Genomic DNA, 72,089 nt, shown 5'->3' with positions numbered 1-72,089 from the left:
CAAACCCCAATTATGGTCCAAAGCCCAATAACCCCGTCTTAATATTTAGCCCAACATTCACAATTACTTAGGCTCAAATAAGCATAATAATAACTTAAATATGAGACATTAATTTAAAAAGGAGAATTTAGCTTACAGTGATTATTAATCGCGTAGTGTTATAGGGACAGAGTTCCGACTTTAAAACCCGTAAAATAATCGTTTACATTAACCAAACTAACTAATATAAAACTAAACTATATTATATATATATATATATATATATATATATATATATATATATATATATATATATATATATATATATATATATATATATATATATATATATATATATATATTAACAGAGGGAGAGATTGATTGATATTGGTGTCCATTTACTCGTCGAATTCATTGCTATTTATAGAACCTGGCAAGCTTTTTGGGCTCATGCGATCGCATGGGATTCCTTCTTCCTGGCCATGTGATCGTATGGCCGCCTGGGACAGTTCACGTTGCTTTGTTTGCTAGCTTGTCGAAGTTATTGTTTATTATTTATATTTATTTTATTTTTTATTTATTTTATATATATATATATATTAAGAGATATATATATACACATATGCTTCATAGGCTTGTAACTTGTGTTGCGTCACTTGTACACTCTTCGTTCTTTAAACCTTTATGCTTCACTGAATTGTGTCTTTCAGAGTGTAACTTGTACCTTGACATGTCTTCTTTGTAGCTTTAAAATCTTGTTCTTTTCACTTCTTCACTTGTATTGTCTTTGACTGGTAGAAAATTTCATTGGTTATATGAGACGTGAGACAGTTGTATCAGTCTTTCCGTTCTTCCCTCTCCACATACTAACCAAAATGTAATACATATATAATACTCCCTTCTTAATCTCTATCATCGACATTGACCAAACTTTTTATATTTTTTAAACAAAAATAACAACGAAAGTGGCATATCCTAACTTATTTAATATATTTTATTGTGAGTGTCATATTCCATACAACCAACCATTTTATTTTATTATTTGTTTAACAATTCATGATGTATGTGTCATATAGCACTGATCTGGTCCGAATTTTTAATAGGCATTCAAACCAATGTTGTAGTTTTCGAGTTACGAACGTCTGGGATTTGGATTCACCTTTTTTCGAGTCAGTATGATTAAGTTATGATTTTTCTCGTGCAGGCGTGCAGATTTGGTAATTTCGATCGTTTTGACTTGTAGTCTTGAGGCGCGATGTTTTTGGTCTTTTGGTTGCTCATAGGAAATCTTCGTTTTGTCTTCATTTTGAGCATTACTTTGTTGATAATCCATAATAACATTAAATTTGACGATTTAGACATTTTTACCAATTACAACCCGAAAACTACTCAAATACATATAAAATGATAACATTAAGGATTGATATTGCGACTAAATATATGTTCGTTTAGAGCAATATGATGTAATTTGAGGTGTATACGAAATATTTATATTTTACTACGAAATACTATTAAATACGATACAATTTTACACAAGTTATTTATTTATTTATTGAATGAGATATACCTAAACCTTGCTACAACACATATAGGCAGTGTACCTAATCGTAGAGTAGTGTAGTTTTTGTAAGTCCGGTTCGTTCCACAGGGATACAACTAAATTTAACGCTATATTTATTTTAAACTATATTTGTATAATATATATATATATATATATATATATATATATATATATATATATATATATATATATATATATATATATATATAAGTAATATTATTATTATTATAAAAGGGGGTTTTTACAGTTTAGTGACCGATTTGTCGATTTTATGTCTTAAGTCACAATTAAAACCTAATGTAAAATATTAAATATAAATACAACTTAATTTAAAGCGTAAAGTAAATGACGATAAATAAAAGTGCGATAAATAAAAGTGCAATAATTTAAAGTACGATAAATAAAATGACGATAAATAAAATTGCGATAATTAAAAGTACGATGAGATATAAAATAAAGGAATTATGCTTATTTAAACTTCCGTAATCATGATGTTTGACATGTTGATTTTAATTTATTACCATGGGTTAATTGTCCTTTGTCCTGGATTATTCGATATGTCCATCTGGTTTTTGTCCATAACAGTCCATCAGTTATAAATATAAAGTGCAAGTGTTCTCGTCAAATTATCCTTATACCCGAAGTCAAATATTCTAACTAATTGGGGACTTAAACTGTAATAAGGTTTTAATACATTGTTAATGATTACACCAGGTTATCGACTGTGTGCAACCTAAGGTTTTAATACTTTATTAACAATTACACCAAATGTCCTTGTATGTAATCCACCCCTGTTTTAATGAGTCCATTGACTATTAATCCATCCCCGTGTCCGATTAAATGAACGATTATTAGTATTTATAAATATTCCGCCCATCGTATCCGATCGAGTGTATGTGGTTATTTATAATTACCTCAAATTGTAAGTCTCTATATTAAATTAACGAACCATCATTCAGTTAAACAAATATAAAGCCCATTAATAGCCCATAGTCCAATTTCCACAAGTGTCGGTCTTTTGTCCAAACCCCAATTATGGTACAAAGCCCATTAACCTAGTCTTTAATATTTAGTCCAACATCAAGATTACTTTGGCTTAAATAAGCATAATAATAACTTAGCTATGAGACATTAATTTAAAAAGGTTGAACATAACTTACAATGAGTATTAATCGCGTAGTGTTACACGGACAGAATTTCGACTTACAAACTTAAAACATTCGCCACTATAACCTTATTATTATTAACTTAATATTAAAATTATAATTATAAAATAAATATAAATATATTTTGAGAGAGTAAGAGATCAGTGAATGAAAAGTGTACATAATTCGGCAGAAAACGTTGCAATTTATAGGACTTGGTCTCACTTTAGCTGACATGCGATCGCATGGATTTTGTGCTTCCAGGCCATGCGATCGCATGGCCCCCTGGGACAGCTCACATATCTTTATTTGCTAGCTTGCCGGGGGTTTTTATTTTAATAATATATATAATTTATAGAATTATTTATATATTATATTATATTCATGTGCATAGTTGACTTATAATTTTAGGCCCGTTGCATCGCGCGTTGATAGTTGGTTCATGTCCCGGTTTCGGATTTTCGAACGTCCTTGCGTACTATTTAATATCTTGTACTTTGCGTTTTGCGGCTTGTACTCTTGTAATTTTGAGACGTTTCTCATCAATAAATTGAACCACTTGGTTTGTACTTTGTACTCTTTAGCGTTTTGGTCGTTTGCGTCTTCAAATCGTCGAATCTGTCTTTTGTCTGCACCTTTTATTATTTAAACGAATATCACTTGTAAATAGAACAATTGCAACTAAAAGCTTGTCTTTCTGGAAGGATAATGCTATGAAATATATGTTCGTTTTTAGCATTATCAAATATTACCACACTTGAGTGTTGCTTGTCCTCAAGCAATATAGAACTTGAATATAACTTTACTAGAATCACTTCTTTATTCTTCACACTTTGTACATCAGTGATTTTAATATGGCGGTATGAACAATGATAGTAACGATGTGGTTTACAGTCCCACATGACTATAAAAATTTAGATCCTTTAGGAAATTGGATCTTTATGAAAACATTTGATCTTTTGAAAACAGTGATAGTCTGACCACTTGGCGACCCTGTTTTATGCTGAGGTCCGTGGATTTCCAGCTGATTTTCGAGAAAACTTTTCAAGGTTTTTCGTAGACTCTACAACTGGTCTGGACGACAACTTCCTGACCTAAATCAAGAAGCGCGTGTCTTTTTCTCGAAAGACTTTACTTCCTTATAAATTCTATTTATAATACAATAAACTGGGTAAAACTGATTAATATCGTTCAAAACAAAAGTATCTTTAATTATTTGTATAAAAATATGTGATATATATTCTAAATAACTTGGTAAATTTTTCCCATACTTGGCTTTTATTTTTCTTTCTTTGCCTTTTTATTCTCCTCTATTCCATTTTAAATGAATTCAAGCGTTGAGTTGTTTCTCAATTTTTGTCATTTCCAAGGTAACAATAATTTCGGTGTTAACACCTAGTTTTATCGTTCATAAATATGTATAAGAGTTGTAATCACTTGCATCCATAAATTTGCTTAAAAACAAAGGGACCAATGAGAACGTGACATGTGGGGCGAAAATCACATGTGATTGAAAAAAAAAATTCGAAATTTTTTTTTTTGAAAATTTTTTTTTCGAATGTTTTTTTCAAATTTTTTTTTATTTTTTTTAAATCATACGTGATTATGCATGTCAATCACATGTGATTGTAAACCCAATCACATGTGATTATGCATGGCAAATCCAATCAGATTTGATTGTACAATTCAATCACATGTGATTGTGCAGGTAAATCACATGTGCTTGTAAAAAAAAATAAAAAAAAAACTTTAAAAAAAATTTCGGAAATAAAATTTAAAATTTTTTTTTTCGAAAAACTTTTTTTGAAATTTTTTTTCAATCACGTGTGATTTTTTACGACACATGTCGCACTCTCATTGGTCCCTTGAATCTCAACTTAATTTATGGACTCAAATGAATATTCCTCTTTATACATGATTTTGAGTTCATTTAGTTGAAAATTTTGAAAATTTTTACTAGAAATAGGTAGCCAGTTTATAAGACTATGGCAGTTCTTTATTATCAGAGAGCACTAGATTCTAATACAACTACTGCGTTACTAGTAAAGTTTAACGGTGGCTATTAAACCAAGTGTATAAGTAAAAAAATTTTAAAACTGAAAGAATTTAATCCCTTCCACACTTAAGATCTTGCAATGCCCTCATTTGCAAGAAATCAATAGCAATTTAAATTATTGAGGGTGATTAGCGTAGAAAAATGATTAAATTTTACCAAAGTTTTCAAACATATTGTTGTTTGTGTTGAATGATAAATGGCGCACATCATTTGTTCATTCCTGCAGTTGTTATATCACATTTATTTTGCATCTTGTCGTTAAAATTAGTTGCTTTTGCTGAACTTAATGCCAGTCTTTGAAAATGCGATGTTTTACCCTGTTGTGTACATGAGATAAAATGCATACAATACAAATATAAACATGCATGGTAATTTAAATGGGACTTAATATCCCACTTTCAAATTACAAAAATAAAATATTAGTACAAAATAATAAAAATATTAAACATTACATTAAAGTATCAAAATGTTAAATGTTTAACATAAATAGATAAAAATAATAAAAGATAAGAAATCACCAATGAAACACTATTGATCTGGATAGGGATTCCAGTTCATATCTTCGTTCGGGTTCCATGGTTGGTGGTAGGTGTTCTGGTAGGCTTGATTGGGGTCGTACAGGTCAAAGGTTGGTCGCATGTCGGGATGATGTGGTGGATAGTAAGCAGGTCTAGTCGGTATGTAGTTATTTGTTACTTGATATGATAGCTGGCTCATGATTTGGTGCTGATGAACTTGCCAGCTATCGTGTTGGCGTTGGCTGGATCGCTCATACTCATTCGCAGCTTGCCACTGCTCATACTGACGATGCCTAGCCTCGTTATTCAATTCCACCTCATCTACACGCTGGAAAACATCAGTGAAACTATCCCTAATGACATCCCTGATGTCATCTGTTTCCTCCATCTCCTCATCCGAACCCCTCTCTACCTGTGGATGGGTGCCATGATATGGTATTGGCATATTATGCCTCCGTTTTAGTACCTTTGCACCCTGATATACCTGCAAGCCTATGCTCTCGGCTTGTTCCTCAACTACCATCATTGGACCCCCCGTGTTCCCTATCTACACCTAAGTACTCTCCAATGAGAGTAACAAAAATATCTCCACATATTATTCCCCCGTCCTGTATTCCTTCCACAACTTTGGACAAATAAAACCCAACACAGTATGGAATATTAACAAAGCCTCTAGTGTCTCGAATGCACTGAAGGTAAAATAAATCGTTTAGAGTCATTTTTTCCTTGTTTTTACCTCTTTGTGTAATCGAGTTAGCTAAAAATCTATGTATTATACGAAGCTCTTCTTTGTTAATATCTAAATAGGAGTGTCTTCCTGCCCGTCTAAACACATTAAAATTTGACATACGCCTCCATACGGCGTTAGCGTCAAAATCTCTATATACCCTCTCACCGTGATAAATTAAAGCTGTACAATCAGGTGATAATAATTCAGTAGGGGTGTAAATCTGTAAAGCTCTAGCCATGTCTATCATAGACATCCTGTACATCCTACCTCCAAGTAAAAACCTAAGAAAAGTCTTATCGTCTAACCTATCTACATCCTTATTTAAGGCTATAGTACTCATTAGCTCAACACACCACTCCTTATATACAGGCCTACGAGTGGTAAATAAACGTTCCCAATCAGTAAAAGAAGAGCTGCCATATCTTTGGATTAGATGCTGCCTAACTGAGTTAGCTAGGTGGACCCTTACCAAAGGCTCCCGATCTATTACCCTTGGTACCTCTACATTATTGGTCCAAAGCTTAAATTTGTTACTTTGGTACATCGAGTAATCTCTCCAACTTCTATCAAACCTTAGATTGGGGTGTAACTCCTCTTCATGAATTCTCGAGTGTTCTATTACATGGTGAACGGGAAATACTACGTAGGCGGTAAAAAATTGTGGCTCTGACTTATAGTATGGCACGTGTTGATTATAATGTTGTTGTTGTTCAGGTTGTGGTTCTGGTTGCGGTTCTTGATCAGGTTCTTGTTCAGGTTGTCTAGACGATGATGCACCGTCTGTATCTGTATTTCTCTGCAAAACATATTAAACACAAAATTTGTGCATCCAAATATGCATTAGTGTTAACAAAATAACAAATTAAAACAATTACAATAACATGTTTACTCCATATTAAACTTATACTCATTTTTATATTTTTATCAATTCTACAATTTTTAAATAAGCATATATGAAAAGGTATACAAAGTTCATAAGCATTCAACTCAAATAACATGTCAAAATAATCATTACTAGCAATTTAACAAGTTTCAAATGGCATTTATATCAAAATAATCAAGTTCATGAATTTTAGACTTAAAAGTCCACTTTGATGCTCAAAAATCATGTTTAGGATCAAAGTTTGGATCATTTAGCTACCTAAACATGTTACACTACTTAATTTAGCACTAATTCATAGCAAAAATCGACCATAACTTGTTTATATCAAAAAGCCCCAAATTGCTCAAGAACACAAACCCTAGATTTCTAAAATTTTTTAAGTTTAAGGCTTCAAATCATGACAAATAGCATCAATCTAGGTTATACAAGCATAATATACTAAAAATTTAACTCTAATTACACTAAAAATTATCAAAATTAAATTAGGTAAAATTTAGCTCAAGAACACTAAAATTCAAATTTAAAGAGTTTTAGGGGTGAAATCGTTATCTTCTTTGAAAAACTTATGAACAACCGTATGATTAGAGCGGATTATAGCAAGAAATTTGGTTGAATTTGGTTGAAAAATGATTATTTTAGGTGATTATGTGTGTGTGTGTGTGTATTCATGTTTAAGTGTGTGTGATTGTGTGAAGACAGAGACCAGTCGATGGCCTTTTGTTCCTGTCCAGTTTTTTTGTGCCTTGCGATCGCATGGTGTTATAGGGTAAATCCCATGCGATCGCATGGGGTCCCTTTTTTTTTTTTTTTTTATTTTTTTTATTTTTTTAAATAAAACCTTTGACTTATAAAAATAAAAATGAAATAAATTTAAAATTTTGTTTCCTTTTACATTGATGGCATTTCGGTATATTGACCTAGTTCGTCCCTCGACAAAATTTTTAAAAATTTGTCTTTTTAAAGTGTTGTTTTAAAAGCTAAGATTTTTGGATTTTTTTAATGTTTTTTGCATACTTTAGATCGATAAAATTAAAAATAATGATAATAAACTTTATCGTCCCGCCCTTGGGTAAAGTAATTTCGGTTCAACGACCTAGTTTTCAACTCACGACGAATTTTAAAAATCATATTTTTAACTTAATGAAATAAAGTACATTTTTGTTTTTAAATTCACACAAAACTTAAATTGAAAATACATAAAATTTAAAATTCATATAAATATCATTAATATTTTATACATTAATTTTACAAACTTATATTGAAAATATTAATTTTTAAAATATTTAAAAACTTAAATATATTGGTTTTAAAAATTTACAATATTAATTTTAAAAACATGGTAAAAATAAAAATAAAATCTTTTTGGTCTTTTATCCCACTTTAATCAATCAAATATTATCAGAAATATACGTCCCTCTTTTGGTAAAGTAATTTCGGATATTTTACCTAGTTTTACTCCTGACGAATTTTTGAAATATTTTGGATTGATTGATTAAAGATATTTATACCTTATGAATAAACGGTAAATTTCGCAGTGATGTAATAAATTTTTGTATGATATAAATAAATTCGGTTTCGCATACCTAATTTTATTGAATATCAATTTAATACTTTATAGCGAACGATTCAGCGTTTATTATCAAAAGGTTAAAAGCAATAAAATAAAAATAAAACTGTACATACTTACCTTTGAGATAGAATTCTTAGAGACCTACTTTAGCCGACTCATAGGAGAGTCGTGTGATTTGGTTTTCCATAGCTACATAAGCGTAGCCTCGATTTTTCAATAACTTTTCTTCTAAACATATGAACGGTCCTTCTCTGCATAGAGTAACAAATTCGGTATTTGAATATGTTTGATTGTTCGAACATTTACCTTCGTGTGACCATTTTCGGCATTTATGACATCTTTCAAGGTGTCGTGCTCTTCTTTTTTTAGCGGATTTTGATTTTCCTTTACCAAAATGTGTCTTATGATGATTCTTCCTGAGTTCTTTCCTCACTTCGTCCATTTTGCCTCTTATGAATGATACTAGTTCACTCGGGAAGATGTTATTATTACATTTAGTAATCATAGCGTGTAGTAGTAGACTATGGTTCAGACCAAAGGAATTCTTCATCTCGTAAAACCTAAATAAAAATAAAATTCAGAATGGGGGGAGAAGACTAGTTCTTTAGGGTCTGCTAGGGAAAGACCATTCAGATTCCATTTTCGAGAACTACATGAAAACATAACATCTAACTCTAACAGAAATTCATATTATCCTTAAAATATTCGAATCTTCCCACACTTAGTTAGCCGTGGTGTCGAAATTATGATTAACTTCATCTTCAACTTCCATTGGATTATCTATGTAATGTTTAAATCTGTGACCATTAAATTTAAATTCAATCCCATTCGAATTTATTAATTCTACTGTTCCGTATGGAAAAACTCTTTTGACTATGAATGGTCCTGACCATCTTGATTTCAATTTTTCAGGAAATAGCTTGAATCTTGAATTAAAAAGAAGAACTCTGTCTCATTCCTTAAATTCTTTTGAACTTCTGATTCTTTTATCATGCCATTTCTTTGTTCTTTCCTTATAGATTAACGAATTTTTGTATGCTTCATGTCTTAATTCCTCTAATTCGTTTAATTGACTTAACCGTAGACGTCCGGCTTCATGTAAATCAAGATTACATGTCTTCAAAGCCCAAAATGATTTATGCTCAATTTCTACTGGAAGGTGACATGCTTTTTCATAAACGAGTTTAAAAGGTGTGGTGCCAATTGGAGTTTTGTAGGCTGTTCTAAAAGCCCAGAGTGCATCCTCCAATTTCATGGACCATTCCTTCGGATTTGATCCTACTATTTTCTCTAGAATACATTTTAATGCTCGGTTGGTATTTTCAACTTGTCCACTTGTTTGTGGATGATAAGCGGTTGAGATTTTATGAGTTACTCCATATCTTTTGAGAACTTTCTCAAGTTGATTATTACAAAAATGAGTACCCCGATCACTTATTAAAGCTTTCGGTGTTCCAAACCTAGCAAAAAGACGTTTTAAGAAGTTGACTACAACTCGTGCATCGTTAGTTGGGAGAGCTTGTGCTTCCGCCCATTTAGATACATAATCAATGGCTACGAGAATATATAGATTATTATGAGATTTTGGAAATGGACCCATAAAGTCAATACCCCAAACGTCAAATACTTCACATACTTGAATGACATTTTGTGGCATTTCATCACGTTGACTTATTTTTCCAGCCCTTTGACATGCATCACAGAATTTACAAAAAAGGTGTGCGTCTTTGAAAATTGTAGGCCAATAGAATCCAGCGTCATAGACTTTCTTTGCTGTTAGTTGAGGCCCATAATGCCCTCCTGTTGGTCCTATGTGACAATGGTTTAAGATTTGACTAGCTTCATCTCCGAATACGCATCAGCGTATTATTCCATCGGGACAACTTTTAAACAAATGTGGATCTTTCCAAAAATAGTATTTTATATCACTAAAGAATTTCTTTCGTTTTGGGTACGACAACCCTTTTTCAAGGAATCCACATACTAAGTAGTTTGCATAGTCTGCAAACCATGGAATTTCATTATAATCAATCTTCAAAAGATATTCATCAAGAAAGTTATCTTGTATGGCTGATTCATTTAGAACTTCTAATTCAGGATTTTCAAGACGAGAAAGATGATCAGCTACGAGATTTTCTGCTCCCTTTTTGTCTCGGATCTCAATATCGAACTCTTGTAAGAGTAAGATCCAATGAATTAATCTTGGTTTGACATCTTGTTTTGAAAATAGATATCTAAGAGCAGAATGGTCGGTATAGACCACCGTTTTAGCTAGAACGAGATATGAACGAAATTTGTCAAAAGCAAAGACAATGGCAAGGAGTTCTTTTTCAGTAGTTATGTAATTTGTTTGTGCTCCTTGTAACATCTTACTAGCGTAATAAATAGGTTGAAATCGTTTTTCAATCCTTTGTCCTAAAACGGCTCCCATTGCAAAATCACTTGCATCGCACATGAGTTCAAATGGTAGATTCCAATTTAGAGTTATCATGATCGGCGCATTAGTGAGTTTTTCTTTAAGAATATTAAAAGATTTGATGCATTCATCCGAAAAGATGAATGGAGCATCCGTTTCTAGGAGTTTATTCATAGGAGTGAAATTTTAGAAAAGTCTTTTATGAAACGTCGGTAAAAACCGGCATGCCCTAGAAAACTCCTAACTCCTCTAACATTGGTGGGATGTGGAAGTTTAGCAATTACATCCACTTTAGCTCTATTCACTTCAATTCCTTCCTTTGAAATTTTATGACCAAGAACGATGCCTTCTTTAACCATGAAATGGCATTTCTCCCAATTAAGAGCTAGATTTGATTGCTCGCATCTAATAAGCATTCGTTCAAGATTAACTAGACATGTTTCAAAAGTATCACCGAAGACTGAAAAGTCATCCATGAAAACTTCCATGCATTCTTCTATCATGTTGTGAAAAATCGCCATCATGCACCTTTGAAAGGTTACAGGGGCATTGCAAAGTCCATATGGCATGCGTTTGTAAGCAAAAGTACCATAAGGGCACGTGAACGTGATGTTCTCTTGGTCCTCGGGTGCGATTGGAATTTGAAAGTATCCGGAAAAACCGTCAAGAAAACAATAGTAACTATTCCCAGCTAACCTTTCCAACATTTGATCAATGAAAAGTAAGGGAAAGTGATCTTTTCTGGTGGCGTCATTTAATTTTTTATAATCAATACAGACTAGCCATCCTATTACAGTCCTAGTAGGAATAAGCTCATTTTTTTCATTTGTGATGACAGTCATGCCACCCTTCTTAGGTACGCATTGAACTGGGCTTACCCATGGACTATCAGAGATTGGATAAATTAAACCTGCATTTAGCAATTTAATAATTTCTTTCTTAACAAGATCTTGCATATTATGATTTAGTCTTCATTGGTGTTGCACATAGGTTTTATGGCCTTCTTCCATAAGGATTTTATGTGTGCAATACGAATGACTTATGCCTTTAATGTCATGAATTTTTCATGCAATAGCTGGTTTATGAGCTTTTAGCACATAAATGAGTTGAGATTTTTCATTTTCCGTAAGAGAAGATGATATTATTACAGGTAATTCAAATTCACCATGTAAATAAGCGTATTCCAAATAGTTTGGAAGTGGCTTTAACTCTAATATCGGTGGTTCTTCTATCGATGATTTGTATCGATATCTGTCTTCCTCTTTTAGCATTTGAAGTTCTTCTGTTGTTGGTTTGTATTCATTAGCCATGAGTGCAGCTAACATTTCAGCTTCATCAATTGGTTCAGTTCCTTCTCCTAAAGAACATTCTCCTGTTCCTTGTAATTCTGGAAATTCTTCTAACAATTCTGCATGTGAATCTATAGTTTGAATATAATAACATGTATCATCTGCAGATTGTGGTTGTTGCATGGCTCTATCAACAGAAAAGGTAACACTCTCTTCCTCTATACTTAGGGTCAGTTTCTTACCAAACACGTCTATTATTGCTTTAGCCGTGTTTAAGAATGGTCTTCCTAATATAAGAGGAACTCGAGAATCTTCTTCCATGTCCAGAATAACAAAGTCTACTGGAAATACTAAAGTACCAACTTTAACTAGCATGTTTTCTATTATCCCTCTAGGATATTTTACTGATTGATCTGCTAGTTGTATGCTTATTCGTGTTGGTTTCAATTCTCCAAGGTCTAGTTTAGCGTATAGTGAATACGGCATTAAATTTATACTAGCACCTAAATCTGCCAATGCTTCTATTGAACTAAGACTACCCAGAAAACATGGAATTGTGAAACTTGCTGGATCTGAGAGTTTTTCTGGTAGTTTATTCAGTAGCACTGCAGAACAATTAGCATTCATTGTAACAGCCGAGAGTTCTTAAATTTTCTTTCTATTTGTGATTAGATCTTTTAGAAATTTAGCATATCTTGGCATTCCTGAAATCACATCAATGAAAGAAAGATTGACATTTATTTGTTTAAGCAAATCCAAGAATTTGGATTGCTCAGCTTCAAGTCTTTCTTTTCTCATTTTACTTGGGTAAGGAAGTGGTGGTTGGTATGGTTTAATATAAGGTTTAGCTTTAAATGTGTTATTTTCATTAACCTTTTCAACTACCGGTTCTGATTCCTTCTCTTGTTCAGGTTGTGGTGCCTGTGTAGTAGGAGTAGAGTCATCAGAAATTACTGATATTTCCGGTGGTTTAAGTGTAATACCACTTCTCATGGTAATGGATTTAGCTGTTTCATTTCGGAGGTTAGCATTTGTATCGCTAGGTAGACTCCCAGGTTTTCTTTCACCTATCAACCTTGCTAGGTTGCTTACTTCTTGTTCCTGATTTTGGATTGAAGCTTGTTAATTTCTAAATGCTTGAGCATTTTGTTCATTAGTTTGTTTCTGAGATGTGAAAAATTGCGTTTGAGATTCAACTAGCTTTGACATCATGTCTTCTAAATTTGGCTTTTTATCATCGGTTTGTGGTGGTTTATTTGGAAAAATGGGTCTTTGCCAATTGTAAGTATTATTGGATATTTGTTGATTGCTAGGACCTTGTTGGTTGTTGTATGGAACATTTCGGTTATAATTCTGATTTTGATTGTAGTTTGGTCTTGGCGGTTGATAATTATTCTGATAATTATTTCCAGGCCTTTGGTTTATATATGAAATATTCTCTCTTTGTTCTATTGTTTGTTCAATACTGAGACAATCTTTTGTCAAATGTGGTCCTCCACACTGCTCACAACTAATTCGTATTGCATGAATGTCTTTAGTCATCTTTTCCATTCGTCTCTCGAAAGCATCTAACTTTGCGAAAATGGAATCAAAGTCATGGCTAGAATCGGCTCTAGCCACTTTAGATGATCTAACGATGTCTTTTTCTTGATGCCACTCATGTGAGTGGGAAGCAGTGTTATCAATAATTTTGTAAGCTTCAGTTGCGGTTTTCTTCATAATGGAACCACCAGCTGCTATATCGATGTCTTTTCGTGTAGTAATGTCGCATCATTGGTAGAATATTTGTACTATTTGATAAGTGTCTAAACCATGCTGAGGACATCCTCTCAATAACTTTCCAAATCTTGTCCATGCCTCATATAAAGTTTCATTTGGCTTTTGTGTGAACGTAACAATTTCTCCTTGAAGTCTTATAGCTTTAGATGCCGGAAAGAATTGTTTAAGAAAATTTTCAACTAAAACATCCCATGTATCAATCGCCCCTTCAGGTAACGATTCTAACCAATCTTTAGCTTCTCCCTTTAAAGTCCAGGGAAATAACATGAGATAGATCTGTTCATACTCAACTTCTCTGATCTTAAATAGAGTACAAATCCTATTAAAGGTACGAAGATGTTCGTTTGGATCTTCCTTCGGCGCACCACTAAATTGGCATTGATTAGTTACCATGTGTAGGATTTGTCCTTTGATTTCATAATCTGGTGCATTAATGTCTAGTTGAGTAATTGCATGACCTTGGCCAGTGCGTTTAGCCCTCATTCTGTCTTCCATACTTAGAGGTTCCAGATTTTCTATGATTGAATTTGTTGAATCTGAATCACTAGAGGATTCTGATTTAATGGTTTCTTCCTCGACAATCTCTGGATAAGTAATTTGTGGTTCAGGAGGAATGATTAGTGGTTCAGGATCTCTGAATTGTCCTTGAATATCCTTCGGGTTCTCAATTGTGAGGTCGGGTTCAAAAAATGGATTATCGGAAATTTGAATTGGAGTACTTGGTCGACTAGATGACGATTCTAAAGAAAAATCAACGGCGATAATGTTGGCTAGATGTCTTGATCGAGTTACAAGTGCTGAAAGTATGAAAGGTGATAAACGTTTTGCTCGGTGCATTCACTGAATATCCTATTAGTTATAAAGATAAAAATTATATAAGTTATCAAATTAATAGACTTTTCTGCTTTTGCCCACGTTTCGAATAGCCAATAGATGCAGCAGGTAGCCAGGACCCTTTAAATCGGAAGCCCACAACTCGCCACTAACAAATCCAACTATTACTACGAACCAGAAAATTTTGGATGTCTATCAATTTAACCGCTTAAAATAATTTTTCGTCGAAGTTTAAAGAAAATAAAGAAAATTCTATGTCCTAAAAACTAGAGCGTAGAAATGAGAAAGAAAAGGAGCGCGTCGAAAAACGTCGAAAAATAAAAGGTCGAAAAATAAAAATAAGAAAGTAAAGCGTCGAAACTTAAAAGTCTAAAAACTAAATATTAAAAGTTACGTCTAAAGGTATTAAAGCTTAAAGGAATTCTATATCGAAAACGGTAATAACTTAAATAGGCACTAAAATCTATTAAATATTTAAGCGATAAGCGACGTCGTAAAATTCTAAAGCGCTTAAATCTTAATCTAAAGAAAAAGCACTTAAGGGATTTTACGGCAAAGCCTAGAAATCTGGAAATATAAAATAACTACGGCAAATACTAAATTTAAAACTAAATACGAACGATAAATATACAAATATTACGAATAAACGATTAAACGATTAAAAAGATACGAAATATAGAAATAAAACTTAAAGTTATGAAAATACAATTTTTATAAAAATATTATTTTTATATTATTTATATGAAAGAATTAGTTTTATATATTTAATAATAATTATTAAACTTAATAATACTAATTAAAACTAAAAATAAAACTAATTTACACTAATTAATATTTTAATTAAACCCTAATTATAATTAATTATATAATAAAACTAACCCTAATTCGATTCAGTTTAAGGATCAGACCTGTCAGACAGGGTCATGCGGTCGCATGGGGTTAAAGGGTTAATCTCATGCGGTCGCATGGTAACAGTTACCACGCCAGTTATTTGGGCTGCAACAGTTGGGCCCGAATACTTAATTATTATTATTATTATTATTATTATTATTATTATTAATTTTTTCTATTTTTTTAAATTTATATAAAAAAAATAATATGTAATAAAAACTTATATTTAAAAAAAATTACTTATTAATTTTAATTTTTAACAAAAGAAAAATAAAAATATAAACTTTTTAATTTAAATACTTATATATTTTTCTTTTATATTTTTGGATTTTAAAACTTATATAAAATTATATTTTTACAAAAATAGCTTAAAAACTAATATTTTTTTATAGCGTTTGATAATGCTAAAAACGAACATATATTTCATCGCATTATCCCTCACGAAAGATAAGCTTTTAGTTGCAGTTGTCCTATTTACAAGTAATATTCGTTCAAATAATAAAAGGTGAAGACAAAAGACAGATTCGACGAATTGAAGACGCAAACGACCAAAAAGCTCAAAAGTACAAAGTACAATCAAAATGGTTCAAATTATTGATGAGAAACGTCTAAAAATGACAAGAGTACAAGTTGCAAAACGTAACGGACCGAGACATGAACCAGCTTTCAATGTACGACGCAACGGACCGAAAGTAACAAATTAATTATGTATATAAATATAATATAATATATAATTAATTATATAAATTATATATTTATATTATATTTATATAATTAAATCCGTCGGCAGACTAAGATCCAAACTTGTGTGAGCTGGATTCCACAGCTCCGCACTCGTGGAGCTTTGAAGACCAAAAAGGCCGCACTTGCAAAGCACTCTCTGGCTATAAAAGAACATGCATTTTGACGATTTATAGACACCTTTTATATTTTATATATATTTTTCTTTCCCCATTTTTATGTATCAAGTATCACTCCAAATCGTAATCTCAATTTGTAATTTTAATTTTAAGTTAGTGATAATAATAAGGATCAATTAGTCGAATGTTTTAAGGTTTTGTAAGTCGAAACTCTGTCCGTGTACCACTACGCTAATAACACCCACTGTAAGTTATGTTTATGTTATTTTCATTAATGTCTCGTAGCTAAATTATTATTATGCTTATTTAATGCAGAAGTAATCGTGATGTTTGACTAAAAATATTAAAATTGGGTAATTGGGCTTTGTACCATAATTGGGGTTTAGACAAAAGAACGACACTTGTGGAAATTAGACTATGGGCTATTAATGGGCTTTATATTTGTTTAACTAAATGATAGTTTGTTAATTTTAATATAAAGATTTACAATTGGACATACCTATAAATAACCATATACACTCAATCGGACACGATGGGCGGGGTATTTATATGTACGAATAATCGTTCATTTAACCGGACACGAGAATGGATTAATAGTCACTAGAATTATTAAAACAGGGGCCAAATTATATACAAGGACACTTGGTGTAATTGTTAACAAAGTATTAAAACCTTGAGTTACACGCAGTTGATATCCTGGTGTAATTATTAAACAAAGTATTAAAACCTTGTTACAGTTTAAGTCCCCAATTAGTTGGAATATTTGACTTCGGATATAAGGATAATTTGACGAGGACACTCGCACTTTATATTTATGACTGATGGACTGTTATGGACAAAAACCAGACGGGCATATTAAATAATCCAGGACAAAGGACAATTAACCCATGGGAATAAACTAAAATCAACACGTCAAACATCATGATTACGGAAGTTTAAATAAGCATAATTTCTTTTATTTCATATTTAATTGCACTTTTAATTATCGCACTTTTATTGTCATTTTATTTAATTGCACTTTTAATTATCGCACTTTTTAATTATCGTAATTTTATTTTATCGCACTTTTATTATTCGCAATTTCATTATCGTTATTTACTTTACGCTTTAAATTAAGTCTTTTAATTATTTAATATTTTACATTAGGTTTTAACTGCGACTAAAGTTTTAAAAATCGACAAACTAGTCATTAAACGGTAAAAACCCCCCCTTTATAATAATAATATTACTTATATATATATATTTGTATTTTTATAAATTAAAACTAATATAGCGTTAAGCTTTGTTTAAAGATTTTCCTGTGGAACGAACCGGACTTACTAAAAACTACACTACTGTACGATTAGGTACACTGCCTATAAGTGTTGTAGCAAGGTTTAGGTATATCCATTCTATAAATAAATAAATATCTTGTGTAAAATTGTATCGTATTTAATAGTTTTTCCTAGTAAAATATACACTATTTCATATACGCCTCGCATAACATCAAGTATTTTTGGTGCCGCTGTCGGGGAACATAAACGCCGAAAGCGCAACGTTAAAAAAAAAAGTTTTTATAAAGTTTTTGTTAAGTTCTTTTTATAAATATAAGTTTTAAAAATAATAAAAATATAAAAATTCAAAAAGAAAGAAAAATACATTTATATTTTTAAGAATTTATAATATTTATAAGATATTTTTATTTTAGTTTTAAAATTAAATTTTTATTTAAGTTATATTTATATTTTATGTATAATATAAAAAGTAAAAAAATAAAAATATAAAAAAACTGAAACTGTAAAAATCGACCCCTTTTGAGCTGAAATTGAACCCTCCGCGACTCGCGGAGCATTTGAAGTGGACCATACCGCACTCGCGGAGGTCTTCTGACAGGTCAAACCTAGGACTGTAATTAATACGAAATTAGGGTTTAAAATTTTATTATTATTAATAATTAGGGTTTTAATTAAATAAAATTAGTTTTAGTTTTATTTTAATTTGTATTTTTAAGTTATATTAAGTTTTAATAAATTATAAAATTAATAGTTTTATAAAATAAATAATATAAAAATAATATTTTTATAAAAATTATATTTTCATAAACTTTAGTTTTATTTTTTATATTTCGTACCTTTTTAATCGTTTCTTGTAATATTTTTAAATTTTTTTTCGCTCGTATTTAATTTAAGACATAGTTTTTTGCCGTAGTTATTTTATTTCTAGATTTTTAAGATTTGCCGTAAAATCCCTTAAGTGTTTTTTCTTAGACTAAGATTTAGGTGCTTTAGAATTTTACGACGCTACAAATTTTAGTTTCTTTTTAAGTTTCGACGCGCTGCTTTCTTATCTTTTATTCACCGACATTTTTTGACGCGCTCTTTTTCTCTCTTATTTCTCGCCATTCTAGTTTTTAGGACTTATAATTTTCTCTATTTCTTATCTATTATTTCTTTAAATTTCAAACGAAAAATTGTTTTAAGTGGTTAAATTGATAGACATCAAAATTTTCTGGTTCGTAGTAATAGTTGGATTTGTACGTGGACCGGGTTATTGGAGCCAAACAGTACTCAATTATATTGAGACCAAATGAATCCTGCCCCTCTGCTGCATCTTTTGGCTATTCGAAACGTGGGCAAAATCAGAAAAGTCTATTAATTGAATAACTTATATAATTTTTCTTTCTTTTTAAAAACTAATAGGATATTCAGTGAATGCACCGAGCAAAACGTTCACCACCTTTTGTACGTTCACCACCTGTAACTCGATCAAGACATCTAGCAAATATTGTCGCCGTTGATTTTTCTTCAGAATTATCATCCAGTCGACCAAGTACTCCAATTCAAATTTCTGATAATCCATTTTTTGAACCCGACCTCACAATTGAGAATCAGGAGAATATTCAAGGACAATTCATAGATCCTGAACCATTAATTTTTTCTCTGGAACCACCAATCATTCAAACAGAGATTGTTGAGGAATGAACCATTAAATCAGAATCCTCTAGTGATTCAGATTCAACAAATTCAATCATGGAAAATCTGGAACCTTTAAGTATGGAAGACCGAATGAGAGCTAAACGCACTGGCCAAGGTCACACAATTACTTATCCAGACATTAATGCGCCAGATTATGAAATCAAACGACAAATTCTACGCATGGTAACTAATCAATGCCAATTTAGTGGGGCGCCGAAGGAAGATCCAAATGAACATCTTCGTACCTTTAATAGGATCTGCACTCTATTTAAAATAAGAGAAGTGGAGGATGAACAGATATATCTCATGTTATTTCCCTGGACATTAAAGGGAGAATCCAAAGATTGGTTGAAATCGTTATCTGAAGGGGCGATTGATACATGGGACGTTTTAGTTGAAAAATTTCTTAAACAATTCTTTCCGGCATCTAAAGCCGTGAGACTTCAAGGAGAAATTGTTACGTTCACACAAAAGACAAATGAAACTCTATATGAGGCATGGACAAGATTTGGAAAGTTATTGAGAGGATGACCGCAACATGGTTTAGACACTTGTCAAATAGTACAAATATTCTACCAAGGATGCGACATCACTACAAGGAAAGACATCGATATAGCAGCTGGTGGTTCCATTATGAAGAAAACAGAAACTGATGCTTACAAAATTATTGATAACACTGCTTCCCACTCACATGAGTGGCACCAAGAAAAAGATATCGTTAGATCATCTAAAGCAGCTAGAGCCGATTCTAGCCATGACTTAGATTCCATTTCCGCAAAGATAGATGTTGTCGAGAGACGAATGGAAAAGATGACTAAAGATATCCACTCAATACGAATTAGTTGTGAGCAGTGTGGAGGACCACATTTAACAAAAGATTGTCTCAGTATTGAACTAACAATGGAACAAAGAGAGAATATTTCATACATAAACCAAAGGCCTGGAAATAATTATCAGAATAATTATCAACCGCCAAGACCAATTTACAATCAAAACCAGAATTATAATCGAAATGTTCCATACAACAACCAACAAGGTCCTAGCAATCAACAAGTATCTAATAATACTAACAATCAGCAAAGACCTAATTTTCAAAACAAACCACCACAAACCGATGATAAAAAGCCGAATTTAGAAGATATGATGACGAAGCTAGTTGAATCTCAAACACAGTTTTTCACATCTCAGAAACAAACCAATGAACAAAATGCTCAAGCATTTAGAAATCAACAAGCTTCTATTCAAAATCTGGAACAAGAAGTAAGTAACCTAGCAAGGTTAATAGGTGAAAGGAAACCGGGAAGTCTACCTAGTGATACAAATGCTAACCCCCGGAATGAAACAGCTAAAGCCATTACCACAAGAAGTGGTATTACACTTAAACCACCTGAAATACCTGTAATTTCTGATGAAGCTATTCCTACTCCACAAGAACCACAACCTGATCAAGATAAGGAAAAAGAACCAGTAGTTGAAAAGGTTAATGAAGATAACACAGTTAAAGCTAAACCTTATGTTAAACCATACCAACCACCACTTCCTTACCCGAGTAAAATGAAAAAAGAGAGACTTGAAGCCGAGCAATCCAAATTCTTGGATATGTTTAAACAGATAAATGTAAATCTTCCTTTCATTGATGTGATTTCAGGAATGCCTAGATATGCTAAATTTCTGAAAGATCTAATCACGAATAGAAAGAAAATGGAAGAACTCTCGGCTGTTACTATGAATGCTAATTGTTCTGCAGTACTGTTGAATAAAATACCAGAAAAACTATCTGATCCAGGAAGTTTCACAATTCCATATTTTCTGGGAAGTCTTAGTTCAATAGAAGCATTAGCAGATTTAGGTGCTAGTATAAATTTAATGCCGTATTCACTATACACTAAACTAGACCTTGGAGAATTGAAACCAACAAGAATAAGCATACAACTAGCCGATAGATCAGTAAAATATCCTAGAGGGATAATGGAGAACATGTTAGTTAAAGTTGGTACTTTAGTATTTCCAGTAGATTTTGTTGTTCTGGACATGGAAGAAGATTCTCAAGTTCCTCTCATATTAGGAAGACCATTCTTAAACACAGCTAAAGCAATGATAGACGTGTTCGGTAAGAAACTTACCCTAAGTATAGAGGACGAGAGTGTTACCTTTTCTGTTGATAGAGTAATGCAACAACCGCAATCTGCAGATGATACATGCTATTATATTCAAACTATAGATTCACATGCAGAATTGTTAGAAGAATTTCCAGAATTACAAGGAACATAAGAATGTTCTTTAGGAGAAGGAACTGAACCAATTGATGAAACTGAAATGTTAGCTACACTTATGGCTAATGGATATAAACCAACAACAGAAGAAATTCAAATGCTAAAAGAAGAAGACAGATATCGATATAAATCATCGATAGAAGAACATCCGACATTAGAGTTAAAGCCACTTCCAAACCATTTGGAATACGCTTATTTACATGGTGAATCTGAATTACCTGTAATAATATCGTCTTCTCTTACTGAAAATGAAAAATCTCAACTCATTTCTGTGTTGAAAGCTCATAAACCAGCTATTGCATTGAAGATTCATGATATTAAAGGAATAAGTCCTTCGTATTGCACATATAAAATCCTTATGGAAGAAGGTCATAAAACGTATGTGCAACGCCAACGAAGAATAAATCCTAATATGCAAGATGTTGTTAAGAAAGAAATTATTAAACTGCTTGATGCAGGTTTAATTTATCCAATTTCTGATAGTCCATGGGTAAGCCCAGTTCAATGCGTGCCTAAGAAGGGTGGCATGACTGTCATTACAAATGAGAAAAATGAGCTTATTCCTACTAGGACTGTAACAGGATGGCGTGTTTGTATTGATTATAGAAAATTAAATGACGCCACCAGAAAAGATCACTTTCCCTTACCTTTCATTGATCAAATGTTGGAAAGATTAGCCGGAAACAGTTACTATTGTTTTCTTGATGGTTTTTCCGGATATTTTCAGATTCCAATAGCACCCGAGGATCAAGAGAAAACCACATTCACGTGCCCTTATGGTACTTTTGCTTACAAACGCATGCCATTTGGACTTTGCAACGCCCCTGCAACCTTTCAAAGGTGCATGATATTTTTCACGACATGATAGAAGAATGCATGGAAGTTTTCATGGATGACTTTTAAGTCTTCGGTGATACATTTGAATCTTGTTTAGTTAATCTTGAACGAATGCTTATTAGATGTGAACAAACAAATCTAGTTCTTAATTGGGAGAAATGCCATTTCATGATTAAAGAAGGCATCGTTCTTGGTCATAAAATTTCAAAGGAAGGAATTGAAGTGGATAGAGCTAAAGTAGATGTAATTGCTAAACTTCTACATCCCACCAATGTTAGAGGAGTTAGGAGTTTTCTAGGGCATGCCGGTTTTTACCGACGTTTCATAAAAGATTTTTCTAAAATTTCCACTCCTATGAATAAACTCCTAGAAAAGGATGCCCCATTCATCTTTTCAGATGAATGCATCAAATCTTTTAATATACTTAAATAAAAACTCACTAATGCGCCAATCATGATAACTCCAAATTGGAATCTACCATTTGAACTAATGTGCGATGCAAGTGATTTTGCAATGGGAGCCGTTTTTGGACAAAGGATTGAAAAACGATTTCAACCTATATATTATGCTAGTAAGACGTTACAAGGAGCACAAACAAATTACACAACTACTGAAAAAGAACTCCTTGCTATTGTCTTTGCTTTTGACAAATTTCGTTCATATCTCGTTCTAGCTAAAACAGTGGTCTATACTGATCATTCTGCTCTTAGATACCTATTTTCAAACCAAGATGCTAAACCAAGATTAATCCGTTGGATCTTACTCTTACAAGAGTTTGATATTGAAATCCGAGATAAAAGAGGAGCAGAAAATCTCGCCGCTGATCATCTTTCTCGTCTTGAAAATCCTGAATTAGAAGTTCTAAATGAATCGGCCATACAAGACAACTTTCCTGATGAATATCTATTGAAGATAGATTATAATGAAATTCCATGGTTTGCAGACTATGCAAACTATTTAGTATGTGGATTCCTTGAAAAAGGATTGTCGTACCAAAAACGAAAGAAATTCTTTAGTGATATAAAACACTATTTCTGGGAAGATCCACATTTGTTTAAAAGTTGTCCCGATGGAATAATACGTCGATGTGTATTCGGAGATGAAGCCAGTAAAATTTTAAACCATTGTCACACAGGACCAATAGGAGGGCATTATGGGCCTCAACTCACAGCAAGAAAAGTTTATGATGCTGGATTCTATTGGCCTACAATTTTCAAAGACGTACACCTTCTTTGCAAATCCTGTGATGCTTGTCAAAGGGCCGGATAAATAAGTCAACGTGATGAAATGCCACAAAATATCATTCAAGTATGTGAAGTATTTGACATTTGGGGTATTGACTTTATGGGTCCATTTCCAAAATCTCATAATAATCTCTACATTCTCGTTGCCATTGATTATGTATCTAAATGGGCGGAAGCACAAGCTCTCCCAACTAACGATGCACGAGTTGTAGTCAACTTTTTAAAACGCCTTTTTGCTAGGTTTGGAACACCGAAACTTTAATAAGTGATCGGGGTACTTATTTTTGTAATAATCAACTTGAGAAAGTTCTTAAAAGATATGGAGTAACTCATAAAATCTCCACTACTTATCATCCACAGACAAGTGGACAAGTTGAAAATACCAACCGAGCGTTAAAACGTATTCTAGAGAAAATCGTAGGATCAAATCCGAAGGAATGGTCCATAAAATTGGAGGATGCACTCTGGGCTTTTAGAACAGCCTACAAAACTCCAATTGGAACCACACCTTTTAGACCTATTTACGGAAAAGCATGTCATCTTCCAGTAGAAATTGAACACAAAGCATTTTGGGCTTTGAAGATATGTAATCTTGATTTACATGAAGTTGGACGTCTACGATTAAATCAACTAAACGAATTAGAAGAATTAAGACAAGAAGCATACGAAAATTCGTTAATCTATAAAAGAAGAAGACAGAGTTCTTCTTTTTAATTCACGATTCAAGCTATTTCCTGGAAAATTGAAATCAAGATGGTCTGGACCATTTATAGTCAAAAGAGTTTTCCCGTACGGAACAGTAGAATTAATAAATTCAAATGGGATTGAATTTAAGGTTAATGGTCACAGAGTTAAACATTACATAGATAGTCCAATGGAAGTTGACAACGAAGTTAATCACAATTTCAACACTACAGCTAACTAAGTGTAGGGAGAATCAAGTTTTTAAAGGATAATATGTATTTCTGTTAGAGTTAGATTTTCTGTTTTCGTGTAGTTCTCGAAAATGGAACCCGAATGGTCTTTCCCTAGCAGACCCTAAAGAACTAGTCTTCTCCCCCCATTCTGAATTTTTTTTTTTTTTTTAGGTTTTACGAGATGAGGACTTCCTGTGAATTAAATCATGGTCTAATGCTACACGCTTTGATCACTAAACGTAATAATGACACCCTTCCAAGTGAAATAGTATCATTAATCAGAAGTAAATTGGACGGAGTAAGAAAAGAATCCAGATGCGAAAATAATAAGTTAAAATTTGGTAAAGGAAAATCAAAATCCGCAGCGAAAAGGAGAGCACGACACCTTGAAAGATGTTACAAATGCGGAAAATGGTCACACTAAGGAAAATGTTCGACGAATCAGACATATTCCAATACCGAATTCATTACTTTATGCAGAGACAGACCGTTCATATGTTTAGAAGAAAAAATATTGAATGCTCGAGGTTACGCCTATGTAGCTATGGAAAATCAATTAGTCCGACTATCTTATGAGTGGGCTAGAGCATATCACTAAGAATACTATCTCACAGGTAAGTTTGTACAGTTTTTATTTTTATTTTTATTTTTAACCTTTTGATAATAAACGCTAATTTGTTCGCTATAAAGTATTAAATTGGTATTCGATAAAATTAGGTCTTGCGACCGAAATTATTGATATCATACAAAAATTTATTACATCACTGCGAAATTTACCGTTTATTCTTAAGGTATAAATATCTTTAATCAATCAACCCAAAATATTTCAAAAATTCGTCATGAGTTAAACTAGATATGGAACCGAAATTACTTTATCGAAAAGAGGAGCGTATATTTTTGATAATATTTGATTGATTAAAGTGGGATAAAAGACCAAAAAGATTTTTAATTCTATTTTTACTTTGTTTTTAAAATTAATATTAAAATATTGTAAACTTTTTAAATCAATATATTGTAAATATTTGAAAAATTATATAAGTTTGTATGTATAAAAACAAAATTATAATTTAAGTTTGGTGTAAATTTTTAATATGAATTTTTAATTTTATGCATTTTAAATTTAAGTTTGGTGTAAATTTTTAATATGAATTTTTAATTTTATGTATTTTAAATTTAAGTTTGGTGTGAAATTAAAAACAAAAATTTACTTTATTTCGATAAGTTAAAAATATGATTTTTAAAATTCGTCGTAAGTTGAAGACTAGGTCTTTGAACCGAAATTACTTTACCCAAGGGAGGGACGAGAAATTTTATTATCATTATTTTTAATCTTATTGATTTAAAGTATGCCAAAAACATTAAAAAAACCCAAAAAATCTTTGCTTTTAAAACAAACGCCAATATGTTTGGAAACTTTGGTAAAATTTAATCATTTTTCTACGCTAATCACCCTCAATAATTTAAATTGTTACTGATTTCTTGCAAATGAGGGCATTGCAAGATCTTAAGTGTGGGAAGGGGTTAAATTCTTTCGGATTTTTAAAATATCTAACTTAAACACTTGGTTACCATTAAAAATACTAGTAACGTAGTAGTTGTATTAGAATCTAGTGCTCTCTGATAACAAAGAATAGCCCTAGTCATATATACTGACTACCCACTTCTAGTAAAATTTTTCAAAATTTTCAATTAAATGAATTCAAAATCATGTTTATACATATTTATGAACGATAAAACTAGGTGTTAACACCGAAATTATTGTTACCTCGGAAAGGACATATATTGAGAAACAAACCAAAATATTAGAATTCATTTAAAATGGAATAGAGGAAAATAAAAAGGCAAATAAAAGAAAATAAAAGCCAAGTGTGGGAAAATTTACCAAGTTATTTAAAACTTAAGTCACATATTTTTGTAACAAATAATTGAAGATACTTTTGCTTTGGACTAAACTAAACCGTTTTACCCGATTTACTGTAAGAAAGATGGATCTACATGATGAATCAATTCTATCATTAAAAGGAAGTAAAGTCTTCCGAAAAAGAAACGCGCTTCTTGATTTAGGTCATGAAGTTGTCGTCCAGACCAGCTGTAGGTTGATGAAAAATCTAGAAAAGTCATCACTAAAATCAGCAGGAAATCCACGGACCTCAGCATCAAACAGGGTCGCCAAGTGGTCAGACTTATCCTAACCATGACAGGATCTGTCTTGTAAAATGGGGAGGACACCGTGCAAATTAGCTTGATAAGACTAATGAATCAGATCCCCAGAAAAGGATAATCTCCTTAAAGATCAAAAATCAGCTTTTAAGCCTGATATTACTCAATCCTAGAGATTAACCTTAAAGATTGAGAATTACAAACTCATGGAATTCGATGATATCTAAACTCAAGCTTGAACGAGAAAATATTTTGATCAAAATTGCAAACCGATTTGTTTTCTGAAAACACATTTTCAATGCGTTCATTACCATTGAACGTAAAATCCTAGGAATTCACCTGGAATTCATTAGGTCACCTGAACCAAATCGGGTGTCAACCGTAAGAACGGTGGTTGCATAGCATGGTCAAAGACAAGACCTTGTGCCAGAACGGAAAATTATAAGGGTGAGCTTTACTATTGCTCCTACAAAGGATAGTAATTGCATCCGATACATTATAGACCATAATTAAAAGCATGTCACGGGACATTGCCTTAACATTTGCTTGTTCAACGCTTTCCTTTACAACCGGACGGTAGTTTACTGAAAGGTAATATACGGAGCAAGTATACTGGACGTGTTGCTTTCCCAATACAAGGTTAGCTAAAATTTTGAAATCTGAAACCCACCAAACCCACAAAAAGAATTTGCAAACACCGGTGAAGGGTTATTCCGGAAAACTTATCTAGGGTAAAAACTAGATTGAATTTTCAAAAAGATCAAATGTTTTCATAAAAATCCAATTTCCTTAAAGGATCTAAATTTTTATAGTCATGTGGGACTGTAAACCACAACGTTACTATCATTGTTCATACCGCCGTAATGAAATCACTGATGTACAAAGTGTGAAGAATAAAGAAGTGATTCTAGTATGTTTTTACTCAAGTGTGGGAATATTTGGTAATGCTAAAAACGAACATATATTTCATCGCATTATCCCTCAAGAAAGACAAGCTTTTAGTTGCAGTTGTCCGATTTACAAGTAATATTCGTTTAAATAATAAAAGGTGAAAACAAAAGACAGATTCGACGAATTGAAGATGCAAACGACCAAAAAGCTCAAAAGTACAAAGTACAATCAAAGTGGTTCAAATTATTGATGAAAAACGTCTAAAAATGACAAGAGTACAAGTTGCAAAACGCAAAGTACAAGATATTAAATTATACGAAAGGACGTTCAAAAATCCGGAACCGAGACGTGAACCAGCTTTCAACGTACGACGCAACGGATCGAAAGTTATAAATTAATTTTGTATATAAATATAATATAATATATAATTAATTATATAAATTATATATTTATATTATATTTATATAATTAAATCCGTCGGTAGACTAAGATCCAAACTTGTGTGAGCTGGATTTCACAGCTCCGCACTCGCGGAGCTTTGAAGACCAAAAAGGCCGCACTCGCGGAGCACCCTCTGGCTATAAAAGGCCGCACCATTTATATTATATATATATATATATATATATATATATATATATATATATATATATATATATATATATATATATATATTTTTCTTTCCCCATTTTTATGTATCAAGTATCACTCCAAATCGTAATCTCAATTTGTAATTTTAATTTTAAGTTAGTGATAATAATAAGGATCAATTAGTCGAATGTTTTAAGGTTTTGTAAGTCGAAACTCTGTCCGTGTACCACTACGCTAATAACACCCACTGTAAGTTATGTTTATGTTATTTTCATAAATGTCTCGTAGCTAAATTATTATTATGCTTATTTAATGCCGAAGTAATCGTGATGTTTGACTAAAAATATTAAAATTGGGTAATTGGGATTTGTACCATAATTGGGGTTTAGACAAAAGAACGACACTTGTGGAAATTAGACTATGGGCTATTAATGGGCTTTATATTTGTTTAACTAAATGATAGTTTGTTAATTTTAATATAAAGATTTACAATTGAACATACCTATAAATAACCATATACACTCAATCGGACACGATGGGTGGGGTATTTATATGTACGAATAATCGTTCATTTAACCGGACACGGGAATGGATTAATAGTCACTAGAATTATTAAAACAGGGGCCAAATTATATACAAGGACACTTGGTGTAATTGTTAACAAAGTATTAAAACCTTGAGTTACACGCAGTTGATATCCTGGTGTAATTATTAAACAAAGTATTAAAACCTTGTTACAGTTTAAGTCCCCAATTAGTTGGAATATTTGACTTCGGATATAAGGATAATTTGACGAGGACACTCGCACTTTATATTTATGACTGATGGACTGTTATGGACAAAAACCAGACGGTCATATTAAATAATCCAGGACAAAGGACAATTAACCCATGTGAATAAACTAAAATCAACACATCAAACATCATGATTACGGATGTTTAAATAAGCATAATTTCTTTTATTTCATATTTAATTGCACTTTTAATTATCACACTTTTATTGTCATTTTATTTAATTGCACTTTTAATTATCGCACATTTTAATTATCGTAATTTTATTTTATCGCACTTTTATTATTCGCAATTTCATTATCGTTATTTACTTTACGCTTTAAATTAAGTATTTTATTTATTTAATATTTTACATTAGGTTTTAACTGCGACTAAAGTTTTAAAAATCGACAAACCGGTCATTAAACGGTAAAAACCCCCCTTTATAATAATAATATTACTTATATATATATATATATATATATATATATATATATATATATATATATATATATATATATATATATATATATATATATATATATATATATATATATATATATATATATATATATATATTTGTATTTTTATAAATTAAAACTAATATAACGTTAAGCTTTGTTTAAAGATTTCCCTGTGGAACGAACCGGACTTACTAAAAACTACACTACTGTACGATTAGGTACACTGCCTATAAGTGTTGTAGCAAGGTTTAGGTATATCCATTCTATAAATAAATAAATATCTTGTGTAAAATTGTATCGTATTTAATAGTTTTTCCTAGTAAAATATACACTATTTCATATACGCCTCGCATAACATCAGCGTTTCGCTTTCGCCGTTGTTGAGTTCCCCGGCAGCGGCGCCAAAAATACTTTGATGTTATGCGTGATGTATACGAAATATTTATATTTTACTACGAATTACTATTAAATACGATACAATTTTACACAAGTTATTTATTTATTTATTGAATGGGATATACCTAAACCTTGCTACGACACTTATAGGAAGTGTACCTAATCGTAGAGTAGTGTAGTTTTTAGTAAGTCCGGTTCGTTCTACAGGGCTACAACTAAATTTAACGCTATATTTATTTTAAACTATATTTGTATAAATATATATATATATATATATATATATATATATATATATATATATATATATATATATATATAAGTAATATTATTATTATTATAAAAGGGGGTTTTTACCTTTTAGTGACCGGTTTGTCGATTTTATGTTTTAAGTCACAATTAAAACCTAATATAAAATATTAAATATAAATAAAACTTAATTTAAAGCGTAAAGTAAATGACGATAAATAAAAGTGCTATAAATAAAAGTGCAATAATTTAAGGTACAATAAATTAAATGACGATAAATAAAATTGCGGTAATTAAAAGTACGATGAGATATAAAATAAAGGAATTATGCTTATTTAAACTTCCATAATCATGATATTTGACGTGTTGATTTTAATTTATTACCATGGGTTAATTGTCCTTTGTCCTGGATTATTCGATATGTTCATCTGGTTTTTGTCCATAACAGTCCATCAGTCATAAATATAAAGTACGAGTGTCCTCGTTAAATTATCCTTATACTCGAAGTCAAATATTCCAACTAATTGGGGACTCAAACTGTAATAAGGTTTTAATACATTGTTAATGATTACACCAGGTTATCGACTGTGTGCAACTCAAGGTTTTAATACTTTATTAACAATTACACCAAGTGTCCTTGTATGTAATCCACCCCTGTTTTAATGAGTCCATTGACTATTAATCCATCCTCGTGTCCGGTTAAATGAACGATTATTAGTATTTATAAATATCCCGCCCATCGTATCCGACCGAGTGTATGCGGTTATTTATAATTACCTCAAATTGTAAATCTCTTTATTAAATTAATGAACTATCAATCAGTTAAACAAATATAAAGCCCATTAATAGCCCATAGTCCAATTTCCACAAGTGTCGGTCTTTTGTCCAAACCCCAATTATGGTACAAAGCCCAATAACCCCGTCTTTAATATTTAATCCAACATCACGATTACTTCGGCTTAAATAAGCATAATAATAACTTAGCTACGAGACATTAATTTAAAAAGGTTGAACATAACTTACAATGAGTATTAATCGCGTAGTGTTACACGGACAGAATTGCGACTTACAAACTTAAAACATTCTCCACTATAACCTTATTATTATTAACTTAATATTAAAATTATAATTATAAAATAAATATAAATATATTTTGAGAGAGTAAGAGATCAGTGAATGAAAAGTGTACATAATTCGGCAGAAAACGTTGCAATTTATAGGACTTGGTCTCACTTTAGCTGCCATGCGATTGCATGGATTTTGTGCTTCCAGGCCATGCGATCGCATGGCCCCCTGGGACAGCTCACATATCTTTGTTTGCTAGCTTGCCGACGGTTTTTATTTTAATATATAAATATAATATATATATATATATATATATAATTTATAGAATTATTTATATATTATATTATATTCATGTGCATAGTTGACTTATAATTTTAGACCCGTTGCGTCGCGCGTTAATAGTTGGTTCATGTCCCGGTTCCGGATTTTTGAACGTCCTTGCGTACTATTTAATATCTTGTACTTTGCGTTTTGGGGCTTGTACTCTTGTAATTTTGAGACGTTTCTCATCAAAAAATTGAACCACTTGGATTGTACTTTGTACTCTTTAGCGTTTTAGTCGTTTGCATCTTCAAATCGTCGAATCTGTCTTTTGTCTTCACCTTTTATTATTTAAACGAATATCACTTGTAAATAGAACAATTGTAACTAAAAGCTTGTCTTTCTTGAAGGATAATGCTATGAAATATATGTTCGTTTTTAGAATTATCATAATATCAAGACTTCAAAAACATAAGTGGTAATTCAATCTTTCTTTTTCTTTATATCTTGCGTCGTTTATTATGAAAGTTTATATAAATCTGGTTTACATGAACGTTAATAATATCACATGATTCACACATGTTTGAATCAGGTTTATAAAGCAGGTTTATAACATATGTTTGATTCGATATATAGCACAACAATTTGACTATATAACACACCATGATTCACACGATTACCCAATACGATTGTAGACATGTAGTGCAGACCTACAGCAGACCATGATTCACACGATTACCCAATGATTACCCAACACGATTGTAGACATGTAGTGCAGACCTGGAGCAGAACTGGACATACAAACGACACACAACCATCTCACTGTTTTAACACACCATGATTGACGCGATTACACAACACGATTCTAAACATCATACAACACTATATTAACAACATATAAACTTTATTAACTTCATATAAACACACTATATATAACCTATAACATATAAACCCTTATTATGCAATGAAAGAAAGTTATACTATATAGTAACAATAGGCAAACACAACCTGATAGTAGTAGCAGAACCAACCGGGTCAGCTTAAACAAAACCTGGATAACAACTCAACGCTATGTTTGGTGAAGTAATAACAACTAAAAACCTGGATAACAAAACCTGGATAACCTGATTATTTACCTGCTGCACACTATGGCAACCAAAAGAAAACCAAGCATATAAACATAGTCTATTATATATATGCCTAATTCAGAAACTAAACTATGTTTGGTGAAGTAATAACAACTCAATGCTCACTCCAATTTAGGAAAAAACCCATGAGGTAGTATACATGTCAAATCAGACCGAATAACCAATATGATAGGCAATGTTGACCTTATAACCACCTTCAATGGCAATCATAACCCAAAGTACAATCGTTACCCTAATCATAACCCTAAGTACAGTTGCATTGGCAAATTACCATAAACAAAGACAGTTATATTACCATAATAAAACTTCATACAAAAGGAGCATCACAAATATTCATTAACTTCAATAAAAAGTAGCATCACAAATATACATTAACAAACATAGTTATAGAAGCATCAATAATATTCATAACAAATTACAATTGGATTGGATTGTTCTCACTCATACCTTTGCCATCTTTGACGAAAACAGTTTTTGAAAGCTTCTGTAATAGGATTCTTTCAGACTTCCTTCTTCTTGGTGGAGGACTGGGTTTCATTCTGAAATTTGTTAGCTCTGCATCAATATGTTTAATCATTGGATCTTGCTCTGTATTAACTTCTTCATTAACATCTTCATCAAGGTGTTCTTTTTTGTCGTCTTTCATCAACATTTCTTCATCAACATCAAAAACTCTGCATCTTTTTCTGCTTCATTAACTTTTTTAAACACTCCATATTTTATTTCTCGAACCACATAATCTTCTTCTTTATCCACATTTTCTTCTTTGTCTTCGTTCGTCACCATTTGGACATCATCATATGGAACAAACTCTGCATCTGTTTCTGGTTCATTCACTTCTTCAATCACTGCATCTTCTTTTTCATTGATGTCGTCATGAACATTTACATTTTCATCAGGCTTTTCTTTTTCAACATCCTGTTCATTAACAAACATGAAAAACTAAATGTAGTAAGTAATTTAAAAGTCTAGAAAAAAATAACATTTAGTTAAATCAGTTACCTTTATGTGTTTCGATTGTTTCACTCTCTTTTTGGTGAATTTCTGATGTTGAACCATCGGTTCACGTTTTCTCACCACATCTTCATCATCATCCTCCTCATTAACATCTTTTACATCATCAACATCCTCTTCATCATCAACATCCTTTTCATTATCATCTTCCCCTTCATCAGCACCTTCCACTAAATAATCAACTTCCCATTCATCAACACCTTCCACTTCATTATCATCTTCATCTTCATCATCAACCTTCTCATTAACCTCCTTTTCATCTTCATCATTCTCTTCATCATCAACATCTTCTTCATCATCATCATCATCATTCTCTTCATCATCAACATCCTCTTCATCATCACGCTTTTCCTTTTCCTGAGACTTCTCATTAGCACCTTCCAATTCATTATCACCTTCAACTTCATCATCAGACTTCTCATCAACATCCTCTTCATCATCATCATCATTCTCTTCATCATCAACATCTTCATCATCATCATCATTCTCTTCATCATCATCATTATCTTCATCAACAACATCCTCTTCATCATCATGCTTTTGGTTTTCCTGAGACTTCTCATTAGCAAACATGAAATATAAAATGTAGTAAGTAAGCATTTAAATATTGTAAGAAAATAACATCAGTTAAATCAGTTACCCTCGTCCCTTTACCGTCTACTTTATTTTTCTTTCTGATTTTGCTGTAGCCTATTGTGCTACTTAAACCCCGTTTTCGACCACCGTGTTCCTTCCCCACATGAGTTAACAAGGCATCCCCGCCCTCTTTATCTGTCCTAACCTGGAAAAAACAACACAAGTAATCAATTATAGATAATTTATGAGTTGGTTAGTCTAAAAATTCAAAAATAAATATATTACAATTTTCTCTATAAGCGACGCAATTGTTTCTGGGCATACTGCCGTCTTTCCTGCGTCATCCGGCTTCATCATGCCTAGCACGTAATACCTCGCAGCAGGATCTTTGATATTGTGGTATGGTGTACGTTGATGAGGATCATTTACTTCTGTATCTCATTGTGCTTTTTTTACCCATGATATCCCGAACGACCAACTCTAGCATAGTTTTCTTTTTCTTTTTTCAAGGCATTTTGCCTGCCTTTTTCTCTTAGAGCCTACACAGTGTAAATGTGATTAAATGCCTTTTTCAAAGCGTTACAATATCACAATGTACCTCCATACCTGTTACAAATCAAATGAATAGCACTTACTCGTCTAGCAGGCGTATCTTCGATTTCACAAAAAATTTTCCATTTTTCTGGAGTTATGAAATCGTATTCTTTTATTTCCTCATAAGGAATCTTGCCCTTATCAATATACGTTCTTAACTTGCGCTTGAATCTCGTAAATGCTGTGTTGCATTTTTAAAGTGTTGTTTTGTGTGCAAAATCGTCATCAATATTATGAAGTTCCGGTATAATTTAAACTAATGTAAGTGGTGAATGTTGTAACATATATAAATGAAAAGTAATTAAACAAAATCTTAGATTTTAATACCTTTATTTTCAACCATAAACTTTGTTTCTGATCAGGAGACACATGCTTCCAATCCTTTACAAGAAAATCACAAGTGCTCCTAGTTAAAACGCCTATGTTGCTTGCAAAAATAGCTTGGTTTTTTCCAATTACTTGGCCAAACTCGTCAAATTCAATCTTCAACTGAACAACTAACTTCTTTTTCAGTTTGTTTACACTTCTTTTTATTTTATTTTTTTTGTTGCATCTGTACACAAAATGCAATAGAAAAGATACACATCTAAGCACATGCATATACAAATTAAGATCATAGTACATCAAACACAGGCTTATACACCTTAATATCATTTCAAACACATGCAGTCTTATTATTGTGTTATGAATAATACAACAAACATATCACACATACACAATATGCAATCACAAGGAAATTGACCGAACTCATAACCAAACTCATTTCAAAGTCTAATTGCACGACAATAATATTCATATTTTTTTCTGAACAAAAAAAGTAATAAATTTAGATTATCAAATATATAAAATTAATTATTAATTATAATTACTGATAGGAACTAACCTTAGAAATAAACTCTCTTGAAATACGTTGCTTTTTGTAAGCCATGGTAGCAAAGTAGAATCGTGCAGAGACCGAATCTAAAATAGAACAGGAATCGAATTGGTTATCGAACAATTAGGGTTTACAGATTCAATTGATTTGGGTTACTTCAGGGTTTTTTTAGAACACATATAGATAACAAAGGAGAAATGAAAGAGGTTATGGGATTATGATCGATAAAACTCAATTGATTTTGATTTGGGGTTTTTTTTTTTACAATAGACCATACGTGATGTTTTTATAGAAAATAAATGTAAAGTTGTCAGGTTAACACAATTGCTTAGATGGCTAGGATGTTGCTTGATAGAGAGGAGGTCGAGGGTTCTAGTCCCTTTTCCAACTTTTTACATTCTTTATTATTAATAATGTATTAACTTTTTCATTGTTGATTGTAGATGGATCGGAATACTTGGATGTACGAGATAGGTCGCGCTACCTCTGAGTTTATTGATAGTCTTGATGAATTTATCATAATTGCCGAGACTGATCAACTAGAAAAAGGAAACACCACAATTAGTTGTCCTTGTAAGAAATGCAAAAATGCTCGGTGGTATACTAATTCAAACGATATCAAAAATCATCTAATTGCACACGGATTTATGAGAGGGTACACATGTTGGTCTATTCATGGTGAGTCATTAGCTGAACTTAGCCCGTCTGTTTCAGATAACGATACCGATAACGAAGAAGATTCATCAAGGTTGTAAAAGTCGCGAGTCGGGGACGCATCGGTCGAGACCTAAAAAGGACGCTTCGGCCGAGTCAGGGACGCGTTGGGGGACGCATCGGTCGTTGACCAACGTTGACTTTATTAATAATTTCTTAAATATATATTTATATATGTATAAAATAGTTGATTATGTACCATAAATTTCCTAATAAGAACTTGAATCTAAATACAATCAAACTTCAAACTCAATTAATGTTACCGAGTACATAATCAGTAAGGACACAGAGAAAAGAGCGGCCCAAAAAATGAAAACAAACCCTAATTTTAAAACATATCACATTTTGACGAAAATTTGACTATTTTGACCGTGTTTGACCAACTTTGACCGTCTTTGCCAGAATTTGACTGAACTTTTAGCTTTAACCGTCTTTTGAGTCGTTCTCAGAAAAAACGGGACGGAGAACCCAAAAAAATGACGCATCGGCCGACGCGTTGGCCAAGTCTGCCGACTATCACAACACTGTGATTCATACAATAGTGACAATAATGTTAATTTTGATGACATGTTTGACGATTTGGATATGGAGGATAATGTTACTGATAAGTATCATGACAGATTACAACAACTATTTGTTGACGCTGAAAAACCTTTATATACCGGTTGTATGAATTTTACAAAACTTTTCGCCGTTATACAACTGGTTAACTTAAAATCAAACAATGGTTGGAGCGACACAAGTTTCACTAGCCTTTTAGAGTTGTTGAACAAAATGCTACAAGAAGGTAATGAGTTGCCAGTTTCAACATACCAAGCAAAGAAATTAATGTGCCCAATGGGATTGGAAATACAGAGAATATATGCTTGTCTAAATGATTGTATGTTATACAGGAATGAAGACAAAGACCTTCATCAATGTAAGGTATGTGGTACATCTAGGTATAAACGTGGAAAACCAACTGATAATGTTGATAGTGATGTGTCGGAAAATGGACCTCCTGCAAAATTATTGTGGTACTTGCCTATCATACCAAGATTAAAGAGATTATTTGCGAATGAGAAAGATGCAAAATTATTACATTGGCATGCTGAAGATCGTAAAAATGATGGAAAAATGCGACATGTGGTCGATTTACTTCAATGGAAAAATATTGATAAAGATTTTGGAGAATTTGGGGATGAGATACGTAATATAAGGTTCGGACTCAGTTCAGATGGAATTAATCCTTTCGAAGATTTGAGTAGCCGTCACAGCATGTGGCCTGTTCTTCTATGCATTTATAACCTACCGCCTTGGCTATGTATGAAAAGAAAATACATAATGATGTCTCTTTTGATTCAAGGCCCAAAGCAACCTGGAAACGACATTGATGTTTATTTGCAACAATTAGTTGATGACATGATAGAATTATGGACTACCGGCATACACGTTTATGATGCATACAAGAAAGAATACTTCCAACTACGGGCAATGCTTTTTTGCACCATTAATGATTTTCCTGCTTATGGTAATTTGTCTGGATATAGTACGAAGGGGAAAAAGGCATGTCCTGTTTATGAGGAAAATACTCACTCGATATGGCTCACAAATTGTAAGAAACCGGTATTTATGGGGCATCGGAGAGAGCTTGCTGAGAATCATCTGTATAGTAAAAAGTCAGATTTATTTGATGGTATTATAGAGGATAGAAAGCTACCACCACCATTAGATAGAGAAACTACACTCTCCAAAGTTGCTAATATAAATGTAGTGTTGGGAAAGAAAGGTTTTGGTCCTCCCAAAGGTATTTGGAAGAAAAAGTCTATTTTTTGGAAATTACCCTACTGGAAGCATTTACGAGTCCGACATTGTCTTGATGTTATGCATATTGAGAAAAAAGTTTGTGAAAGTTTGATAGGGTTACTGTTGAACATTCCTGTAAAAACAAAAGATGGAATTAAAGTTAGAAGGGACATGGAATTAATGAATATCAGACCAGAGCTACAACCTAAAGATATTGATGGAAGGGCCACCAAGTTTCTTCCACCGGCCTGTTATACTATGTCGAAGGTCGAGAAAACTAAATTCTGTCAATGTTTACATGGTATTAAGTGTGACGACCCGGAAATTTCCAACCAAATTTAAACTTTAATCTTTATATTATTCCGACATGATAAGCAAAGTTTGTTAAGTTAAATCTCAAGAATTTTAAACTGTGTTCATACATTCATTATAACCTCGACCAAATTCCGACGATTCACGAACCGTTATATATAGATAGATATGTATATGTATGTATATATATATATATATATATATATATATATATATATATATATATATATATATATATATATATATATTATAACTTGATAATATTAATAAAGTATTAAACGTATAATATATATATATATATATATATATATATATATATATATATATATTATAACTTGATAATATTAATAAAGTATTAAACGTATAATACTTTACACGAACGTATTTGTTTCAATATGATTTTGGACAAAATTAAAAAAATATATATTAAATGATTGAATTATCAGAAACATTGAATTATGATTACAAGTCTCTGTTGAGAGGTCCACTATGATTTGAGAAAATCTATTCCTCTTAACGATATTCAGAATAATTTGTAAAGCTATTTATAAATAAAAACAAAAAGTGTCATTTACGAAAGTTAGACAAAAGTTAGTGGAGAATTGGTTTTCATAATATTCTATTAATCTATTTTCAAACGTACAAAGACGTTTTCAGTTAAAAAAAAACTTTATTATTAAAACGTATATAACTTTTATAAATATCTAGAATCACTTTTGACAACTCATTACTTAACCAGTATAATAAATATAACGATATTTATATTTTATTTCATTAAATATATATAACGATTTAAATTAATATTATATATATTTATACGCGTATTATACATACATAGTTTTTATACTTTTACTATACTTTAACTTTACCTTTACTTTACTTTTACTTTTACTTTACTTTAACTTTAATAATTCACTTTAATAATTCATACTTTAATAATTCACTTTAATAATTCATACTTTAATAATTCATTTTAATAGTTCATATTTTAATAATTCACTTTAATAATTCATACTTTAATAATTCACTTTAATAATTCATACTTTAATAATTAATACTTTAATAATTCACTTTAATAATTCATACTTTAATAATTCAAAAATCTATTATAAATAGAATTCAATAGGTTTCATTATTTCATAGAAACTTGAAAATATATTTCTTTAAACTCTGTCAATCGATTTATATATATATATATATATATATATATATATATATATATATATATATATATATATATTTGCTCTGTATTATTTCAAGATATTATTAGTACACATAAAATATTACGACGGAGTGCTGTCCGAGTGATTTCAAAATAGTTTTTTTGAATGAGTCGAAGCTAAGGAAATTATGGGTTATAGCTATGGAGGTGATGGGTATGGTTCATGGGTATGCTCGTAAGGTCAATCTAGTGTTTATCATCTCTGTCGCGTCTAAGTACTTTCCTGTAATATTGAATCACAATATTGATACGTTCGTGAATCCGAGACAAACCCTGCACTTGTTCAGTGCCGTCATATACATAATTGCTACGAAAGACAGTATTGTGAGTTTCATTTGCTCCCTTTTTAATTGCTTTTGCAATATATATTTTTGGGCTGAGAATACATGCGCTGTTTTATAAATGTTTTATGAAATAGGCACAAGTACTAAAACAAATTCTACATGGGTTTAAATCAGAAATATACCCTTAGCTTGGTAACATTAAACTACTTGTCTATGTACGGTAGGCGCGAATCCTAAAGATAGATCTATTGGGCATGACAAACCCCATCCTGACTATGGGATGCTTTAGTACTTCGAAGTTATATTAAACACACCTGGTCTGGTGTACTTCAGAGGGTAAAACATGAACGTTAAGGCTTGTTACCGGGTGCCTACAACTTATAGAATACTTTTATACACTTGCGAGTGTACGAATATTTATGGAAACTGAAATCTTGTGGTCTATTACTATTACGGAAATGATTGATTATGATAAACTAATGAACTCACCAACCTTTTGGTTGACACTTTAAAGCATGTTTATTCTCAGGTATTAAAGAAATCTTCCGCTGTGCATTAGCTCATTTTAAGGATATTACTTGGAGTCATTCATGACATACTTTGAAAGACGTTGCATTCGAGTCGTTGAGTTCATCAAGATTAATATTAAGTCAATTATAGTTGGATGTAATATGAAATGGCATGCATGCCGTCAATTTTTGATGTAAAGAAAGTTTGTCTTTTAAAAACGAATGCAATGTTTGTAAAACGTCTCATATAGAGGTCAAATACCTCGCGATGTAATCAACTATTGTGAATCGTTTATAATGTATATGAACGGGTCCTTTCAGTTGGTATCAGAGCGGTGATCTTAGCGAACCAGGTCTGCATTAGTGTGTCTAACTGATAGTCGTTAGGATGCATTAGTGAGTCTGGACTTCGACCGTGTCTGCATGTCAAAAGTTTTGCTCATCATTTTTGTTGGAAATTACCTGCTTATCATTCTTAGTCTAGACACATCTTATTGCATTGATTGCATGAATAGTGTATAGACAAAATTCATATCTTAGCGTATCTCCTAATTCATATCTTAGCGTATCTGTTACTGTAAACTTTGCATGACATATTTCGTAAATTCCTCTGTAATCTACGAAACCTTTTGCTCTATGTAATTACAATACCACCCGATAGCCGGAAAATCATTTCATATCGAAAAATTCTTCATTCAATCGTTCGAAATGGAATTCGTCATAAGTTCAAGTCCCTCAGATTCCGAAATGGAATCCCACTCAAGTTCCGAAAGCAGTGTGACCGGAATGGATCAACCAATTAGTCATCATCTATTCTGGATGAATTGGGGATGGGTTCGTAGCCTCCTTAATCATTGGAGACAAGAAGAAGGTGATCCCTTTCATCCACCACATTGCCCTCTTGGCGAAGAACCTGAAGCACTTACCGGCGAACCTATCCGAAACACCATTTTCTCTCTTATTTCTAGAGTATCTCATTACGATTACATACTACACCAAATTCTAGATTTTATTTATCCGCTCGTCCGAACCGACAATCACCTCGGTGTAATAGAAGAAGTCAACGAGCTTCGCGTGGGAGAATATGGTGCAAAGGTTACAAACACCAGCAGCAGCACCAGCAGCATAAACAGTACCACCATCAGCAACACCAATAGTACCATCACTACCACCAACAACAACATCCACATCCCACACCGCAACATCACAATCTGTATCTCAAACATCAACATCATACGCCCTGTAAATATCCAGGAATATCAACAACAACAAACGATGAAGTATTAATTCATAAAATTCATTGAAGAGATATCTCTGCGGCAGTTATGTAATCTCCAAAATCTTAGAGATTATTTAATTCTGACCGTAAATCGGATGAGTGAACGGAGATGGTAGAGTAGAAACTTTGATCGAAAATGGTGTACGATTTACAAGCTAGAATTGTTTTACCAACATCATCAACAGGACCGTAGCATCATCAACACAGTCAGTGCCCTCAGTATCGTCAGAATCAACAGTACCTGTAACATCACAAACTCTGTCAGTTCAAGAATCATTGTGGACATCATTACGAATCAACAACAAATATATTGTATCAATGAGTTATGAAGTATTAACTCATTTCCAATCGAAAGATTTATATGTATAAATTTTTAAACCATAATAAATCTTCCCGTACTAAGCTATTATGTGTGAATCTTAACTACTCAGTTAATTCATATTACAAATATGCAATGATGAACGTCCTTCGTCTGCAACTTAACCATCGTTAATTACAATCTCCGTCTCAATTCAATAAAAATCCCATTCATAATAAATCAAGTGTATTATTCAAATATATGTTTGATTTTACACTTTCATCATCGATGTACTCGAAACTTTTCAAATAACATCATTCGTACCTTGCGAAGTTCACAAGAATTTCACGAAAACCAACAAATAACAAAGTAATGATTCATAATTTCAATATTATTGAAGAAATACTTATGCAATTTATAAAGTTTTAGGGATTACTCAATTCTAGTTCCAACCATAAAACAAATGAGTTTAATTTAATATTAACTCATTAAATCTATATTACATCTAAAGAAAATATACACATATATTTTCATAAAGACTGTAATAAACTTCTTTTGTACAAAATATTAATTGTGAAATTTTTTTTAACGGGTAGGTAATACTCGAGAGATATATAAATTCGCAATTCATATATTACATTTTTCGAAACTGATTCGGCAATCATCAACTATACTCCCTACTTTCACAACAATATCCATTCTTTCATATAAATCAGAACAATCATACTCATTCAAATTCAATTACATATTCTGATTTTGAAATCGCATAATTCAATTCGAAATATAACCAGTATCATCACTCTTAGATTCCTATATCTTTCAAAGCTATACTTTGACTTCAAAATTGTGTTAGAACATCATATGTATTAACGATTACAATATGTTCTCAAACCCTTCGAAATTCCTGAAGAGACTTCAACTAAGGAACAATCGAGATGATGATCCAACCACATGTTACCCACAGTTAAACACCTGAAAAACTCTCAAAACCCAAGTCATAGTTCGACACGTATCCGTGTTAGACCCTTTGGCATTTACTAGCTAAAATAACTTTTCAATTCCGTTTCAAAATAGACAGTTTTGTCACAGCTCCAGCAAGTCAACTTCGACTTCTCAATCAAAACAGTCTTATTAAAACCTCGATAAATACGTTGCCCTTTCGCCAACGTTACCAGAGAATCGTATATATTCACCACATTAGCAATAAACTTACCAACAACTTCACTGATCTTTGACTTTCCAAAAAAAAAAATCATTATAATTATCGAAACCCTATCATATACTCATTCGTACCATATAACAAGAATTGCCATACCAATTATTGAGAATCAGCAATCAGTATTTTGATACCTCGCAGCATGTCTACATCAACAATTACATATACACACAACGTCTACCTCCAAGACTTACATTCTTTGAATGAGAAATTTCTGAAAAACACCCTAAACTGCGAACCAGTTCTCGAAATTTTGAAAAATACTGATGAAGCAGCAAAAACTGTAAACGACCTTAACAGTAAAAAGTTGGATGATAAAGGATAGTATATTGGCAAAGCTCAGAAAAAGAGAAGGTTTGGAACTGGAAAACGGATTGAGCAAAGTATGAAGGAGGCTGTGGACAAATCACAAAGGCTGAACCTGCCTTTAAAGAATCCAAATGATTCAGTACTTGCTGAAGTCATTAACGAATACCTTGCTCCTGTCTCCAAACCCCTGCGGACAATATCCTTCATCATCCTCTGATATTAGACATTCTAAGATATCATCGTATCTTTCATTATAAATATCATCCATACTTCTGAAGATATTTTTATAATTATTCTTATCTGAAATCATTTATCTCTTCGCGCTATCTGTATTATATCATAAAAGAAACTATTTTAGTTTCAAAATTCTGAAACATTCGAGTTTAAAATAGGAATATTCATGAAGAAGTGTTGGGAGCTGAAGCATGAGTTAGTATATTATAATGATACTTGATCAACGTGATTATATTACAGTAATTCATGCTGAGTTTCTAAATGGAACATGATGATTCACAGATCATAACGTCTGTAGTGACCCGAACTTTTCCATGTTTATATATATTAATTGAGATTGATGTTTACATGATTAAATGTTTCCAACATGTTAAGCAATCAAACTTGTTAAGACTTGATTAATTGAAATAGGTTTCATATAGACAATTGACCACCCAAGTTGACCGGTGATTCACGAACGTTAAAACTTGTAAAAAAACTATATGATGACATATATATGGTTATATATATAGTTAACATGATATTATGATAAGTAAACATATCATTAATTATATTAACAATGAACTACATATGTAAAAACAAGACTACTAACTTAATGATTTTGAAACGAGACATATATGTAACGTTTATCGTTGTAACGACATTTAATGTATATATATCATATTAAGAGATATTCGTACATCATAATATCATGATAATATAATAATTTAAAATCTCTTTTGTTATTATAAACATTGGGTTAACAACATTTAACAAGATCGTTAACCTAAAGGTTTCAAAACAACACTTACATGTAACGACTAACGATGACTTAACGACTCAGTTAAAATGTATATACATGTAGTGTTTTAATATGTATTTATACACTTTTGAAAGACTTCAATACACTTATCAAAATACTTCTACTTAACAAAAATGCTTACAATTACATTCTCGTTCAGTTTCATCAACAATTCTACTCGTATGCACCCGTATTCGTACTCGTACAATACACAGCTTTTAGATGTATGTACTATTGGTATATACACTCCAATGATCAGCTCTTAGCAGCCCATGTGAGTCACCTAACACATGTGGGAACCATCATTTGGCAACTAGCATGAAATATCTCATAAGATTACAAAAATATGAGTAATCATTCATGACTTATTTACATGAAAACAAAATTACATATCCTTTATATCTAATCCATACACCAACGACCAAAAACACCTACAAACACTTTCATTCTTCAATTTTCTTCATCTAATTGAACTCTCTCAAGTTCTATCTTCAAGTTCTAAGTGTTCTTCATAAATTCCAAAAGTTCTAGTTTCATAAAATCAAGAATACTTTCAAGTTTGCTAGCTCACTTCCAATCTTGTAAGGTGATCATCCAACCTCAAGAAATCTTTGTTTCTTACAGTAGGTTATCATCCTAATACAAGGTAATAATCATATTCAAACTTTGGTTCAATTTCTATAACTATAACAATCTTATTTCAAGTGATGATCTTACTTGAACTTGTTTTCGTGTCATGATTTTGCTTCAAGAACTTTGAGCCATCCAAGGATCCATTGAAGCTAGATCCATTTTTCTCTTTTCCAGTAGGTTCATCCAAGGAACTTAAGGCAGTAATGATGTTCATAACATCATTCGATTCATACATATAAAGCTATCTTATTCGAAGGTTTAAACTTGTAATCACTAGAACATAGTTTAGTTAATTCTAAACTTGTTCGCAAACAAAAGTTAATCCTTCTAACTTGACTTTTAAAATCAACTAAACACATGTTCTATATCTATATGATATGCTAACTTAATGATTTAAAACCTGGAAACACGAAAAACACCATAAAACCGGATTTACGCCGTCGTAGTAACACCGCGGGCTGTTTTGGGTTAGTTAATTAAAAACTATGATAAACTTTGATTTAAAAGTTGTTATTCTGAGAAAATGATTTTTATTATGAACATGAAACTATATCCAAAAATTATGGTTAAACTCAAAGTGGAAGTATGTTTTCTAAAATGGTCATCTAGACGTCGTTCTTTCGACTGAAATGACTACCTTTACAAAAACGACTTGTAACTTATTTTTCCGACTAGAAACCTATACTTTTTTGTTTAGATTCATAAAATAGAGTTCAATATGAAACCATAGCAATTTGATTCACTCAAAACGGATTTAAAATGAAGAAGTTATGGGTAAAACAAGATTGGATAATTTTTCTCATTTTAGCTACGTGAAAATTGGTAACAAATCTATTCCAACCATAACTTAATCAACTTGTATTATATATTATGTAATCTTGAGATACCATAGACACGTATACAATGTTTCGACCTATCATGTCGACACATCTATATATATTTCGGAACAACCATAGACACTCTATATGTGAATGTTGGAGTTAGCTATACAGGGTTGAGGTTGATTCCAAAATATATATAGTTTGAGTTGTGATCAATACTGAGATACGTATACACTGGGTCGTGGATTGATTCAAGATAATATTTATCGATTTATTTCTGTACATCTAACTGTGGACAACTAGTTGTAGGTTACTAACGAGGACAGCTGACTTAATAAACTTAAAACATCAAAATATATTAAAAGTGTTGTAAATATATTTTGAACATACTTTGATATATATGTATATATTGTTATAGGTTCGTGAATCAACCAGTGGCCAAGTCTTACTTCCCGACGAAGTAAAAATCTGTGAAAGTGAGTTATAGTCCCACTTTTAAAATCTAATATTTTTGGGATGAGAATACATGCAGGTTTTATAAATGATTTACAAAATAGACACAAGTACGTGAAACTACATTCTATGGTTGAATTATCGAAATCGAATATGCCCCTTTTTATTAAGTCTGGTAATCTAAGAATTAGGGAACAGACACCCTAATTGACGCGAATCCTAAAGATAGATCTATTGGGCCTAACAAACCCCATCCAAAGTACCGGATGCTTTAGTACTTCGAAATTTATATCATATCCGAAGGGTGTCCCGGAATGATGGGGATATTCTAATATATGCATCTTGTTATTGTCGGTTACCAGGTGTTCACCATATGAATGATTTTTATCTCTATGTATGGGATGTGTATTGAAATATGAAATCTTGTGGTCTATTGTTACGATTTGATATATATAGGTTAAACCTATAACTCACCAACATTTTTGTTGACGTTTTAAGCATGTTTATTCTCAGGTGATTATTAAGAGCTTCCGCTGTCGCATACTTAAATAAGGACAAGATTTGGAGTCCATGCTTGTATGATATTGTGTAAAAACTGCATTCAAGAAACTTATTTTGTTGTAACATATTTGTATTGTAAACCATTATGTAATGGTCGTGTGTAAACAGGATATTTTAGATTATCATTATTTGATAATCTACGTAAAGCTTTTTAAACCTTTATTGATGAAATAAAGGTTATGGTTTGTTTAAAAATGAATGCAGTCTTTGAAAAATGTCTCATATAGAGGTCAAAACCTCGCAACGAAATCAATTAATATGGAACGTTTTTAATCAATAAGAACGGGACATTTCAGTTGGTATCCGAGCGTTGGTCTTAGAGAACCAGAAAATTTGCATTAGTGTGTCTTATCGAGTTTGTTAGGATGCATTAGTGAGTCTGGACTTCGACCGTGTTTTCTTTAAAAATGATTGCTTAACATTTTTGTTGGAAACTATATATTTTTAACATATGAATATTATGTGATATATTAATCTCTTAACGTGTTTGATATTATGTGATAGATGTCTACCTCTAGAACAAGTCCCATTGACTCACCTAATAATAATGAAGAGTCAAATGTAAATTGGAATGATTTGTGGACTGATTCACAAGTTCCCGAAGAGGAACCGGAAGAAGGGTCGGAACCGGAAGAAGAATCGGAACCGGAAGAAGAATCGGAACCGGATGAAGAAATAGAACCGGTGGGGGAAATAATAAAACGGTTAAGTAAAAGAAAATCCTCAACCAACCGACCAAAGTTAATTATGGTCAATGGTGTTTCCGCCAAGGAAGCAAAATATTGGGAGGATTACCAATTCTCCGATGAATCGGATTCCGACGAGAATTCCGATGATGTTATAGAAATTACCCCAACTGAATTTAAAAAGGCAAAAGAAAATAATAAGGGAAAGGGCATAAAAATAGAGAAATCTAATTCCAACCCCGATGAACTTTATATGTATCGTCAACCCCCGAAGTCCTTAAGTTGTAACAATGACCCGGGAACCTCTAAACCACCAGGTTTTTCTAAACCAATGTGGACAACGACGGCTCGTATTAGGGGAACATCATATATCCCTAGAAACTTGGCAAAACGAACCAAAACCGAAGAAGAAGAAACGAGCGAGTCGGAATAAGATAGTTGTATTCGTGTGGTATAATATATGGAATATAGTGTTCTTATGCTTTATGATATATGTAAAAATTGCTTGTATTAATAAGTATTTTTTTTATGAATCTAACTCTTGTCTATTTTACAGTTTAAAAACACAAAATGGATAGACAACCCAATATTTTAAGAGACCTACCCGGAGACATGATTGATGAAATCTTGTCTAGAGTCGGCCAGAATTCTTCGGCACAACTATTTAAGGCGAGATCAGTTTGTAAGACATTCGAAGAACGTTCCAAGAATGTCTTGGTTTATAAGAGACTTTCGTTTGAAAGATGGGGGATATCACATTGGGAAACCCATAAGTTACGATGTGTTTACTTTGACGCATATATTGCGGGGAACCCAAATGCTATTTTACGCAACGGGTTAAGAAATTATTTTGACTCAATATATCCGAATATTGGACTTCGTGATTTAGAAAAAGCGGCTAACATGCAACATAAAGAAGCATGTTATGCTTACGGATTAGTAATGTTCGCTTCTCACCAAAGTGAGAACAAGAACATCGGGCTACAACTATTAAACAAAACGTTTCCACAAGTGACGGAGTCGGTAATTGGGGTAAGAAATGAGGTTTTTAGATTATTACGGGACTGTTGGACATTACGTAACCCTCGTCCCTTTGATGACGTTACAACACGCTGTCTTATCAACGGCCATAACGGTTATGTTGCACAAGACCAAGGATGGGAAGTAGTCCTAGTAAAACCAGAATGCATGACTTGTTTCTGGACGTATGAATTACGTGTCTTTATTGCCTTTGCTGAACGACTTGTGTACTAGCTAGAATTGTCTTCACAACTATCTTGTATCAAAGTTATTGTGTGCTATATTTCATGCTTTATGTAAAATAAGCGGTATTGTAAGTTTGTAAAATATTGTATAAAAGTTTGAACGCGAAATATTATTATAATCAGTTTTTCATATAGAATTGTAGTAGTTGAATTGTATATTAGCTACTAAGTATGAACTTAACGGGTAGGTACTACCCGAATTTAAACTTATAAAACGCTAATATGAAGAAAAAGCTTTTATAAATGAGTTCATATTATGCTACGAAATACTATTAACTACTCTTAATATTCTGTATGATTAACTTGTTCCATTTAACTATTTTGAAGGAAATGGCACCGACTACTCGACACACCGTGAATATGAATGAAGAGGAATTCCGTACTTTTCTAGCTTCAAACATAGCCGCAGTACAGGCTGCGCTACATACCAACAATAACCTTGGATCTAGCAGTACAGGAAATCGTGTAGGATGCACCTACAAAGAATTCACTGCCTGCAAACCTTTGGAATTTGATGGAACCGAAGGACCGATCGGATTGAAACGGTGGACCGAGAAGGTTGAATCGGTGTTTGCCATAAGTAAGTGTACTGAAGAGGACAAAGTGAAGTACGCTACGCATACCTTCACAGGTTCTGCGTTAACATGGTGGAATACCTATCTAGAGCAAGTGGGACAAGATGATGCGTACGCACTACCGTGGTCAGCATTCAAGCACTTGATGAACGAGAAGTACCGTCCCAGAACCGAGGTCAATAAGCTCAAGACAGAACTTAGAGGGTTACGAACCCAAGGATTTGATATTACCACGTACGAAAGACGATTCACAGAATTGTGCCTATTGTGTCCGGGAGCATTCGAAGATGAGGAAGAGAAGATCGACGCGTTTGTGAAAGGATTACCGGAAAGAATCCAAGAAGATATAAGTTCACACGAGCCCGCCTCCATACAACAGGCATGTAGAATGGCTCACAAACTAGTGAACCAGATTGAAGAAAGAATTAAAGAACAGACTGCTGAAGAGGCCAATGTGAAGCAAGTCAAAAGAAAGTGGGAGGAAAACGGTGATAAGAATCACCAATACAACAACAACAGCAATTAAAACAATAATCGCAACAATTATCCCAACAATCGCAACATCAATCGCAACTACAACAAACGGCCCAACAACAACAACAACAACAACAACAACAACAACAGCAACTACAACAATCATCTCAATAAAAATAATAACCGCAACAACAACAACAATCAGAAGCAACTATGCCAAAGGTGTGAAAAGAATCACTCGGGGTTCTGCACCAAATTTTGCAACAAGTGTAAAAGAAATGGTCATAGCGCGGCGAAGTGTGAGGTCTACGGACCAGGGGTTAATAGAACGAAAGGAACAAATGGTGTCGGAACGAGTAATGGCGGAGCAAGTAGTGTCGGAGCAAGTTATGCCAATGTAGTTTGTTATAAATGTGGAAAACCAGGCCACATTATTAGAAATTGCCCAAACCAGGAGAACACGAATGGACAAGGCCGTGGAAGAGTTTTCAATATTAATGCGGTAGAGGCACAGGAAGACCCGGAGCTTGTTACGGGTACGTTTCTTATTGACAATAAATCTGCTTACGTTTTATTTGATTCGGGTGCGGATAGAAGCTATATGAGTAGAGATTTTTGTGCTAAATTAAGTTGTCCATTGACGCCTTTGGATAGTAAATTTTTACTCGAATTAGCAAATGGTAAATTAATTTCAGCAGATAATATATGTCGGAATCGAGAAATTAAACTGGTTAGCGAAACATTTAAGATTGATTTGATACCAGTAGAGTTAGGGAGTTTTGATGTGATAATCGGTATGGACTGGTTGAAAGAAGTGAAAGCGGAGATCGTTTGTTACAAAAATGCAATTCGAATTATACGAGAAAAAGGAAAACCCTTAATGGTGTACGGAGAAAAGGGCAACACGAAGCTACATCTTATTAGTAATTTGAAGGCACAAAAACTAATAAGAAAAGGTTGCTATGCTATTCTAGCACATGTCGAGAAAGTACAAACTGAAGAAAAGAGCATCAATGATGTTCCCATTGCAAAAGAATTTCCCGATGTATTTCCGAAAGAATTACCGGGATTACCCCCACATCGATCCGTTGAATTTCAAATAGATCTTGTATCAGGAGCTGCACCAATAGCTCGTGCTCCTTACAGACTCGCACCCAGCGAGATGAAAGAACTGCAAAGCCAATTACAAGAACTTTTAGAGCGTGGTTTCATCCGACCAAGCACATCACCGTGGGGAGCTCCTGTTTTGTTTGTCAAGAAGAAAGATGGTACATTCAGGTTGTGTATCGACTACCGAGAGTTGAACAAACTTACCATCAAGAACCGCTACCCACTACCGAGAATCGACGACTTATTTGATCAACTACAAGGCTCGTCTGTTTATTCAAAGATTGACTTACGTTCCGGGTATCATCAAATGCGGGTGAAAGAAGATGATATTCCAAAGACTGCTTTCAGAACACGTTACGGTCATTACGAGTTTATGGTCATGCCGTTTGGTTTAACTAATGCACCAGCTGTGTTCATGGACCTTATGAACCGAGTGTGTGGACCATACCTTGACAAGTTTGTCATTGTTTTCATTGATGACATACTTATTTACTCAAAGAATGACCAAGAACACGGTGAACATTTGAGAAAGGTGTTAGAAGTATTGAGGAAGGAAGAATTGTACGCTAAGTTTTCAAAGTGTGCATTTTGGTTGGAAGAAGTTCAATTCCTCGGTCACATAGTGAACAAAGAAGGTATTAAGGTGGATCCGGCAAAGATAGAAACTGTTGAAAAGTGGGAAACCCCGAAAACTCCGAAACACATACGCCAGTTTTTAGGATTAGCTGGTTACTACAGACGGTTCATCCAAGACTTTTCCAGAATAGCAAAACCCTTGACTGCATTAACGCATAAAGGGAAGAAATTTGAATGGAATGATGAACAAGAGAAAGCGTTTCAGTTATTGAAGAAAAAGCTAACTACGGCACCTATATTGTCATTGCCTGAAGGGAATGATGATTTTGTGATTTATTGTGACGCATCAAAGCAAGGTCTCGGTTGTGTATTAATGCAACGAACGAAGGTGATTGCTTATGCGTCTAGACAATTGAAGATTCACGAACAAAATTATACGACGCATGATTTGGAATTAGGCGCGGTTGTTTTTGCATTAAAGACTTGGAGGCACTACTTATATGGGGTCAAAAGTATTATATATACCGACCACAAAAGTCTTCAACACATATTTAATCAGAAACAACTGAATATGAGGCAGCGTAGGTGGATTGAATTATTGAATGATTACGATTTTGAGATTCGTTACCACCCGGGGAAGGCAAATGTGGTAGCCGATGCCTTGAGCAGGAAGGATAGAGAACCCATTCGAGTAAAATCTATGAATATAATGATTCATAATAACATTACTACTCAAATAAAGGAGGCGCAACAAGGAGTTTTAAAAGAGGGAAATTTAAAGGATGAAATACCCAAAGGATCGGAGAAGCATCTTAATATTCGGGAAGACGGAACCCGGTATAGGGCTGAAAGGATTTGGGTACCAAAATTTGGAGATATGAGAGAAATGGTACTTAGAGAAGCTCATAAAACCAGATACTCAATACATCCTGGAACGGGGAAGATGTACAAGGATCTCAAGAAACATTTTTGGTGGCCGGGTATGAAAGCCGATGTTGCTAAATACGTAGGAGAATGTTTGACGTGTTCTAAGGTCAAAGCTGAGCATCAGAAACCATCAGGTCTACTTCAACAACCCGAAATTCCGGAATGGAAATGGGAAAACATTACAATGGATTTCATCACTAAATTGCCAAGGACTGCAAGTGGTTTTGATACTATTTGGGTAATAGTTGATCGTCTCACCAAATCAGCACACTTCCTACCAATAAGAGAAGATGACAAGATGGAGAAGTTAGCACGACTGTATTTGAAGGAAGTCGTCTCCAGACATGGAATACCAATCTCTATTATCTCTGATAGGGATGGCAGATTTATTTCAAGATTCTGGCAGACATTACAGCAAGCATTAGGAACTCGTCTAGACATGAGTACTGCCTATCATCCACAAACTGATGGGCAGAGCGAAAGGACGATACAAACGCTTGAAGACATGCTACGAGCATGTGTTATTGATTTCGGAAACAGTTGGGATCGACATCTACCGTTAGCAGAATTTTCCTACAACAACAGCTACCATTCAAGCATTGAGATGGCGCCGTTTGAAGCACTTTATGGTAGAAAGTGCAGGTCTCCGATTTGTTGGAGTGAGGTGGGGGATAGACAGATTACGGGTCCGGAGATTATACAAGAAACTACCGAGAAGATCATCCAAATTCAACAACGGTTGAAAACCGCCCAAAGTCGACAAAAGAGCTACGCTGACATTAAGAGAAAAGATATAGAATTTGAAATTGGAGAGATGGTCATGCTTAAAGTTTCACCTTGGAAAGGCGTTGTTCGATTTGGTAAACGAGGGAAATTAAATCCAAGGTATATTGGACCATTCAAGATTATTGATCGTGTCGGACCAGTAGCTTACCGACTTGAGTTACCTCAACAACTCGCGGCTGTACATAACACTTTCCACGTCTCGAATTTGAAGAAATGTTTTGCTAAAGAAGATCTCACTATTCCGTTAGATGAAATCCAAATCAACGAAAAACTCCAATTCATCGAAGAACCCGTCGAAATAATGGATCGTGAGGTTAAAAGACTTAAGCAAAACAAGATACCAATTGTTAAGGTTCGATGGAATGCTCGTAGAGGACCCGAGTTCACCTGGGAGCGTGAAGATCAGATGAAGAAGAAATACCCGCATCTATTTCCAGAAGATTCGTCAACACCTTCAACAGCTTAAAATTTCGGGACGAAATTTATTTAACGGGTAGGTACTGTAGTGACCCGAACTTTTCCATGTTTATATATATTAATTGAGATTGATGTTTACATGATTAAATGTTTCCAACATGTTAAGCAATCAAACTTGTTAAGACTTGATTAATTGAAATAGGTTTCATATAGACAATTGACCACCCAAGTTGACCGGTGATTCACGAACGTTAAAACTTGTAAAAAAACTATATGATGACATATATATGGTTATATATATAGTTAACATGATATTATGATAAGTAAACATATCATTAATTATATTAACAATGAACTACATATGTAAAAACAAGACTACTAACTTAATGATTTTGAAACGAGACATATATGTAACGTTTATCGTTGTAACGACATTTAATGTATATATATCATATTAAGAGATATTCGTACATCATAATATCATGATAATATAATAATTTAAAATCTCTTTTGTTATTATAAACATTGGGTTAACAACATTTAACAAGATCGTTAACCTAAAGGTTTCAAAACAACACTTACATGTAACGACTAACGATGACTTAACGACTCAGTTAAAATGTATATACATGTAGTGTTTTAATATGTATTTATACACTTTTGAAAGACTTCAATACACTTATCAAAATACTTCTACTTAACAAAAATGCTTACAATTACATTCTCGTTCAGTTTCATCAACAATTCTACTCGTATGCACCCGTATTCGTACTCGTACAATACACAGCTTTTAGATGTATGTACTATTGGTATATACACTCCAATGATCAGCTCTTAGCAGCTCATGTGAGTCACCTAACACATGTGGGAACCATCATTTGGCAACTAGCATGAAATATCTCATAAGATTACAAAAATATGAGTAATCATTCATGACTTATTTACATGAAAACAAAATTACATATCCTTTATATCTAATCCATACACCAACGACCAAAAACACCTACAAACACTTTCATTCTTCAATTTTCTTCATCTAATTGAACTCTCTCAAGTTCTATCTTCAAGTTCTAAGTGTTCTTCATAAATTCCAAAAGTTCTAGTTTCATAAAATCAAGAATACTTTCAAGTTTGCTAGCTCACTTCCAATCTTGTAAGGTGATCATCCAACCTCAAGAAATCTTTGTTTCTTACAGTAGGTTATCATCCTAATACAAGGTAATAATCATATTCAAACTTTGGTTCAATTTCTATAACTATAACAATCTTATTTCAAGTGATGATCTTACTTGAACTTGTTTTCGTGTCATGATTTTGCTTCAAGAACTTTGAGCCATCCAAGGATCCATTGAAGCTAGATCCATTTTTCTCTTTTCCAGTAGGTTCATCCAAGGAACTTAAGGTAGTAATGATGTTCATAACATCATTCGATTCATACATATAAAGCTATCTTATTCGAAGGTTTAAACTTGTAATTACTAGAACATAGTTTAGTTAATTCTAAACTTGTTCGCAAACAAAAGTTAATCCTTCTAACTTGACTTTTAAAATCAACTAAACACATGTTCTATATCTATATGATATGCTAACTTAATGATTTAAAACCTGGAAACACGAAAAACACCATAAAACCGGATTTACGCCGTCGTAGTAACACCGCGGGCTGTTTTGGGTTAGTTAATTAAAAACTATGATAAACTTTGATTTAAAAGTTGTTATTCTGAGAAAATGATTTTTATTATGAACATGAAACTATATCCAAAAATTATGGTTAAACTCAAAGTGGAAGTATGTTTTCTAAAATGGTCATCTAGACGTCGTTCTTTCGACTGAAATGACTACCTTTACAAAAACGACTTGTAACTTATTTTTCCGACTAGAAACCTATACTTTTTTGTTTAGATTCATAAAATAGAGTTCAATATGAAACCATAGCAATTTGATTCACTCAAAACGGATTTAAAATGAAGAAGTTATGGGTAAAACAAGATTGGATAATTTTTCTCATTTTAGCTACGTGAAAATTGGTAACAAATCTATTCCAACCATAACTTAATCAACTTGTATTATATATTATGTAATCTTGAGATACCATAGACACGTATACAATGTTTCGACCTATCATGTCGACACATCTATATATATTTCGGAACAACCATAGACACTCTATATGTGAATGTTGGAGTTAGCTATACAGGGTTGAGGTTGATTCCAAAATATATATAGTTTGAGTTGTGATCAATACTGAGATACGTATACACTGGGTCGTGGATTGATTCAAGATAATATTTATCGATTTATTTCTGTACATCTAACTGTGGACAACTAGTTGTAGGTTACTAACGAGGACAGCTGACTTAATAAACTTAAAACATCAAAATATATTAAAAGTGTTGTAAATATATTTTGAACATACTTTGATATATATGTATATATTGTTATAGGTTCGTGAATCAACCAGTGGCCAAGTCTTACTTCCCGACGAAGTAAAAATCTGTGAAAGTGAGTTATAGTCCCACTTTTAAAATCTAATATTTTTGGGATGAGAATACATGCAGGTTTTATAAATGATTTACAAAATAGACACAAGTACGTGAAACTACATTCTATGGTTGAATTATCGAAATCGAATATGCCCCTTTTTATTAAGTCTGGTAATCTAAGAATTAGGGAACAGACACCCTAATTGACGCGAATCCTAAAGATAGATCTATTGGGCCTAACAAACCCCATCCAAAGTACCGGATGCTTTAGTACTTCGAAATTTATATCATATCCGAAGGGTGTCCCGGAATGATGGGGATATTCTAATATATGCATCTTGTTATTGTCGGTTACCAGGTGTTCACCATATGAATGATTTTTATCTCTATGTATGGGATGTGTATTGAAATATGAAATCTTGTGGTCTATTGTTACGATTTGATATATATAGGTTAAACCTATAACTCACCAACATTTTTGTTGACGTTTTAAGCATGTTTATTCTCAGGTGATTATTAAGAGCTTCCGCTGTCGCATACTTAAATAAGGACAAGATTTGGAGTCCATGCTTGTATGATATTGTGTAAAAACTGCATTCAAGAAACTTATTTTGTTGTAACATATTTGTATTGTAAACCATTATGTAATGGTCGTGTGTAAACAGGATATTTTAGATTATCATTATTTGATAATCTACGTAAAGCTTTTTAAACCTTTATTGATGAAATAAAGGTTATGGTTTGTTTAAAAATGAATGCAGTCTTTGAAAAATGTCTCATATAGAGGTCAAAACCTCGCAACGAAATCAATTAATATGGAACGTTTTTAATCAATAAGAACGGGACATTTCAACGTCATCATGTGCTATGTTACACGTCTCTTGTATTCTCTTTGATCTCTAAATATCAAGAAAATATTTCTTGATGATTCGGCCTTTTCCGAGGTATTCTGGTAATTTTACAAGTCAAGATCGTGCCATTACAATTTCCTCCCTAGAACATTAACAATGTTCATTCCGAAATTTATATCTGCGAATTCTGGACCATTACAAGCGGTGCTTAATCGCAAGAAGAAGAAACGAAAGGACAAAGCTCCGAACTAGAATTGGGAGTATAAATCATCGCAAATAAAAGAGAACATTAACTGTGGATGACAATGATTATAGAAGAAGCAAGGACTTTGAAATATAAGGGAAGATATAAAACCCAACAACAACCCAGAAATCACAAACCGTATATATCAATGCATATAGCAAAATAAAGACACGGGAGAACTAAAAACACTATAAAACCATGAGTATAGTAGAAGTAAATAGATTCTTCCGGAGGCAGATGAAAAAGAAGAGCGACAGATATGAAAGTGAGGAGTATATCAAGAATCATCACTGGATGAAGCATATTGACAAATACTTTAAAATATGAGTTGAGAAGGTGTGAGTTGTAAGAAAATAAATGAGGTGGATTTATAGTAAAATATCCGACAGAGAAATCAAAATGGATTATCACATTAATTCGAAGAGGATCATAATTTCCTTAATCGCCGAATAATCAAATCCAATATAGATTACAAAGATTTTCTTTTCGGAGATCAATCGTGATGACTTCAAAAGATACGACGAATCACTATTATCTTATTTTATTCATTTACGATAACTTCACTCACACGCTTCGAGTAATTGAATTATTTTATCCATTCTTCTTGAACATGATAAAACTCTATAATCGTTATAATAACATTCTCATTGTTAGTCATGATGACCTCTATCAAATTTCGGGGACGAAATTTCTTTAACGGGTAGGTACTGTGACGACCCGGAAATTTCCAACCAAATTTAAACTTTAATCTTTATATTATTCCGACATGATAAGCAAAGTTTGTTAAGTTAAATCTCAAGAATTTTAAACTGTGTTCATACATTCATTATAACCTCGACCAAATTCCGACGATTCACGAACCGTTATATATAGATAGATATGTATATATATATATATATATATATATATATATATATATATATATATATATATATATATATATATATATATTATAACTTGATAATATTAATAAAGTATTAAACGTATAATACTTTACACGAACGTATTTGTTTCAATATGATTTTCGACAAAATTAAAAAAATATATATTAAATGATTGAATTATCAGAAACATTGAATTATGATTACAAGTCTCTGTTGAGAGGTCCACTATGATTTGAGAAAATCTATTCCTCTTAACGATATTCAGAATAATTTGTAAAGCTGTTTATAAATAAAAACAAAAAGTGTCATTTACGAAAGTTAGACAAAAGTTAGTGGAGAATTGGTTTCCATAATATTCTATTAATCTATTTTCAAACGTACAAAGACGTTTTCAGTTTAAAAAAAAACTTTATTATTAAAACGTATATAACTTTTATAAATATCTAGAATCACTTTTGACAACTCATTACTTAACCAGTATAATAAATATAACGATATTTATATTTTATTTCATTAAATATATATAACAATTTAAATTAATATTATATATATTTATACACGTATTATACATACATAGTTTTTATACTTTTACTATACTTTAACTTTACCTTTACTTTACTTTTACTTTACTTTAACTTTAATAATTCACTTTAATAATTCATACTTTAATAAAATTCACTTTAATAATTCATACTTTAATAATTCACTTTAATAATTCATACTTTAATAATTCACTTTAATAATTCATACTTTAATAATTCACTTTAATAATTCATACTTTAATAATTCACTTTAATAATTCATACTTTAATAATTCAAAAATCTATTATAAATAGAATTCAATAGGTTTCATTATTTCATAGAAACTTGAAAATATATTTCTCTAAACTCTCTCAATCGATTTATATATATATATATATATATATATATATATATATATATATATATATATATATATATATATATATATATATATATATATATATATATATATATATATATATATATATATATATTTGCTCTGTATTATTTCAAGATATTATTAGTACACATAAAATATTACGACGGAGTGCTGTCCGAGTGATTTCAAAATAGTTTTTTTGAATGAGTCGATGCTAAGGAAATTATGGGTTATAGCTATGGAGGTGATGGGTATGGTTCATGGGTATGCTCGTAAGGTCAATCTAGTGTTTATCATCTCCGTTGCGTCTACGTACTTTCCTGCAATATTGAATCACAATATTGATACGTTCGTGAATCCGAGACAAACCCTGCACTTGTTCAGTGCCGTCATATACATAATTGCTACGAAATACAGTATTGTGAGTTTCATTTGCTCCCTTTTTAATTGCTTTTGCAATATATATTTTTGGGCTGAGAATACATGCGCTGTTTTATAAATGTTTTACGAAATAGGCACAAGTACTAAAACAAATTCTACGTGGGTTTAAACCAGAAATATACACTTAGCTTGGTAACATTAAACTACTTGTCTATGTATGGTAGGCGCGAATCCTAAAGATAGATCTATTGGGCATGACAAACCCCATCCTGACTATGGGATGCTTTAGTACTTCGAAGTTATATTAAACACACCAGGTCTGGTGTAATTCAGAGGGTAAAACATGAACGTTAAGGCTTGTTACCGGGTGCCTACAACTTATAGAATACTTTTATACACTTGCGAGTGTACGAATATTTATGGAAACTGAAATCTTGTGGTCTATTACTATTACGGAAATGATTGATTATGATAAACTAATGAACTCACCAACCTTTTGGTTGACACTTTAAAGCATGTTTATTCTCAGGTATTAAAGAAATCTTCCGCTGTGCATTAGCTCATTTTAAGGATATTACTTGGAGTCATTCATGACATACTTTGAAAGACGTTGCATTCGAGTCGTTGAGTTCATCAAGATTAATATTAAGTCAATTATAGTTGGATGTAATATGAAATGGCATGCATGCCGTCAATTTTTGATGTAAAGAAAGTTTGTCTTTTAAAAACGAATGCAATGTTTGTAAAACGTATCATATAGAGGTCAAATACCTCGCGATGTAATCAACTATTGTGAATCATTTATAATGTATATGAACGGGTCCTTTCATTAAGGTTCCATCATGATAGTCTGCTAACATTAGGAAGTTGGTTTCGATGATAGATTTGAAGTTACTTGGTATGAAGTCACATGATTGTCATGTACTAATGACTCAGGTGATTCCTATCGCAATCCGTGGAATTCTACCCGACCGTATTCGACACACAATAACAAAACTATGCTACTACAAACCGTCAGTCAATCATTTTGTTGTTTTGTGATTACATAGTTCTATACAAAAATCATCATGGTACGTGTATGATTTCAATTCTATTGTATGTATACCTAGGACTACTAGTATCGTTCCTTCGTATTGTTATTATTGTTAGATTCTTATTATTGATTTTTTTCATGTATACAGAGCCAAAACAATAGGCTTAAACAAGGAGTTAAAAAACTTAAAGAAAAATTGGTGATTCCATTTGTGGTTGAATTTGACCAATTTGGGCATGCGATAGGAAAATATCAAGCTCTGTTTGCCAGTAACATAGGTGTTCTTACAAGGCGTAGGATTGATTTTATTGAGGATGATTGGAAAGTAGTTTCTGTAGATGAGAAAGAAGCGTTATGGTTGAACATAAAGGTATCAAATCAAAACTTATAACAATTTTGTTTCATAAAGGTATCAGAATTTGTTAAACTAATGTTTAATTATATATGTAACAACATTTACAGGAACATCATTTTATCAAAGATGATTTTGCGAAGACACAAACACTTCATCATTGAAACGGGGCTTTTAAGAGATTCAGGGCCAAGTTAAGAATGTATATGGTTAAAGGCAAGCTTCCTTATGAAGAATGTCCAGATTACGGTTTCATAACTGCGGCAAAATGGAGACAATTTTGTGAACTTGAAGATACACTAGCAAAAAGGGTTAGTGTTATTCATTTGCTTTTAAACATGTATGGAATTACATTTTTAAATTGATAGAAACTAATGTGGTTTATAATTCCATGTAAATTGGAAAAGAATTACGAGAAAAAGGCCGAGAAAATGCCTTAAAACAACCAAAAGATAATTACGCCCATGTAGGTCGTTCAAATTATCGAGGCCATCAGGAAGAATGGGATATGGAGAAAAATGATCCTGAAAAGTGTACAGTATACCACGATATCTCCAATCCTGCTGCAAGGAATTATGTACTCGGAAGGATGAAGCGAACGAAAGAAACGAAGAGGCCAATAATTCCAGATACGAATGTGTCCCTTGTAGATAAAATTGTAATATACTTTAAATTGTTTTTATAGCCTTATTAACCTAGAATTGTTTTATAATCGATTAATTTTCGTGTTTTGTTCCAGGTTAAGACAGATAAACAAGGAGGGGATGCCTTGTTAGTTAATGTGGGGAAATAACACGGCGGTAGAACCAGAGGTGTTAGTAGCATGCTAGGATATAGCAAATTCGGTAAGCACCAAAAGGGAGACCAATTCGTAACAATGGAAAAGGTACAGGAACTTGTGGTTAAGGAGGTGCAAAGGGTGGTGGTGGAAAGAGAAAAAAATGGAACACATGAAACTTCACGTGAAACAGCTGCAACACCAGAACATCATGAACCGATAGAACATCACGACACGACAGGAAATATGTAACTGGTAGATGAACAAGTCAATGAACCGGTAGGCATACTGGAAGTCTTACAAGTAGATGAACTGGAACAGGTAAACGAAGAGGTGGTGTTGAATGACAAGTCTGTTGAGAGAAAACGGGGAATGGAAGATCACCCAGTTGTGGCGAAACAAGTGGAGATCTAGCAAATAGAGGAGGAACGAGATAGAGTGGCGAAAAAATAGAAAGTGGATACTCTAGGCATGCAAAAAGAAGTGATTCATGAACCAAGGGTTCAAGAGCAAAGGGTCAAGAACCAACCGTTTGCAGACTTGCAAAACATAAAGGTAATTGATCTTATTTTATTTCAAAAGCTAAATGGATACTTCAATACACATTTAAACTATTAACTACTCTACAATTTATATTTCTTGTTCTTAATGTTTACAGGACGAAGTTGAAATCTTGTTATTTAACCCACATCGTATAGAGTGTAACAACCCAACCCGTTAACTAACCAAAACTACAAAAATAAAAAATAAAAAATTCGAAGCAGGCCTGCCCTGGCAGGGTGCGCGGCGCACAACCCTACCTGTGCACGGCGCGCACAGGGCCTGGCAGCCCGCTGTCCAACTTGTTCCATTTTCGTAAAAAGATCTAACACTTCCCATCATATTTAGACAAAATGCTTTTCACATCATATTAGTATAAGTAAAACTAGCACGAATCAATGATAAAACGAGTTTTACATCGCGGGGCCCACATTTGCCCAAAATACCATTAAGTACGAAATACGAGTTTCGACCACAAAAAGTTTAATTGCCAAACGTCACTAGAGCATGGTGTTTAGGGTTAAACTACCCAAATCTTGGTCGAACTTCCAAAAAGCTATAACCCCCGAAAGCCACTAATCCGTGCGAATACCTTTGCCCTTATCCAAGCCGGATCCTAAAAAGGTAAACAACCAGAGGATAAGCTAACGCTTAGTGAATGCAATAATTATACACATACATATATAATATACCTACTTGCATACACTTACACAAATACCTCATACACGCTAGCAATTTACATAGCATACCATCGCAAGTATAACTCTAAACCCTTCAAGATCGCAAGCTAGCACAACAATAGCATATATATAACCCGAATAATATAATATGCTACACTATAATGCGTAATTATGGTTAACCAATAATACATGGGAATGGTACTTCGAATTTCCCATCGGTGTTCATATCAACCGTTAGTGTACAACGAAATATATCACTAACCCCAAGGCGACACGGACAACGAAATATCCGTTCAAAGCAATCGTTAGTGTACAATGAAATATATCACTAACTCTTGAGCGATTTGGACAACGAAATATCCATCGTTAGTGTAAAACGAAATATATCACTAACTCTTGGTGGTATAGACAACATATACCCGGCCCCTTTCCCGCCCTACAAATAGATACATTATATACACACATGTATAATCATTCCACTCACTTTTTCGACTTTGCGAGATTTCCAATAACAACTTGTAACTTCAAAGCGAGTCACCTAACATAATTAATTCCCAATTAATTCACATAGTAAGTTGGACTTTTCACCAACTAACCTCACTAGTGCATTTATGACCCATTTGCACTAGAATCACTCATTAAAGGTCAAGACTACCAACTAATCACTAAAAGCTAGTGATTAAGGTTCTAATACCTCTATCAACACATAACTAGGGTGTTTTCATACACAATTTATACCGCTAGGTCAAACCTACCCATTTGACCCATTTCAAGTCAACCATGAACCCTAGGAACACTTTTTACTAGCAACACAAGTGAGCTAGTGATTAACTAACCATTTTAGACTCATTAACACCATTTATTACTTTGAAACCCTAGGTTGGTTATTCTTGAGTCCTCATGACTCAATCTTACCCACAAACCCCAAAATCACCAATAATGGGTTTTATGTTCATCACTACCCCAAGCCCTAACCATTAAACAAATCAAATTAGGGAAATCAAGATTAGAACTTACCACTACAACCAAAACGTAGCTAGTGAGGAGATGAACAACTTTATAACTCGAGCTAAGACCCGAAACTAGCTCCTTCTTCCTTTACTTGAGCTTTCTCTCACTCAAATGGGTTTCTCTCACTAAAATTGAATTAGAAAGATGAAGGTGGTTGAAAATGGAGTTATGACTCCCAACCCACTAATCTGGTGACCTTATCTCGTCCCCTAAATGAAATTACCACAATGTCCTTCCAAAATATCTGATTAAATGAAAAGAACTCGGCTACAGTGGGAGTGCGCCACGCGCACCCCTAAGTGTGCGCTGAGCGCACTTAGGCCTGAACAGAATCTGATCACTGTTAAATTCCAGAATTATTCCCACGCTTTATGTACTATATTTACACTTATGTACAATAGATATTAGGGTGTTACAACTCTCCCCCACTTGAATCGGAGCACGTCCTCGCGATACAAGCTGCATGACAGGCAGTAAGATATACCAACACAAATTCTTCGGGTTCCCACGTAAACTCGGAACCTTTACTACGACGCCATTGGAGCTTAAAGGTCCTCACCTCTTTGTTACGCAACATTTTCACATTTTCATCAAGTATAGCAATCGGCTCTTCAACATACTCTAGCTTGTTGTTTAGCTCAATCTCAACCAATGGCATCCATGACGAATCATCCGCAAGACACTTACGGAGATGGGAAACATGAAATGTATTATGGATCCCCGCAAGCTCTTCGGGTAATTCCAAACGATACGCAACTTCGCCAACATGAGCTAAAATCTTAAATGGCCCAATAAACCGAGGAGCTAACTTTCCCTGTTTTCGAAACCGAATAATACCCGTCCACGGCGAAACCTTGAGCATCACCATGTCACCCTCTTGAAACTCGATCGGTCGCCTACGTTTATCGACATAAGACTTTTGTCTATCTTGCGCCGCTTTTAAATGAGCCCGAATTATTTCAATTTTACTATTCGTCTCCGATACCAAGTCGGTGCTCCCGACTTCCCTTTGACCCACTTCGCCCCAACAAATTGGGGTTCAACACCTTCTATCGTATAACATCTCATATGGTGGCATTCCAATACTAGAATGAAAACTATTATTGTACGAGAATTCCACCAAAGGCAAGTGTTCATCCCAACTACCACCGAAATCAATAATACACGCTCGCAACATATCCTCCAATGTTTGATTCGTACGTTCGATTTGACCGTCCGTTTGAGGATGGAACGCCGTACTCATATTCACCCTCGTACCCATATCTTCATGAAACTTCTTCCAAAATCGAGAAGTAAAACGCGTGTCCCGATCCAAAACGATAGATGCGGGAACGCCATGTATCGATATCACTTCTTTAATGAACATTTTCGCAAGTGCCTCCGACGTAATTGCTTCTTTAATAGGAAGAAACAATGCACTTTTCGTCAATCTATCAACAATCACCCAAATAGTATCAAATTGGGTTCTTGACGTTTTCGAAAACTTGGTAATAAAATCCCTGGTAATATGTTCCCACTTCCACATCAGAATTTCAAGCGGTTGCAACTTACCATACGGCTTTTGGTGTTCGGCTTTAACTTGCAAACACGTGACGCATTGCTCAACATACTTAACAACGTCGCGTTTCATGCCCGGCCACCAATAATCTTTCTTCAAATCAAGATACATCTTTGTCGCACCTGAATGAACGGAATACTTAGACTTGTGCGCTTCATCAAGAAGCACCTTTCGGAATTCCCCCATCCTTAGTATCCACACTCTTTCTTGAAAGGACAACAAACCTTGAGGGCCCAACGTAATAAACTCCGTTTGCCCCATGATCCACTCTTCACGTTTATTATGGACAAAGGCTTCAATTTGAATCTTACCGATCTTTTCGAGAAAGTCGTTATAATTGTCATGCGCAACAATCCTAAACGTATCGCTGGATGTTGACTCTTTCGACTTAACGCATCCGCGACTACATTCGCCTTGCCCGGATGGTAAAGTATCTCACAATCATAATCCTTCACCACATCCATCCATCTACGTTGACGATAATTCAAATCCCGTTGATCAAAAAGATGTTTTAAACTCTTGTGATCCGAATAAATCGTACACTTGACACCATACAAATAATGGCGCCAAATCTTCAAAGCATGGACCACCGCCGCTAATTCGAGATCATGAATCGGGTATCTCTTTTCATGTTCCTTTAATTGGCGAGAGGCGTAAGCGATGACTTTACCTCATTGCATTAGAACACACCCGAGCCCATTCAAAGAAGCATCACAATAAACCTTCATATCATCTACACCTTCCGGCAACACTAAGACCGGAGCTTGACACAATTTCTCTTTCAACAACTGAAAAGCGATTTCTTGCTCGTTCTCCCAATTGAACCTCGTATTCTTCCTTGTCAACTTAGTTAATGGAGAAGCAATCTTTAAAAAGTCTTGGATAAACCGACGATAATAACCGGCCAATCCGAGAAAACTTCAAATTTTCGTAGGCGTAGTCGGTTGTCCCCAACTCTTCACCGTCTCTATCTTCCCCGGATCTACTTGAATACCATTCTCGTTCACAATATGGCCAAGGAATTGAACCTCCCTTAGCTAAAATTCACATTTTGAGAACTTAGCATACAACTTCTCCTTCCGCAACGTCTTCAACACACTACGCAAATGATGTTCATGTTCCTTCATACTCCTCGAATAGACAAGTATGTCGTCGATGAACACAATTACCGACTTGTCCAACATAGGTTGGCAAACTCGGTTCATAAGATCAATGAATGCCGCCGGTGCATTCGTAAGACCAAAAGGCATAACTACAAACTCAAAATACCCGTAACACGTTCGAAAGGCCATTTTCTCAATATCTTCCTCACGGACCCACATTTGATGATAGCCGGAACGTAGGTCAATTTTTGAGAAATACGTCGCACCTTGGAGTTGGTCAAATAAATTGTCAATCCTAGGTAAGGGATAACGATTCTTGATCGTCACTTTATTCAACTCCCTATAGTCAATGCACATACGCATACTACCATCTTTCTTCTTCACGAATAAGACCGGAGCACCCCATGGCGAAGCACTCGGTCGAATAAAACCCTTCTCAAGTAGCTCTTGGGTTTGATTTAACAATTCTTGCATTTCCGTCGGCGCTAAATGATAAGGAGTTTTAGCAATGGGAGTAGCTCCCGGAACCAACTCAATGCGAAATTCAACTTGTCTTTCCTCCGGAACACCCGGTAACTCATCCAAAAAAACGTCTTCAAATTCACTTACCACCGGAATCTCACGAATGGGTGGTGGCTCATCACGAGTATCAATAACATGGGTAAGAAAAGCCATGCCACCACTAACAAGGAAACGACGTGCCCGTGCAAAAGTGCATATCGGCACAAGTCTTCTACGCTTATCGCCATGAATAATTAACTCTCCCCCACTTGGGGTCTTTACACGAATAGATTTTTCATGGCATGCAATATCGGCTCTATTATGATCGAGCCAATCCATACCAACCACGATATCAAAATCAACCAAAGTCATCGGGATGAGATCAATTTTAAAGTTTTCGGCACCAAACACAACATTACAATTTTTACACACATCAACCACTAGCACCGTCTTGCCATCCGTTATTTCGACTTCTACCGGACGACTTAACTTAGCTAACGGTTTATTAAGTTTCGGCACAAATTTTGGAGACACAAACAACAAGTTTGCACCGCTATCAAATAGAATCTTCGCCGGATTAGAGTTAACCATGGAAGTACCTGAGACGCCTTCATTAGATTTCTTAGCTTCATCATTGGTCATCAAATAATTACGCCCCCTTGCCGACTCCACTGCCTTCTCTATCCTCTTAACTTGATCATTTCAGATATCGGGGCACTCCGACTTTCGGTGCCCTTCTTGTTGACAATTAAAACACGTGATCACATTTGTACGCGGTTTTGGGCAATCACGAGAGGAGTGACCTTTTTGCCCACAATTGTAGCACGTGGTCACGTGGACATTAGAAGCACCTTTCTTCACACTACCAACACTTTCGGATGCTCCCCTACTCTTTTTGTTCGAAAAACTAGAAGCTTCAAACTTTCTTTTACTTGGCGCATAACTAACCGAACTCGGAGCTTGCGCTTCAAACCCCTTCGCCACCGCCAAAAGCTTAGCAAAAGTCTCAACATGACCAATACTAATTTTACCCTTCAAATCATCTCTAAGGGTCACATGAAAGTCTTCCATTAACAATTGATCATTCCCCACATACTCGGGACAAAAATGCGCTTTGGCGAGAAAATTGGTTTTGAGAGTGTTTAGGTCCAAAGAGCCTTGACGCATGTTCCTTAACTCGTTGCGCAATTTGGAAAGATCCGCTTGCGTACGATATTCGAGGAAAAACTCCTTCTTGAACTCCGCCCAAGACAACCCCACAAAAGCCGCATCACCCACCATATCAATTTTACTATCGAGCCAATATTTTGCATGGCCCCTCAACAAACTAGTAGCAAGCCTTGTCTTCTTCTCGGGTGGGCACTCGGTCGTGAGAAAACAATCTTCAACATCGGAGATCCAAGCCGCACTTTTCATGGGGTTGGATTCCCGTTAAAGTGAGGAGGCTTAGTCGCCAAAAAGTTCTTATAGCTAAACTCCAACTCGCTCCCATTTTGAGGTCTAGGAAACCTCCTTTCAACTTCTTCTTTGACGACATTGGTCATTCGTTCTTGAATCATATCGACAATTTGTTCCGAAACTGACTCCTCGAGTATTTGTTTAATCCTTCGTGAGAAAACCGAAACATAGTTTTCTAAAGTGGTCTCTATCTTGATAGTCATCTCATCTTCCTCCACATGAGAGGGACCACCATTGCCATTCGTATCCGTTCCATTTCTCGTCTTCATTCTAAAGATTAAAAAATGGATTAGATATCACCAACAATATAATACCCATATATACCCAGGAATATGACCGCACATACACCACATCTAGCTCAATACTTATTGCACGTCCTTGCTTGACTTGACTTGCAACCGTAATAGTAGTCGCGACTCACTATTACGCTCACATGTCGTGCCATGCTCAAACGTATCACAACCATCTTGCTCGATGTTTAAAACAATAACACATGATTAGTAACATCATAATATAGCATAGTTAGTCCACCTATGCATCAAGAACTAATCAAACTCCGCACCCACCCGTAGTCCTACAAGTCCCGCATATAACTCAACAACACAAAAGTCTAAGTCTATGTGCCTATCTCAAGTCACCTAAATCCCTTAGACCATGCTCTGATACCACTTGCAACAACCCAACCCGTTAACCAACCAAAACTGCAAAAAAAAAAAAAAAAAAATTTGAAGCAGGCCTGCCCAGGCAGGGTGCGCGGCGCGCAGCCCTACCTGCGCGCGGCGCGCATGTGACAACTTGGAAATTTCCAACCAAATTTAAACTTTAATCTTTATATGTTTCCGACACGATAAGCAATATTTGTTAAGTTAAATTTCAAGAATTTTAAACTATGTTCATACATTCATTCAACCTCGACCAAGTTCCAACGATTCACGAACCATTAAACGAATATGATTATATATGTATATGTGTATATATATTATAACTTGAAACATAAACAAAATATTAGATTAAATACTTTATATGATTGTATCTGTTTCAAAATGTTTATCAATGGAATTAGAAGATAAGATCAAATGATTGAATTATCAGATATATTGAATTATGATTACAAGTCTCTGTTGAATGGCCCACGTTGATTTGAGAAATCTTTCCATTTTAACAATATTTAGAAAATGGTAAAGCGATTTATAAAAAAGAACAAATTGTCAATCATTGAGAACTAGACAAAGAATAGTGGAAGATTGAATCTCATAAAGACTCGATTGATCTATTTATTTTCAAATGTACAAAAACGTTTTCAGTTTAAAAAGAACTTTATTATTAAAACGTATATAACTTTTATAAATATCTAGAACCACTTTTGACAATTCATTTCTTAACTAGCATGATAAAGATAACGATATTTATATTTTATTTTATTAAATATATATAACGATTTAAATTAATATTATATATATTTATACGCGTATTATACGTACATAGTTTTATACTTTTACTATACTTAAACTTTATCTTTACTTTATTTTTACTTTACTTTAACTTTAATAATTCACTTTAATAATTCATACTTTAATAATTCACTTTAATAATTCAAAAATCAGTTAAGCGAACCAAAATGATAGAAGAAAGAGTAGAAACCCTGACAAAAATGGTGTGTGATTAACAAGCTAAACTTGCTTTACCAACAGCATCAACAGTACCGTCAGCGTTACCAGCATCGTCAGTACAGTCAATATCTGAATCAACAACACAGATAACATCACAAACTCCGTCAGTTCAAGAATCACTGTGGACATCATTACGAATCAATAACGTGTATATTGTATCAACGAGTTATGAAGAATTAACTCATTCCCTCTGAAAAAATTATATGTATATTATATATATATATATATATATATATATATATATATATATATATATATATATATATATATATATTGAAATAAATCTTTCCGTGCTAAGCTATTGTGTGTGAATCTTAACTACTCGGTTAATTCATATTACAAATATACAATAATGTACGTCCTTCGGCCGCAACTTAACCAGCGTTAACTACAATCTCTGTCGTAATTCAACAAATTCCAATTCATAATAAATCAAGTATATATTTGATTTTACACTTTCATCATCGATGTACCCGAAACTTTTCAGATAACATCATTCGTACTTTGCGAAATTCACAAGAATTCCACGAACCGAACATCATACATCAACAAATAACGAAGTATTGATTCATAATTTCAATGTCATTAAAGAAATACTGCGTAAAAGTTATGTACTTTTTAAAGCCTTTAGGGATTATTCAATTCTAGTTTCAACCGTAAATCAAATGAGTATAATTTAACATTAACTCATTAAATCTATGTTACATCTGAAAAAAATATACATATATATAAAGACTGTAATAAAATTCTTTTGTACAAAATATTAATTGTGAAATTTTTTTTAACGGGTAGGTAATACCCGAGAGATATATAAATTCACAATTAATATGTTACATTCTTCGAATCTGATTCAGCAAATCAACCATTATACTACCTACTTTCACAACAATATACATTCTTTTATAGAAATCAAAACAACCATACTCATTCAAAATTTAATTACATATTCTGATTTTGAAATCTCAAAATTCAACTTGAGATATGACCAAAATCATCACTCTTAGATCCTTACATCTTTCACAAACTATATTTTGACTTCAAAACTGTGTTAGAACATCAAATGTATGTTAACGATTACAATCTGTGTTCAAACCCTTCAAAAATTTCTGAAGACACTTCGAATGATGAGCAATCGAGATGATGATCCAACCACATGTTACCCACAGTTATGTACCCGAAAAACTCTTGAAACCAAAGTAAAAGTTTAAACAATGTATCCGCGTCAGATTCTTTGGCATTTATTAGCAAAAATAACTTTGTGACTCCTATTCAAAGTAGCCAGTTTTGTCACTGCTCCAGCAAGTCAACTTCGACTTTTCAGTCAGACTAACCTTATTATAACCTTGAGATATACACCATCGTTACCAGGGAACCTTTTACATTCCACCACATTATTAGCAGATGTACCAACAACTTCATTACCCTTTGACTTTAGCCTCTCCAAAAAGTCATTATAATTATTCATTGAAACCCCATCATTTACTCATTCGCATCTTGTAATGAGAATTGCCATACGAATCATTGGGAATTAGCAATCAGTATTTTGAAATCTCGCAGCATGTCTACGCTAATAGTTATATGTGTATATATAACGTCTATCTTCTGGACTTAATTTGAATGTGAAGTTTCTGAAAAACACTCCGAACTACGA

The 72,089-nt window shown here is 33.3% G+C and overlaps 1 protein-coding gene and 2 non-coding genes across 3 annotated transcripts; 2 read left to right on the top strand and 1 right to left on the bottom strand.

Annotated features, from left to right (window-relative positions):
* Positions 1 to 13,954: 13,954 nt before the first annotated feature.
* Positions 13,955 to 14,061, top strand: LOC139879021 (small nucleolar RNA R71). The gene has a single exon (XR_011769877.1). It is a non-coding gene; the product is annotated as a small nucleolar RNA R71 (small nucleolar RNA).
* Positions 14,062 to 19,903: 5,842 nt separating this feature from the next.
* LOC139879040 (small nucleolar RNA R71) lies at positions 19,904 to 20,010 on the bottom strand. Its single transcript, XR_011769894.1, has one exon. It is a non-coding gene; the product is annotated as a small nucleolar RNA R71 (small nucleolar RNA).
* A 16,105-nt stretch (positions 20,011 to 36,115) lies between these two features.
* LOC139875345 (uncharacterized) lies at positions 36,116 to 61,303 on the top strand. The gene is made up of 5 exons (XM_071862684.1): positions 36,116 to 36,145; positions 36,227 to 36,531; positions 37,040 to 38,549; positions 60,936 to 61,157; positions 61,250 to 61,303. Exons 1-5 carry the CDS (start codon positions 36,116 to 36,118, stop codon positions 61,301 to 61,303), a joined length of 2,121 nt encoding a protein of 706 aa, XP_071718785.1.
* The last annotated feature ends 10,786 nt before the right edge of the window (positions 61,304 to 72,089 follow it).

Source organism: Rutidosis leptorrhynchoides, chromosome 11 (genome assembly GCF_046630445.1).
Source record: "Rutidosis leptorrhynchoides isolate AG116_Rl617_1_P2 chromosome 11, CSIRO_AGI_Rlap_v1, whole genome shotgun sequence".
In the NCBI taxonomy this organism is placed as follows: Eukaryota; Viridiplantae; Streptophyta; class Magnoliopsida; order Asterales; family Asteraceae; genus Rutidosis; species Rutidosis leptorrhynchoides.
The sequence above is the reverse complement of the archived record's forward strand: the minus strand, read 5'-3'. Positions and strand labels throughout refer to the sequence as shown.

Excerpts from the sequence above, each read along its gene's own strand:
- LOC139875345 (XM_071862684.1), top strand. The coding sequence starts at position 36,116 with ATGGCTAGGATGTTGCTTGATAGAGAGGAG. Across the intron at positions 36,532-37,039 it reads AACGAAGAAGATTCATCAAG|TGACAATAATGTTAATTTTG; the intron begins GTTGTAAAAGTC and ends TTCATACAATAG. Across the intron at positions 61,158-61,249 it reads CGTTATGGTTGAACATAAAG|GAACATCATTTTATCAAAGA; the intron begins GTATCAAATCAA and ends CAACATTTACAG.